Source organism: Nicotiana attenuata, chromosome 1 (assembly GCF_001879085.1).
Source record: "Nicotiana attenuata strain UT chromosome 1, NIATTr2, whole genome shotgun sequence".
Taxonomy (NCBI): domain Eukaryota; kingdom Viridiplantae; phylum Streptophyta; class Magnoliopsida; order Solanales; family Solanaceae; genus Nicotiana; species Nicotiana attenuata.
The window spans coordinates 42,834,784-42,895,731 of NC_031989.1; the positions used below are offsets into that span (position 1 = coordinate 42,834,784).

The 60,948-nt window shown below is 40.3% G+C and overlaps 3 protein-coding genes across 7 annotated transcripts; 2 read left to right on the forward strand and 1 right to left on the reverse strand.

The window, feature by feature from the left end:
* On the forward strand, nucleotides 6,975–7,430 carry LOC109235505 (craniofacial development protein 2-like). Its single transcript, XM_019401652.1, has one exon. The coding sequence runs from the start codon at nucleotides 6,975–6,977 to the stop codon at nucleotides 7,428–7,430; it is 456 nt and encodes a 151-aa protein (XP_019257197.1).
* LOC109225452 (cleavage and polyadenylation specificity factor subunit 6-like) lies at nucleotides 37,530–50,763 on the forward strand. Of its 3 annotated transcripts, XM_019390131.1 has the most exons (3): nucleotides 37,530–39,578; nucleotides 46,659–47,124; nucleotides 50,285–50,763. In XM_019390131.1, the coding sequence occupies exons 1-2, from the start codon at nucleotides 37,827–37,829 to the stop codon at nucleotides 47,028–47,030; spliced, it is 2,124 nt and encodes a 707-aa protein (XP_019245676.1). In that variant the 5' UTR covers nucleotides 37,530–37,826; the 3' UTR covers nucleotides 47,031–47,124; nucleotides 50,285–50,763. The 3 variants fall into 3 exon arrangements, with proteins under 3 accessions (XP_019245676.1, XP_019245683.1, XP_019245670.1); XM_019390138.1 differs by lacking the exons at nucleotides 46,659–47,124; nucleotides 50,285–50,763 and adding an exon at nucleotides 42,590–42,974 and having other exon boundaries at nucleotides 37,530–39,962; XM_019390125.1 differs by lacking the exon at nucleotides 37,530–39,578 and having other exon boundaries at nucleotides 44,602–47,124.
* On the reverse strand, nucleotides 51,483–60,637 carry LOC109225475 (DNA ligase 1-like). 3 transcript variants are annotated; one of them, XM_019390157.1, is made up of 13 exons: nucleotides 60,533–60,635; nucleotides 60,403–60,450; nucleotides 59,083–59,710; nucleotides 58,925–58,958; nucleotides 56,258–56,337; nucleotides 54,917–54,976; nucleotides 54,521–54,631; nucleotides 54,149–54,229; nucleotides 53,976–54,056; nucleotides 52,881–53,343; nucleotides 52,621–52,733; nucleotides 52,228–52,258; nucleotides 51,483–52,044 (listed from the first exon to the last, which is right to left on the reverse strand). In XM_019390157.1, exons 3-13 carry the CDS (start codon nucleotides 59,647–59,649, stop codon nucleotides 51,866–51,868), a joined length of 1,800 nt encoding a protein of 599 aa, XP_019245702.1. In that variant the 5' UTR covers nucleotides 59,650–59,710; nucleotides 60,403–60,450; nucleotides 60,533–60,635; the 3' UTR covers nucleotides 51,483–51,865. The 3 variants fall into 3 exon arrangements, with proteins under 3 accessions (XP_019245702.1, XP_019245693.1, XP_019245711.1); XM_019390148.1 differs by lacking the exon at nucleotides 60,403–60,450 and having other exon boundaries at nucleotides 60,533–60,637; XM_019390166.1 differs by lacking the exons at nucleotides 60,403–60,450; nucleotides 60,533–60,635 and adding an exon at nucleotides 59,849–59,921.

The following is a 60,948-nucleotide window of genomic DNA, read 5'->3' on the forward strand; positions in this document are numbered from 1 at the left end:
TTCTCATGAGTTTCTGTTGCTGAAAGAAACGTGTTAGAAGTTTCAGCTCTTTTCTGAGACCTCTGAACCTGTTTCGATTTAATTACTTGCCCTCTCATCTTTGCATTCAATTAATGGTGGAAACCCTAGAATTTGGGGGTTCTTCCAAGTTTGGCTATGTGTTTCGCATGAACTAGGGTTTTATTTCAAAACCCCCAACTCTTTCAGACCAATTTCGAGTCTCTGAACTGAGTTGGGACATCCTTGTCTTTCATACGACTCTGACTTTTGCTAAACTCTTTTGAACTCTTTTACACTGGATTTTTTACTGATTTTACAATGACACGACATCTTCTTTCATGCTTGACATGTCTGTATGCTCTTTATATGTGATGAACTTCCCTCTAAAATGGCTTTCGAATTTGTGATTAGTTCAGACTCCCTTCTGAATAGGTCTGATTGATTTTCTTTCCTTGTTTGCTGATTTTTCCTGTGACTCGACTTAAGTTAAAAACCTTTCTCAGCTTTTCTGACTTGGTTCATTCATACAAAATCTTTGACCTCTGATTTACTGGCTACTAATTGATTCTCTTACCTTAATTGTACAACCGCGTATTTCAAAATTCTGTACTTAAATAAAACTTTTATGTATTTACCCCCTAACTGCATGCTTTGTACAAGATGTTTATTTGATTTCTTCCCTTAAATAGTTTTCCCGTTTGAATCTGAGTTCCTTAATTAAAGGAAGTCTTGCGTGATTGATTCTTGATTGATATTTAGTTCTTTAACTATTTTTCTTACCTTATTTCTGCCTGATTTTCACACTATAAATGCACGAATCTTTCATTAACACACATCAGAGACTCATTCATAGTCTTTCTGAACTTACACTTATACACAATAGTATTCTCTCTTCTTGTCTGCAATGTGGCCTGTTTACAAGACCTACTGCTTTTCTCTATTTGTTTCTTTGAAAATGGTATGTCCTGATTTAAGCTTTAAGCACCACAACAATGTGTTTATTTACTGCTTTTGAATCCATGTCTACTCACTGTTTCTGTATAGTTCAACACTCAAATTAGCATGTTGATTTCTTTCTGCCTGTTTCTATTATGAATCCCAAACCCCCTGCCCCCTATATGTTTGATCTATGGCTTAAGGCATGGCAATATGCAAATTACTGTCCATGAATTAAGCTTGATCCNATAGTCTACGACTTACTTATTTTGCAATTGCATGACACTTTCACTTTGTCCTAAATTCAGCCTCGCATGCCTGATACTTGTGTACTCTATATATGCGCTGAACTTCCCTTCTAAATGGATTTCAATTATGATTGGTTTCAGACTTTCTTTGTATAAGTTTGATTGATTTTCTTTCCATGTTTGTTGACTTCCCTGTTACTCGATTTGAGTCAAAAGTTTTCCTTAGTTTTTCTAACTTGGTTCATTCGTGGACCAATGCTTACAAAATCTCTAACCCCCTTGATTTATTGAATACTGATGGATCCTTACCTTATTTGTTTTAAACCGTGTATTTCAAAATTCTTCCCTTAATTAAAACCCCTATGTATTTACCCCTAATTGCCTACTTTGCACAAGATATTTAGTTGATTTCTTTCCTTAAAAGCTTTACCGTTTGAATCTGAATTCCTTAATTAAAGGAAGTCTTATATTGATTGATTTTTTAATTGATATTCAGTTCCTTAATTATTTTCTAACCTTGTTTCTGTCTGTTCTTCACACTATAAATGCACGACCCTTTCATTGACAATCAGAGACAATCAGACACAGTCTTTTCTGAACTTACACTTATACTCAAAAAAGTATTCTCTTTTGTTTGCTTACACTGTGGCCTGTTACAAGACCTGTTGCTTGCTCTCTATTTGTTTCTTTGAAATTGGTATGTCCTGATTTAATTTTCAGCACCACAACAATGTGTTTATTTACTGTTTTTTTATCCCTGTTTACTGCTTATGTATAGTTCAACACGCATTATAGCTAATTGATTTCTTTCTGCCTGTTCTATTATGAATCCCAAACCCCTGTCCCCTATGTGTTTAAGCTATGGTTTGAGGCATGGCAGTATGCAAGTTATTGTCCATGAATTGAACTTGATCCCCTGGGGATCCTAGCCTCTAATAGTATGTGTTCTGGCAGGCTTATAGGTGTGTCAGCATTCCCCATTGCTGGGCATGCCCAAACTTTGCCTTTTTGCCTAAACGACAGGCTCTTTACAATTCCCTATTCCCCTAAATCCCCCTGTGTGTGCTTATCTGTAGTTGATTCCCCCTTCCTTTTCCCTTTTAGCACTCTATTCTGCACTTGCACACCTTCTTAGTCTTTAAGTTTTGCCCCCCTCTTGTGAGCCTTGCCTTGGGACCCTTTGAGCTCCCTCTGAACTTGGACACTTGAGGGTTGGCCCTTCCACTGCACTTGTCCCAATCTGATAATACATTTGGGTGTGAGCATTGCCCGGAGTCCCTTTGAGGCTCTTAGGGAAATTTGACACACTTAAGTGGGAGAAAGGCTTTGGATCATGATCTCATGGAGTTGGTTTACCTCATATTTCAGACATGAAGTCTGAATCAGGCTCTCCTTGGTTGTACTTTTATTTATATTTTTCTGATGTATTTTTTTTACTTTAATCTGGGCTGTAATAATTTGTAATAAACTCTTGGGGACGGCTAGTGAAAATGGTGGGTAACTATGTATGCAAAAAGGATAGAAATCATGCCTATAGGTTTCAAACAATTTCTGCGTTTAGATATCATGTTCATAGGTTTCAAACAATTTCTGCATATAAATCATGCCTATAGGTTCTTAAAATAAATTCTGCATTTAGATATCATGTTCATAGGTTTCAAACAAATTTCTGCATTTAGATATCATGTTCATAGGTTTCAAACAATTTCTGCATATAGAAATCATGCCTATAGGTTCTTAAAATAAATTCTGCATTTAGATATCACGTTCATAGGTTTCAAAGAATTTTTGCATTTAGATATCATGTTCATAGGTTTCAAACAATTTCTGCATATAGAAATCATGCCTATAGGTTCTTAAAATCAATTCTGCATTTAGATATCATGTTCATAGGTTTCAAACAATTTCTGCATTTAGATATCATGTTCATAGGTTTCAAACAATTTCTGCATATAGAAATCATGCCTATAGGTTCTTAAAAATAAATTCTGCATTTAGAAATCATGCCTATAGTTTTAAAACAATTTCTGCATTTAGATACCATGTTCGTAGGTTTTCAAACAGTTTAGCACCTAGATATCATGTGCATAATTTAAAATAAGTCTTCTGCATTCTACACCACGTTCAAAATCAACTACGCTTAAAAAGCATGTCTATAGGAACTCTTAATCGAATCTGAGCCGCTTCATTCACATATGGATATAAAATAAGTAATAAGGGTGCTATCAGTTGCATAGCTAATAATCAGTTCGTTTAAATCTGGCCTCTCTTTTAATAATCTAATTCCCACACTTAGCAAGTTTAACGAGTATGCATTCAAACAGTTTATTTCAAGCTTTACTATTTCTGAATTCAGTAGATATCATGCCTATAGGACCTCGTCTCAACACTTAGGCAAGCCTTAGGGTAAAATTAAATCTGTTTCTTTTAATAGCTACAACCAGCACGCAGGCCTGATTCGGGCTTCTTATCTGAATTGTGTAATAAATCAGTCTGCCTCAACCTTTAAGTCCTCGCATGTTTAATTTTTAATCAGACCCTAATTAGTATGTGTAAGTCATGCTAATTATGTGCTTCTTTTGTTTAAAGGGGGTATATCTGAGCCTTTGCTTGTTATGTGCTTTTCCCAATTTGCTATACATGTTTTGTATGTCGCCTTAGAATTTTTTGCTTTTAAAACCACAAATAAGCCTAACATCCCTACCTCCCTTAGGATTAGTAGTCCTAAATGCCCCTGGGACTGACAGGATTGGGACGGGTAGTAGCATGCAATGGTAAGCGAGACCATTGCGCGCTTTAATACCTTAACGGGGTGGGAAGGGTAGATATGGATATGATGACCACGCGATAATGTCACGTGTATCCCCTCATTAAGGAGTGGTTACCGGGCATTGTGTGGGGTGATCCATATTATTAATAAACCTAGGACCCCCCTCCCTTTATTCTTTATTTCTTTCTTTTCAGCATTTTAACTCTTTATTTTTAAAATCAGCTTTTCTAATTGTTCTTTCAAACCTTGCTTACTTTCAAACCTTTATGTGATAAAATCCCCTCTTATTTGAGCCTTATTTGTCTATATGCTAATTGTACCCAAAATCACAATAATAGTCTGGCCGGGAACCACACTAGTGGATTCTGAGGGGTGCCTAACACCTTCCCCTTAGAATAATTTTAAGCCCTTACCCAATCTCTGGTTATTCAAATCAAACCTCCTTGGTGTCCTAATGCACCCTAATCATTAGGTGGTGACTCTTTAAATCAAACCCAATTCCCAAAAGGAATGAGTTGCCCTCCCAAATGTCACAAACCCGATTTCGCGAGAGAAGGGGGCGCGACAGCATGGCGACTCTGCAGGGGATCTTTTAAGGCTTTTACCATTTCAGACCTTTATTGTGAATTTATGCTTCTTCACGCACAATTATTTGTTTATTTCTTTTAAGCATTCAATTTTCTTTTCGATTGCAAAACTGACTTGTCTCCTTTTTTCTTTTCTTTACTGCTTTCCTTTACTACTGCCTTAAATCATGAAAACTGTTGTATTTACTGCTTTCTTTAACGTGCAAATACGTGACAACATGCCTTTAATTGTTGCATAATCATGCTCGACATCATATTCCACTCGTGCCAAACAAATACCATAGCAACGCTTAATGAGTTGTTGCGCCCTTCCTATATTATCACCCCCTAAATTCGAAAATGGCATATTTGCGATAAAACCAGTCGATCAACGGTGTAGTCGACGGTTCCGTGCCTTTCCCCCTTGAGTTGTACGCTCAAGGGTACCAGTCTAAAACCCCATAGAAACCCACTCTATTTAAAATGCGCGTGCATCATGGTCAAACTTAGCCGAGTTAGTTATGTTGTCCACATAATGGCTCTTTAAGGCAGCCTCGTCCAAAGTCCACTGGGTTTCCCTGAAACCCAAATGGACATTATCACGTTTTGTACATTTATTTGGAGGACTAAATGCTTTTATGCCAATCATTGATGTTAAATACTCAAGTCCGGTAGGGGAAAGGGCCTAACCTTATTTTCTTGCAGATAATGCGTCACGAAATCCCCAGATTCAGCATGGTTACCAACATCCACCCGAGACTGCTAAGCTGGAGGAAAGATCTTCATTCCAGTGACCAGACTCTTGTCCGAAAATATCTAGGGAATCTACCCTCCCTCCTGGAAATCCAACCCAACAACAAGATCATTGAAGCTGCTACTCTCTTTTGGGATTGTGAGAGGTCCGTCTTCCGCTTCGGGCAGATTGAAATGATGCCTTTTCTAGAAGAATAGGAGGACTAGCCGGTTTAGTATGGGAGACTCCAGGTTTATTGATGCCTGAGAACCGCAAAAGGTAGGGATTTCCTCAAAATGATGGGTCTAAAGAAGAATCCAGAACTGACATGCCTTAAAGAATCCTATATCCCTTTCGATTATTTGTACGAGAGGTACGGTCACAGCAAATCCTACCGTACCTATCCTGATGAGTTTGCCATTACCTCATTGGGTCATACTCATCGAAGGGTTTTTGTATTCATGTTCTATTTTCTAGGGATGATTGTGTTTCCAATGAAGAAGGCAAGAATACACACCCGACTAGCCATGGTCACTAAAACTTTAATAGAAGGAATTGGAGGGCAACCATTCAGCATTGTGCCCATGATTGGGGAGCTAGTCACTTCGAGGGTTGCAATTTGCTACTTCAGCTGTGGCTCATGGAGCATCTACAAAAGGGTGAATACCGACAAGAGATTTAACGAAGGGACTGGGACGATCATATCGCTTTCCATCACCCAAAGCGAATGAATTATATCCCTGATATGTTTGCTCAGCCAGAGGATGCCAAAGGATGGTTCGAGCTATTTGATAATCTGACCGAGGAGCAAGTACAATGGATGTTCGAATGGTTTCCAACTGAAGAATTCATCGCCCGATCCCGAGATGCACCTTTTCTGATATTAATCGGTCTGAGAGGAACGTACCCTTGTGTCCCTCTCCGAGTTATGAGGCAAGCTGGTAGGAAGCAGGTTGTACCCAGGGTCGACAAGATGAGTCATTTCGGGGCTGACTTCCAGGCTGACGATAGTCCTTACAAGTGCCAAGCTCAGCATATGTGGCACTGCAAGATCATCATGGGAAGGGATACCATCGAACCAGATCGATACCACACCGGTTGTACTCCTTACTATTCAGGTTGGGTGGAGGATAATCATGATGGTCTAGGTCAGCCTGGGTTCGTTCGAGGTCACAGGATCATAGATGAAAAGGCCGAGGCACAGGTTAAATACAATCAGCTGCGCAAGAGAATCCGGGAATGCGAAAGTGAGCACCGTGAGATACAAGAAGCCAATCAAAAGCTAATTGAGGAATGGAAGGACATGGCCGTCAATTCCAACAAGCGACTAGGATACCTGGAGCGAGGCATAGTGGAGCTGGAAGGAAGGTTCCTTAAAAGGGTCGAAGACTGTCAGAATGCTAAGGGTAACGAAGGCGGACACCTAGCTAGAGCCTACCTGCTGCTGGGACTTCGCGAGCTGGGGAAGTTGTTCGACGGAGCCAAGGATGCCGAGTCTGGGGAAGGTCCTTCAGGGACCAAGTAGATAGGACTTTATCTTTACGCTATTTAACATAGCGTGTGTTTAGGAGACTAGATGGAAAGGTACTAGGGCACGAGATGTAGACGGATATAAACTATGGTACTCAGGGAGCGCTGGGGGAAAGAATGGGGTAGGTATTTTAGTAGACAGGGACCTCAGGGAGCTCGTGGTTGAGGTTAGGAGGGTAAATGATAGGTTGATGGGTATTAAGCTGGTAGTTGGTGGGTTTGCTGTAAATGTGATTAGTGCTTACGCTCCTCAGGTAGGTTTTGACCAGGAGGTCAAGAAGCGATTCTGGGAGGATTTGGACAAGATGTTGCGTAGTATCCCGCCCACAGAGAAGTTGTTCATTGGCGGAGATTTCAATGGTCATATTGGGGCTAGTGCTAGGGGTTATGATGATGTGCATGGCGGGTATGGTTTTGGGGTTAGGAATGAGGGAGGTAATTCACTATTGGATTTTGCTAGAGCTTTTGATTTGGTTATAGCTAACTCGAGTTTTCCGAAGAGGGAAGAGCACCTGGTCACATTCCGGAATTCAATGGGCAAGACTCAAATCGATTATCTTCTTTGCAGGAAATGTGATAAAGGTCTGTGCATTCTGACTGCAAGGTCATCCCAAGTGAGCACCTCACGACTCCACATAGGCTCCTAGTTATGGACCTGGAGATCAAGAGGAGTAGGAGGAAGAGGGCAGGGTGCAGGCAACCTAAGATCAAGTGGGATAACTTGACCAAGGACAAAGCTCGGGAGTTAGGGGAGAAGTTGCTGCCTATGAGGGCCTGGATGAGTAGGGGGGACGCATCTAGTATGTGGTTCACGACTGCGGATTGCATTAGGGTAGCTGCTAGAGAGGTCTTAGGGGTCACGAAGGGCTCTCCTGGGTGTCATAAAGGGGACTGGTGGTGGAACGGAGAGGTTCAAGGTAAAGTGGAAGCTAAGAAAGCTGCGTATTTGAAGCTAGTGGAGAGTACACACGAGGAGGAAAAAAGGACTTATTGGGAGTGTTACAGAAAGTCAAAGAAAGAGGCAAAGTTAGCAGTTACGACGGCTAAGAACGCGGCATTTGCTCGTTTGTACGAGGAGCTCGAGGGCAAAGGCGGTGACAAGAGGTTGTACCGATTGGCCAAGGTGAGGGAGAGGAAAGCCCGCGATTTAGACCAAGTCAACTGCATCAAGGACGAGAATGGAAAAGTGTTGTTGGACGAGGCACTTATTAGGAGAAGATGGCAGACATACTTCCATAAACTGTTGAATGAGGAGGGCGATAGACGCATTGTGCTGGGTGAGTTGGAGCACTCCGAGAGTCGGTGGGATTTTGGGTACTGTACGCGGATTACGGTAGAGGAGGTGGAAGGGGCGATGCGTAAGATGTGGAGGGGCAGAGAGATGGGGCCAGACGAAATCCCGGTGGAATTTTGGAAGAGCGCGGGGCGGGCAGGTTTGGAGTGGCTCACTGGGCTGTTTAATGTTATTTTTAAGACAAAGAAGAGGAAGAAGGATTTGCATATGGTGTTTATTGACCTTGAGAAAGCATACGATAAAGTTCTGAGGGAGGTCCTGTGGAGGTGTTTGGAGGTTAGCGGTGTTCCGGTAGCGTACATTAGTGTAATTAAGGATATGTATGATGATGCTAAGACTCGGGTGAGGACTGGGGGTGGTGACACGGAGCATTTCCCTGTGGTGATGGGATTGCACCAGGGATCGGCTCTTAGCCCATTTTTATTTGCCTTGGAGATGGATGTATTGTCGCGTCACATCCAAGGGGAGGTACCTTGGTGCATGCTATTTGCGGATGATATAGTGTTGATTGACGAGACGCGTAGCGGAGTTAACGCGAGGTTGGAGGTTTGGAGACAGACCTTGGAGTCTAAAGGTTTCAAACTGAGTAGAACCAAGACAGAATACTTGGAGTGCAAGTTCAGTAACGGGACCCATGATGCAGACGTAGAGGTTAAGCTTGATGCTCAAGTTATCCCCAAAAGAGCGAGTTTTAAGTATCTCGGGTCTATTATCCAGGGTAACGGGGAGATTGACGAAGATCTTGCGCATCGCATTGGAGCGGGATGGATGAAGTGGAGGCTCGCGTCCGGTGTTTTGTGTGATAGGAATGTGCCGCTAAGACTTAAGGGTATGTTTTATAGAGTGGTGGTTCGACCGGCTATGCTGTATGGGGCTGAGTGTTGGCCAGTCAATAACTCCCACGTGCAGAAGATGAGAGTAGCAGAGATGAGGATGTTGAGATGGATGTGTGGGTGTACCAGGAGCGATAGGATTAGGAATGAAGATATCCGGGACAGAGTTGGAGCAGCCTCCGTGGAGGACAAGATGCGGGAGTCGAGGCTGCGATGGTTCGAACATGTTAAGAGAAGAAGCAGTTGATGCTCCAGTTGGGAGGTGTGAGAGGTTGGCCATGGAGAGTTTGAGAAGAGGTCGAGGTAGGCCTAAGAAGTATTGGAGAGAGGTGATTAGGCAGGACATGGCGCTGCTTCAGCTCACTGAGGACATGACCCTTGATACGAGAGTGTGGAGGTCGAGGATTAAGGTAGAGAGTTAGTAGGTAGTTTATAGTTATTCACTGATAGTCTTAGTACTATGCATGTCCCTTCATATTTTTAGATTTTTATTATGTTATGTGGTTTTGTTCGCCTCAGATATTGTATTCCATGTTGCTATTATTTGGTATCACTTATCCTTTATCTCTCCCTTTTTCTTTTATCTTCCATCTTTCTTCCTCCCTTGCTTTCCTCTTCTTCTTCTTTCCCTTCCTGAGCCGAGGGTCTATTGGAAACAGCCTATCTACCTGCATTAGGTAGGGGTAAGGTCTGCATACAGACTACCCTCCCCAGACCCCACTTGTTGGGATCAAACTGGGTTTTTTGTTGTTGTTGTTGTTGTAAAATGTAATAAGGCCAATGGCCATTAGCGACTTTATTTTTCTGTTATTTAGTGTCGATTTGGGATTCGTCTTATTTTTCTATCAATGAAATGAGGCATTTAGCATTCCAAGTTCTCCGAATCGACTTGTCGCTAGGCCTACCTCGGGCACAACGAGGCTCCCAAATTAGGACACGCTTTATATTTCTGCATTACGTGTTTAAATATTGCATCGATTTTCCATGAACCTCACTAACTTGGTTACCTTTTTGCTTTTTTTTTTGTTTGATTATTCCCCTCCCCAAAGGTTAGTTCGAGCACTCTGGCAACATCATCCTATTCCACAAGATCCAAGGGCCCTCCACCTACTCCTCCTCTCAGTCCTGTCAGACACAAGAACAAAGGAAAGATGGAAGATTTGAACTACACCATGAAGGAAAACTCAACTAAACGGTTAGAGGCCACTCACGGTCATGGTACTTTGGTTCCCAAGGAGAATGCCTCCCAACTAGAGCAAAAGCTGCTTAAATTTCAGGAAGAACTTGATCAGGTCCGGAATTTGGCGAATCTGTCATTTTCCCTCACTACTCCAGATATCAACTTCCCAAATACTCAGAACCCCACACCTCCACAGAGTCTCCCAAAGCAACAGAACCACACCGCTCCTCACCACCACTGCAACACCTGCCATACTTCCAACAATACCCCGCTGCTCATCCCAGAGCCACAAAATTCCACAAATGATCATTGCCACACCCACCATAACGCCCCCATCTATGTGGAGACTGTGCCGCACTCCACCCCACCCATCTCAAACACATCCGAGCCGGATGATAAATATTTACTTATCAAGAACTTAGCTGAAGAACTTAAGAAGTTGACTAGCAGAATTCAGGGCGTTGAAGGAAGTAAGGGAGTTGAAGGGCTGAACTACGAAGATCTTTGCATACAGCCCGATGTCGAACTGCCTGAGGGGTACAAACCTCCTAAGTTCGAGATGTTTGACGGTACAGGGGATCCGAGGGTCCACTTAAGAACATACTGTGACAAGCTGGTCGGAGTGGGAAAAGACGAGAAAATTCGCATGAAACTTTTCATGAGGAGCCTGAAGGGAGATGCTTTATCTTGGTACATTAGCCAAGATCCAAAGAAGTGGCCGAACTGGGTAAGCATGGCGTCCCACTTTATGGACAGGTTCATATTCAACACGGAGAATGCTCCGGATGTATTCTACATTCAAAACCTAAAGAAGAAGCCCACAGAAACCTTCCGCGAGTATGCTACTCGTTGGAGGTCCGAAGCAGCTAAGGTTAGACCCGCCTTAGAAGAAGAACAGATGAACAAATTCTTCTTTCGGGCCCAAGAGCCACAATATTATGAGAGGCTGATGATGATCGAGGGCCATAAATTTTCTGACATTATCAAGCTAGGGGAATGGATCGAAGAGGGCATCAAAAGCGGTATGGGTACTAATTTCGAGGCTTTACAAGCTACAAACAAGGCTTTACAGTCAGTCGGTGTGTCCAAGAAAAAGGACGTAGGAGCCATAATGGTGGCACAGAGAACCAAATCTCCCGTCAAATACCAAACCTACCCAATGCCTCTAATCACATATCAGCCTACCCCATCCAATCTGGACCGTTGATCATTCAGATCAATAGTCCCCGTTTAACCTACCTAAATTAAACCAAATGACCCCTCCAATACCCCTCATTTTTCCCTCACTCGTCTCTATCTCTCTAACCTCTGGTTCTCTCTAGAACCTTCCCCATCCCCTCCTCTCCGATGAATTCTGTTCATCTTCTCCGATCACCTCCAACCTAGATCTACGGTGGTTTCACCACCCACCAAGCCACCTATGGCTCCTCACGTTTGGTTAACTGAAGCTCCATGACTCGACCATGAAGGGTTATGTCCGGACCTCTGTCGATTCGAGTTCCACGGCCATCTCCGGCCCCGTTCTGGCAAGCTATGTCTATTTTGAAGCCTGGTCTCGACTCCTTTTGCTTAGATCCAAGCCTTTCTCGTCGTTTGGGTTCCTCTGAAAACCCTAGTTTTGAGGTTTTTTTGATCTCTTTAGATCTGTTCCATATCCATGATTTCCTTAAGATTTTAAACAATTTTCCTGGCTTTTCTTTCAAAAACTACTTTCAAAACCATTTCTTTTCCGATCTAGGGTTTTTCTGAGAGTATTTAAATGTTTCTCTGACTTTCTTTTTGTGTGTATTTGCCTCTACTGTGTCCTTGTATTTTCTTCTACCATGTTCTTGTATGCTTCTTCTACGGTGTTCTTGTATGCTCCTTCTACTGTATTTTCTTATACTGTGTTCTTGCACGCTTTTTCTATTGTATTTTCCTCTACTGTATTCTTGTGTGTTTCTCCTACTGTATCTTCCTTTACTATGTTCTTAGGTGTTTCTTATTAAGTTCCACCTACTGAGTTCTGGTTAAGCTTCTTCTATAAAAATGTCTTAATATGCTTCTCCTACTGTTCTTATCAATTTTCCCATTATGTTTCAAATTAGTTTCTTCTACTCTGTTTTCTTTGAGCTCTTCTACTGTGTTCTTCATGTTACTTTTCTATCATGTTTCTCATGAGTTTCTGTTGCTGAAAGAAACGTGTTAGAAGCTTCAGTTCTTTTTTGAGACCTCTGAACCTATTTCGATTTAATTACTTGCCCTCTCATCTTTGCATTCGATTAATGGTGGAAACACTAGAATTTGGGGGTTCTTCCAAGTTTGGCTATGTGATTTGCCTGAACTAGGGTTTTATTTCAAAACCCCTAACTCTTTCAGACCAATTTCGAGTCTCTGAACTGAGTTGGGACATCCTTGTCTTTCATACGACTCTGACTTTTGCCAAAACTCTTCTAAACTCTTTTACACTGGATTTTTTACTGATTTTACAATGACACGACATCTTCTTTCATGCTTGACATGTTTGTATGCTCTTTATATGTGATGAACTTCCCTCTAAAATGGCTTTCGAATTTGTGATTAGTTCAGACTCCCTTCTGAATAGGTTTGATTGATTTTCTTTCCTTGTTTGCTGATTTTCCCTGTGACTCGACTTAAGTTAAAAACCTTTCTCAGCTTTTCTGACTTGGTTCATTCATACAAAATCTCTGACCTCTGATTTACTGGCTACTAATTGATTCTCTTACCTTAATTGTACAACCGCGTATTTCAAAATTCTGTACTTAATTAAAACTTCTATGTATTTACCCCTAATTGCCTACTTTGCACAAAGTGCTTATTTAACTTCTTTCCTCAAATAGTTTTTACCCGTTTTTGAATTCCTTAATTGAAGGAAGTCTTGTGTGTGATTGATTCTTAATTGATAATCAGTTCCTTAACTATTTTCTTACCTTATTTCTGCCTGATTTTCACACTATAAAGGCACGACCCTTTCACAAACTCAAGACAATTCACAATCCTTCTGAACTCATACTCACACAATAGTGTTCTCTCTTCTTGTCTGCAATGTGGCCTGTTTACAAGACCTACTGCTTTTCTTTATTTGTTTCTTTGAAACCGGTATGTCCTGATTTAAGCTTCAGCATCACAACAATGTGTTTCTTTACCGTTTGTGTATTCATGTCTACTTACTGTTTCTGTAGAGTTCAATATTTAAATTATTATGGTGACCTCTTTCTGTCTGTTTCTGCTATGAATCCCTACTCCCTACCCCCTTATGTATTTGAGCTATGGTTTAAGACATGGCAATATATAAGTTATTGTCCATGTTAAATTGGATCCTTGGGGATCCAAGCCTCTAAACAATGTGTTCTAACAGGCTTATGGGCATACTAGCACTCCCTATTGCTGGGTATGCCCACAGCCTGCTCTTGCTTCTTTCAACTTCCCTATTTCCCCTGCACCCCTATGTGTATTTATTTGTAACTGTTTCCCTTTCCCTTTCCCCCTTTCAGCACTCTGTCTCTGCACTTGCACTCTCTCTTAGTCTCTAAGTTCTGCCCCCCTCTTGTGAACCTTGCCTTGGGACCTTGAGTTCCCTCTGAACTTGGATACTTGAGGGCTGGCCATTCCACACTGAACTATGTCTTAATATGGTGATACATTTGGGTGTGAGCACTGCCCGGAGTCCATATGAGACTCTTAGGGAACTCTGACGCATCCAAATGGGAGAAAGGCTTTGGATCATGATCTCATTGGAGTTGGTTTACTTCATATTTCAGACAGGAAGTCTGAATTAGGCTCTCCTTGGTTGTACTTTTTAATTTTCGATGTATTCTTTTATTTTTCTGGGCTGTAATAATTTATAATAAACTCTTGGGGATGGCTAGAGAAAAAGGGAGGGATAACTGTGTATGCAAAGGGTAGATATCCTGCCTATAGGTACTTTCTGAATTTTTGCACTCTCATATAGATATCCTGTCTATAAGTACTTTCTGAATTTTTGCACTATCATATAGATATCCTGCCTATAGGTTATTTCTGAATTTCTGCATTCTCTCATATAGATACCATGTCTGTAGGAATTTCTGCGTTCTCTCATATAGATACCATGTCTGTAGGAATTCTGCATTCTCTCATATAGATACCATGTCTGTAATTACCCGGAAATCTGAATTCTGCATATAGAAAATACGCCTATAGGTCTTTCTGAATCTTGCATATCCATTCTTCATTAGGCGATCATGTTTATAGGTCTTAATCAATCAACTGCAATTAGATATCATGTTCATAGGCTTTAAACAAAAATTCAGCATCTAGATATCATGGTTATAGGTTTTCTGCATTTTACTATGTCCATAAAGTGTTTAAAAATCAACAACGCATAGAAAGCATGCCTATAGGAACTATTAATCAAGTATGAATCGCTTCACTCGCTTATAAGTCTAAAACCAGTAATAATGACGTACCATCAGTTGCAGAACTTATGATCTTGTCTTTAATAACTGACAACTTTTCTCAAATCAGTGTGTATTCAGTTTACTTCATTGTTTCCGAAATCAGTAGATATCATGCCTATAGGACCCTCGTCCAACACTTAGGCAAACCATAGGGTAAACTTTATAAACTGAATCAGATTTTATTAGCTACAACCAGCAGGCAGGCCTGATTCTGGCTTCTTATCTGAACTATGTAACAAATCAGTCTGCCTCAACCTTTAAGTTTTAATCAGACCTTAAACAGTATGTGCAAGACATGCTAAATTATGTGCTTCTCTGTCAAAGGAGGTATATCTGAGCCTTTTACTTGTTATGTGTTTCCCCCACCTTGCTATACGTGTTTTTGTATGTCGCCTTAGAGTTTTTGCCTTTGAAACTATAAACAAGCCTAATATCCCTTCCCTTTAGGATTAGTGGTCCTAAATGCCTCCGGGACTGATAGGATTGTGGCGGGTAATAGCATGCAATAAGTAAACGAGACCATTCCGCGCTTTAATATCATAACGGGGTGGGAAAGGGTAGATATGGATATGATGACCACGCGATAACATCACGTGTAGCCCCTCGATGAGGAGTGATTATCGGATGTTGTGTGGGGTGATCCATATTATTTATAAACCTAGGACCCCCTTCCCTTTATTTCTTTGTTTCTTTGCTTCATCTCAAAAATTTCAAACTATTTCTTTAAGAAAAATCAGCTTTCTTTTGGTTCTTTCTAACTTTGTTTATTTGTAACCATTATGTGAAAATCCCCTCTTACTTGAAGTCTTTATTTGCCTATGTGTTATTTGCGCTTAAGTTCACAATAATAGTCTGGCCGGGAACCACACTAGTGGATCCTGAGGGGTGCCTAACACCTTCCCCTCAGGATAATTTCAAGCCCTTACCCAATCTCTGGTTACTCAAATCAAACCCTTCTTCGTGTCCTAATGCACTTTAATCATTAGGTGGCGACTCTTCAATTCAAACCCAATTCCCCAAAATGGGAACGAGTTGTCCTCCCAAATGTCATAAACCCGATTTCGCGAGAAAAAGGGGGTGCGACACCCTATAGGCAGGATATCTAAGTGTGGAAGTAAAACATGCAAAACTTGAAAACAGACCCTATAGGCATGTTATCTTCCCTCTTAATAGCTAAAACATACATAATTACCCCGTCCCTTTTCACTAGCCAACCCCAATATTTATTACAAATTATTACAGACCAAATACTGAATTACATCAGAAAAGTGCAAAATAAGAAGTTACAACCATAGGAAGCCTGATTCTGACTTCCTCTCTGAGTTATGGAATAAACCACCTCAAATGCCACTTGTTTCAAAGCCTTTCTCAGACCTGGGTGTGTCAAAGTTCCCTAACGGTCTCAAGGGACCCCGAGCAGTGCTTACACCCAGGTTTGCATAACCATATAGAGATAAGTGCAGTGTGGAAGGGCCAACCCTTATGTGTCCAAGTATAGAGGGAGCTCAAGGGTCCCAAGGCAAGGCTCACACAAGAGGGGTAGAACCTAGGTTCTAAGAGTATAGTGGAAGTGCAGAAACAGAGATTTATTTAAAACCAGGTTAAAAATAGTAAAGGGTAAGGGTGATTTGAAAACCGTAGTAGTAAAACTTAAAGTACAGAATCAGTAGTTGCACAAAGTGGTCAGGGGTTTTGGGAAAACATTGCATGAGGCATATGACCCTAGGAGGGGTCAGGTTTGAACATGCACAGCAATAGATGATGCTGGCATGCCCACAAACCAGCCAGAGAACACAAACACAAAGAGGGGATGTGGGGTTTGGGATTCATACACATAGGAGAGCATTAATCTAAAAGGGGAAGGGGACACGTTTCAACATGCTAGTAATGTAACTTGATTGCAGAAACATAAGCAGAAGTGGAAAAACATGAGAGAAGTTGGAACAATTACAGAAACATGTTGTTGTTGATGCTTGAAAATTAATTAGGACATACCAGTAAAGAAGCAAAGTGCAGAAAGGAAAAGTAAGCAAATTTCCACAGCCTAGCCTTGGCTTTCAGCCGGCTAGACAAAGTAGTAGCACAAGTAGTAATAGAGAAAAGAAAGAGTTTTAAGTGTGAGTGTGTGTTTTTGAACTCAGATGGTTCCCCCTTTCTTGAAAGAAGAGGAGGGTGGGTATTTATAGCTTTTGAAAACGAGTGAAAGTAAGGTAATAAGTAAAGTCTTAACACAAACATGGAAATAATCACCGTTATAATCAATTAACCCAAGTGATTCCCTTTAATTAAGGAATCATTGCTTAACGGGTACTAACAGGTTTCAATTAAGGAAAGAAAATCAGTTTGGGGACAAATTGATTATTGCCATAAAAAGGGTAGTAAAAGCATGAAGTAAATAATCAAGTCTAAGTGCAAAATATGCTTATTTTGGGAAAGGATTCAGCAAGGTAAAACATCACAGGAAAGGAATCAATTAATTTAAACAAGCGAGTGAAATTAGGGTTCATAAAAGAAAAGCCTTTGCAATCAGTCACAGGATCAAGATCAATCAAGGAAGAAACATGATTCTGCACTTCAGTATATAAATAGACCGAACAGAAGCATCAGACATGCGAGGCCAAACACATTGGCAAAAGAGATAACACAATCATACAGTAGTGGCAGAAATAAGCTAGGATTCAGTAGTAAGAAAAATATTCGAAGCACAGTAGTCAAGTAGGTCAAGTAGTCACATAGAATCAACAGTGAAGAAGAACATAGTATCAGGTAAGAGAAATCAGAAACAAGTAAAGGTCTCACAGTAGTAATAAGTGAGAAAACTTCTAAGAAATTTAGGGCTTCAACGGTAGTCGAGTTTAAGAGATGGCAAGAACTCAAAATCAAACAAGTCAAACAAGGAAAAGAGAGTTAGAACAAAGAACAAGTACACATTTGAACAAACAGTTTCAGAACTCGGCAAAGACCAAAAGGGAATTAGGGTTTTTAACAGGCTGAAATAGATAGAAGAACAACATGAGCGAATCCTTCAAACATAGCAAAAATCACAAACAACATTAAGATCGGAGAAGAGATCTTTTGAAAAACTTAAAGGAAAACCCTAATCGTTGAAAAGTGAAGAGTCTTGAAAGAAAAGTCAAAGAACCTTCGAGAAACACTTAAAAAGTTCATAGTAAACACATATATAAAATAGATATGAAAGAAATCGAAAGGTCTTAGAGATTAGGGTTTCATAAAACCCAAAAGAAATGAGAAAGATCTCGAAAGTTAACGATCTAACCAGAAAAGTCAAGGATCCGCCTTGAAAGGCCATGAATGGCCGGAGAAAGCTCGTGGATGGCCGGAGAAAGGCCATGAACAATAGTCCAGCAAGGACTGGACCAGACCCTTCGAGGTCTGTCCATGAAACCACAGAAACAAACACCCAGGAGCCATAGGAGGCCAATACACATCTTCAATGGCCATGAGAGGCCATGGATTAGGCAGGGGTTGAGGTAGATTAGGGTGGGATTAGATGGCGGCGGCTAGGGTTCGTAAGGGTTTCAGAGAGAATTTGAGAGAAGAGGGATTCAAGGGCAGCGTTTGGTGAAGAATGAGGTAGGTTTAGGGGCCTTTCAGGGTTAAAATGGTAAGGGCGAATATTGACCGTTGATCTGAATGATCAACGGCCTGGATTAAAGAGGGTAGGTGGGAATCCGGGTTGGGTCGTTTAATTGGGTTAGGGGTTGGGTTTGAATGGGAATTGGGCCGGGGAAATTGGGTTTAATTTGGGGTTACAATTAGGCTAAAATTGAAATGAAATTGGGCTAGATTTTAAATAGCCATTTTTCTCTATTTAATTATAAAAAATAGTAAATAAATTTCTGAAAACAAATTGAAAGTACTAACATGATTTATAATATATAATTAACAATTTAAAAATACAGGACTTAATTTTATGAATACAAAACACAATTAAATCTAAAAGGGGCTAATATTGCAATTATATGAAATTTAGCTTAAACATACTAAATAAATTTGTAAAAAATATATGCAAAAATTACCTTAGCTATATCTTAGCATAAATATAAAATTCCAACAAATGAATTACCAAAAATAATAATTTAGGAATAATCATTGAGTTTTTTATGGATAAAAATGGAAATAAATTGATTTGAAAACCTTTAAAAATTATGAAAAAATAATAAAACATTTGGATATGCTTACATATGCATATATATGCCATTTTGAAGTTATTTTGCATATTGAAAATATATAGGAAAAAATTGGGTATCAACACCGATGACCCCTCTCTTTACAACATAAGTCCACCTTGTATACATGAAGTATATTTTAGTCAATTTGAGTTACACTAAAATTACCAAAAACATCACTTATACCCTTGCTAAATATTTACTCATTAAATAAATACTCACAAACAAGGCTATGCGGCATAAGATACAATAGTTGCAACTAAACTAATGTCTATTGAGAGTTCGATGAGATGGTTGAGATCCTTCCGCTCTTAATTAGAAATTTGCCTTAAACATGAAGAGCATTTTTGTAGGAAGTGTTTTACTCTTGTAATAGCCCTGTCCAATACAAATTTAAATTAGTCGGATTAGTAAATTTCAACACACACTTAAATAAATAAAAAATTACAATTAAGCAAAGTTAAGTATGCATTTGACTATTATGAATTCTAGTTCAAACTCTACCGTAACATTAGATTATTGAGTTCAAAATATATATTTTTTATAGTATTAGCCAGAACTATAGGGTACCGATTGTTTACCCGTAAAACGATATAGTTGAATTTATAGTGTGGTTTATAGACAAGCGAATTGATTTGATCCAAAGACGATAATAAATAAGGAAAAATAAGATTAACGACTGAATTTAAAGGAGATGACAAGCCTGACTCTGAACTTTGCTGTCATGACCTGAAATCCCACCACAAGCGTCGTGATGGCACATAGTCTCTAAGACTAGGTAAGCCGATGTCACGACCCGGATTTCCCACCTTCGGGAGTCGTGATGGCGACTACTAGTGAAAGCTAGGCAAACCAATTATTCCAAGTATTTACCCCTTTTCATTTTTAATCCCTTAATGATTGAGAGTTAACACTTTATAAACAACGGAAATAATAAAGCGGAAGAATAAAATGTAACAATTTAAAATAATACTGATACAAATCCATAAACATAAGCTACCCAGAACTTGTGTCACAATCTCACAGACTGTCTAAGAATACTACAAATAGGGGTCTAAAAGATAAATACAAAGCTGTTTCTGAAATACATAAAAAAACAGAATGGAAAGATAGAAGGAGACGCCAAGGCCTGCGGACGCCTGCAGGACTACCTCGGGTTTCCGCCACTGGACTGAAGGTAGCAACCTCACTGTGGTCCAAAAGCTGCAGCACCGGGATCTGCACACAGTACAGAGTGTAGTATCAGCACAACCGACCCCATGTGCTGGTAAGTGTCTAGCCTAACCTCGGCGAAGTAGTGACGAGACTAGGACAAAACTACCAAATAAACATGTGCAGTTATATCATATATAACAAGTAATAATGATAGAAACTAGCAGTAAAAGATGGGAAGGGGAAAACATGTTGCGGGGAATATCATGTACAAACAAAATCCCAGTAAAGAAGTGAAAAGAACACGAAAATTCGACTGTAAGCAAGAGTAAGGAAATCAAAGACAAGTGCACGGCATCACCCTTTGTGCTTTTACTCTCGTCCTCACCATAAGAATCAATATAATCGGTACGACATCACCCTTCGTGCTTTTACCTTACATAATCATGGCACGCAATTATCCTTTGTGCATTATCACTCATGTCAAGGCACGACATTGTACATCGTGCGGCACGGCATCACCCTTCGTGCTTTTACCTCACAATATCGGCACGGCATCACCCTTCGTGCATTAACACTCTCTCACAAATATCATGCACGGCATCACCCTTCGTGTTTTTACACTCTTCCTCACCCAAGCAACAATCACAAAGCAATTTGGGAAAGGGAATCAATAATATCATAATAAAATTCCGGCAAGGAAACAATAGCATATCAACAATATCCCGGCAAGGGAAATAATATCATGAGTAATAACATCCCGGCAAGGGAGATAATATCAAAAGCAATAACATCCCGGCAGGGGAGACAATATCATAAACCTCTTCTCTTTTCCACAATTACTTCACAACTCAATTCTCAACTCGGGCCAACGCTCTACAATGTTCAATTACCAATAATGCTTCCACAAGCCTTATTCAACAATAGAAATCATCATATAAAGCATGAACAATACGAAACGAAGTCTTATCAATCATAGTATAAGACTCATGGGCATGCTTGACACTGACGTATAGATACTCGTCACCACACCTATACATCATACTCAACAATTAACACATAGCAAATAAGACTCAACTCCTAATCCCTCAAGCTAAGGTTAGACAAAACACTTACCTCAATGCCACGAACACAATTCAGGCCTCAACTACCGCTTTACCTCTTTGTTCCACCACCAATTTGCTTGTATCTAGGCACAATTTACCTAACGATATCAATAAATGCTAAATATGTCAATTCTAATGCATGAAAATAGGATTTCTAATGATTTCCCCAAAAAGTCAAAAATCGACCCCGAGCCCGCTTGGTCGAAACCCGAAATTTGGGCCAAAACCCGATTACCCATTCACTCCCGATCCCGAATATACAATTGGTTTTGGAATCCGACCTCAATTTGAGGTCTAAATCCCCAAATTTTGATATTCCTAAGTTCTACCCAAAATTTCCAATTCCACCATGAAAACCCTAGATTCTAGGATGAAGTCTCGTAAAAAGAATTTAAGGAGTGAAAGAAATAAGTTAAAAATCACTTACTAGTGTTTTGGGGAAGAAAGAGTGTCTTGAAAAATCGCCTCTTATGTTTTAGGGTTTTGAAAAATGAGAAATGGCTGAAAAGTATCGTTTAAATATACCCCTCTCAGACCCCCACCGCTGACCACATAAAAATGACCGCGGCCGCGGAGCTCCACCGCGGACCGCGAAATATCGAGCGCGGCCGCAAAGACATGGCCTTGCTCACCGCTGACCGCATAAAAAGGACCGCAGACGCGGAGCTCCACCACGGACCGCGAAATATCGAGCGCGGCCGCGAAGACATGGCCTTGCTCACCGCTGACCACATAAATCCCACCGCGGTCGCGAAGACCCCACCGCGGACCGCGAAGCCTGGTTTCAGAGACCTACAACTTTCTCTCAACCTGCAACTGTTATGTTCTAAGTCTAAATTCACTCCGAGGCCTATCCAAAACTCACTCGAGCCTCGGGCTCCAAACTAATCATGCACGCAAGCCTAAAAATGTCATACGGACTTACTCGTACGATCAAATCATCAAAATAACATAACAACTACGGATTTAACCTCAAATTCATAAAATTACTCAAAAACATTGAAATTTCCATTTTCTCTCAACTATAGGTCCGTTTTATACCAAACCACTTCCTATACTTACCAAATTCCACAAGTTCAACCAATTTATTATTTTAAACTTGTACCGGGCTCCGAAACCAAGATACGGGCCCGATACTATCAAGAAATTGCATTAATTCACTTCTAAAAACCTTTATATTTTCCAGCAAACAGTTTTCTTTAAAAATTCATTTCTCGGGCTTGGGACCTCGGAATTTGATTCCGGGCATACGCCCAAGTCCCATATTTTACTATGGACCCTACGAGACCGTCGGATCATGGGTCCGGGTCCGTTTACCAAGAATGTTGACTAAAGTCAACTTTAATCAAATTTAAAGGACAAATTCCTTATTTTACTTAGATTTCACATAAAAGCTTTCCGGAAATGCGCCCAGACTGCGCACGCAAATCGAGGTGAGATAAAAAGAGGTTTTTAAGGCCTTGGGACACGGAATTACTTTCAAAACGAGTGATGACCTTTTGGGTCATCACATTCTCCACCTCTAAACAATCGTTCGTCCTCGAACGGACATAAGAAAAGTACCAGAGTCAGAGAAAAGATGGGGATATCGGCTCTGCATATCGGACTCGGACTCCCAAGTTGCTGCCTCAACAGGCTGACCCCTCCACTGAACATGAAGCGAAGGAAAACTCTTCGACCTCAACTAACGAACCTGCCGGTCTAGAATAGCTACCGACTCCTCCTCATAGGTCAAGTCCTTGTCCAACTGGACATTGCTGAAGTCTAACACGTGTGATGGATCGCCGTGATACTTTCGAAGTATAGACACATGAAACACTGGATGAACGGCTGATAAACTCGACGGCAACGCAGGTCTGTAAGCCACCTCTCCCACTCGATCAAGAATCTCGAACGGGCCAATGAATCTAGGGCTTAGCTTGCCCTTCTTCCCAAATCTCATCAAGCCCTTCATAGGCGAGACCCTAAGCAACACCCGTTCGCCGACCATGAATGCCACATCATGAACCTTACGGTAGGCATAACTCTTTTGCTTGGACTGAGCTATACGAAGCCTATCCTGAATAATCTCAACCTTGTTCAAGGCATCCTGTACTAGATCCGTACCCAACAACCGAGCCTCTCCCGGCTCAAACCATCCAATCGGCGACCGACACCACCTACCATATAAAGCCTCATAAGGAGCCATCTGGATGCTCGACTTGTAGCCGTTGTTGTAGGCAAACTCCGCTAAAGGCAAAAACTGATCCCATGAGCCTCTAAAGTCAATAACACAAGCTCAGAGCATATCCTCCAAAATCTGAATAGTACGCTCGGACTGCCCGTCCGTCTGAGGATGAAATGATGTGCTCAACTCAACCCGCGTGCTCAACTCACGTTGAACTGCCCTCCAGAAATGTGAGGTAAACTGCGTACCTCGGTCAGAGATGATATACACGGGCACGCCATGAAGACGAACGATCTCCCGGATATAGATCTCTGCCAGTCGCTCCGAAGAATAGGAAACTGCCACAGGAATGAAATGTGCTGACTTGTCAGCCTATCAACAATAACCCACACTGCATCAAACTTCCTCTGAGTCTGTGGGAGTCCAACAACGAAGTCCATAGTGATACGCTCCCACTTCCACTCAGGAATCTCAATCTTCTGGAACAAACCACCAGGTCTCTGATGCTCATACTTTACCTGCTGACAATTCAAACACCGAGCCACATGTGCAACAATATCCTTCTTCATCCTCCTCCACCAATAATGCTGCCGCAAGTCCTGATATATCTTAGCGGCACCCGGATGAATAGAATACCGGGAACTATGGGCCTCTTCTAGAATCAACTCTCGGAGTCCATCCACATTAGGCACACAAACTCGACCCTGCATCCTCAAAACTCCATCATCTCCCAATATAACCTGCTTGGCATCACAGTGCCGTACCGTCTCCCTAAGGACACACAAATGAGGATCATCATATTGCCGATCTCGGATACGCTCAATTAATGAAGAACGAGCGACTGTGCAAGCTAACACGTGGCTGGGCTCAGAAACATCCAACTCACGAATAGATTAGCCAAAGCCTGAACATCCAAAGCAAGCAGTCTCTCACCGACCGTAATATACGCAAGACTAACCATACTGGCTAACTTTCTACTCAGAGCATCGGGCACCACGTTGGCCCTCCCGGATGATATAAGATGGTGATATCATAGTCTTTCAATAGCTCCGACCACCTCCTCTGCCTCAAATTTAGTTCCTTCTACTTGAACAAATACTGCAGACTCTTGTGATCCGTGAACACCTCACATGACACGCCATACAAATAGTGCCTCCAAATCTTCAACGCGTGAACAATGGCTGCTAACTCTAAATCATGAACTGGATAATTCTTCTCATGAATCTTTAACTGTCGTGAAGCATAAGCAATGACCTTGCCATCATGCATCAACACCGCACCAAGTCCAATACGAGATGAATCACAATAAACTGTATATGGCCCTGAACCTGTAGGCAATACCAACACTAGCGCCGTAGTCAAAGCTGTCTTGAGCTTCTAAAAGCTCGCCTCACACTCGTCTGACCACCCGAACTGGCCACCCTTCTGGGTCAACCTGGTCATCGGGGATGTTATAGATGAAAACCCCTCCACAAACCTACGATAATAGCCCGCCAAACCCAAGAAACTCCGGATCTCTTGTGATGACCCAAAAGGTCATCACTCATTTTGGAAGTAAATTCTGTGTTCCGAGGTCTAAAAACATTCTTTTTGCCTCACCTCAATTTGCGTGCGCAGTCCGGACGTGTATACAAAAAGAAATTATGTGAAAATCTGTGAAAAATAATAAATTTTGCTTTTAAAATAAATTTAAGTTGACTTCGATCAATATTTTGGGTAAACGGACCCGGACCCGTGATTTGACGGTCCCGTAGGGTCCGTAGGAAAATATGGGACTTTGGCGTATGTCCGGAATCGAATTTCAAGGTCCCAAGCCCGAGAAATAAATTTTTAAAGAAAATTGTTTTCTGAAATATATATGAGTTTTTGGAAATGAAATGTGTTTGAAATTTGATGGTATCGGGCCTGTATTTTTGTTTCGGATACCGGTACAGGTCTTATATGTGATTTAAGTTGAGCCTGTAAAGTTTGGTAAGAAACGGAGGTCATATGACGTGAATCGGACCTTATTTGAGAAAAATTGGAAAATTTGATGTTCTTAAGTGATTTCATGAATTTGAGGCTTAATTCATAGTTATTGATGTTATTTTCATGATTTGATCGCACGAGCAAGTCCGTATGATGTTTTTGTACTTGCGTGCATGTTTGGTTTGGAGCCCCGAGGGATCGGGTGAGTTTTGGATAGGCCACGGAGTGAAATTTGCACTTAGGAATTGTTGGTGTGTTGCAGGTCTGCAAGCTTCGCATTTGCGAAGCCTGGCTCGCAAATGCAAACGTTTATCACAAATGCAAAAAAGACCTGGTCTGCCTTGGGGTCGCAAATGCGACGTAGTCATCGCAAAAGCGATATCGCAAATCCGAAAGCCCTATCGCATTTGCTAAGTGGCCTGGAATCCTTCAGTGTCGCAAATGCGACAATCCCATCGCAAAAGCGAGTTCGCAATTGCGAACATTAATCGCAAATGCAATGACAGCAGTCTTCTGAAGGGTTCACAATTGCGAACCCTGGTTGCAATTGCGACATGTGCAACCTGCAAATTCATAACTTAGCCGAAAATCCTTCATTTTTCAAACTCTTTCAAAACATAAACCCTCTTGGGCGATTTTCCAAAGACATGTACTCTTCCAAATCGGAAGTCATTTCTAACTCGTTTTCATTAATCTTTAACATCTTTTCTCATGATTTCAACTAAAAATCAAAGGTTTTCAAGGGGGAAATTGGGTGTTTTGGGTAGAACCTAGGTTTTTCAAATTTTGGGGATTTGGACCTCGATTTGAGGTCTGATTTCAAAACAAATTATATAATTGGGTTCGTGGGTGAATGGGTAATCGAGTTTTGGTTCGAACCTCGGGTTTTGACTATGTGGGCCCGGGGGCGATTTTTGACTTTTTGGAAAAACTTTAGAAAACCTATTTTCATGCATTGGAATTAATTCATATAGCATTTATTAATATAGTTAAGCAACTTGTGGCTAGATAAGAGCGAATTAGTGGTGGAATCAAGAGGTAAAGCGATAGTTGAGACTTGAATTGTGCCCGTGGCATCGAGGTAAGTGTTTGGTCTAACCTTAGCTTGAGGTATTAGGAGTTGTATCTTGTTTGCTTTGTGTTAATTGTGGAGTACGACGTATAGGCATGGTGACGAGTATCTATACGTTGGTGTCAAGCATGCCCGTGAGTCTTATACTATGATTAATGTGACTCCGTTTTGTATTGTTCATGCCTTATGTGATATTACCATTGTTGAACAAGGCTTGTGCAAGTAAATTGAGTAATTGAACATTTAAGAGCGTTGGCTCAAGTTGTGAATTGATTTGTGAAAGTATCATGGGTATTTGAACATCGTAGAGCGTTGGCTCAAGTTGTGAATCGAATTGTGAAAGTATCATTGGTAATTGAGCATAGTAGAGAGTTGGCTTAAGTTGTAAATTGAGTTGTGAAGTAAATGTGAAAAAGAGAAGAGGATTATGATATTGTCTCCCTTGTCGGGATGTTGTTGCTTTTAATATTGTTCCCTTGCCGGAATGTTGTTGCTTTTAAAATTGTTCCCTTGCCGGGATGTTGTTTCTTTAGATATTGTTCCCTTGCTGGGGTGTTGTTGCTTTTGATATTGTTCCCTTGCCGAGATCTTCATTGTGATTTTATTGTGATTTCATTTATTTCCTTGCCCTTATTGTTTTTTATTGTTGTTTGGGTGAGGAAGAGTGTTAAAGCACGAAGGGTGATGCCGTGCATTGTTCTGGTGAGAGAGTGTTAAAGCACGAAGAGTGATGCCGTGTATTGTTTTTGTGAGAGAGTGTTAATGCACGAAGGGTGATGTCGTGCCGCACGATGTACCATTACGTGCCTTTATATGAGTGATTATGCACGAAGGATCATTCTGTGCCATGATTATGTGAGGTAAAAGCACGAAAGGTGATGCCGTGCCGATTATATTGATATTTGGTGAGGACGAGAGTAAAAGCACGAAGGGTGATGCCGTGCACTTGTTTGATTTCCTAGTTATTATTGATATTTGAGTTACGGTGTTCTTTACGGTTATTTATTTGTTTCATGTTGTTACTTGATATCACCGCAGCATGTCTCTCTTCCCCCTTCTTACTTTTAAATTGTAAATTTCTGTCTTTATTTCCGTTGTATATGATTTAACTGCACAGGTTTATTTGGTAGTCTGGTCCTAGCCTCGTCACTACTTCGCCGAGGTTAGGCTAGGCACTTACCAGCACATGGAGTCGGTTGTGTTGATACTACACGGTGTACTCTTTTGTGCAGATCCCGGTGCCATAGCTTTCGAACCGCAGTAAGATTGCTGCTTTTAGTTCATCAGGCGACCCGAGGTAGTCCTGCAGGCGTCCGCAAGCCTTGGCGTCTCCTTCTATTTTTTATCCTGTTTCATGTACTTCCAGAGACAGTGTTGTATTACTTTTTTTTCCAGACCTTTATTTGAAGTACTCCTGGACAGTTTGTGAAATTGTGACACCAGTCTTGGGTAGTTTTGTTATAGATTGGTATTGGTAGCATTATTAAAACATTTCATTTCAGTCTTCCGCTTATTAAATTCTGTTGTTTATTAAATGCTAGTTCTTAATTGTCAAGGTAAGTAATTCGATTAGTTGGCTTGCCTAGCTTTCACTAGTAGACGCCATCACGACCCCTGAGAGTGGGAAATTCGGGTCGTGACATCTTTGTAGCTGATGTGGGTCGAGGCCAGTTCTTGACTGCCTCTATCTTCTTCGGATCCACCTGAATACCCTCTGCCGATACAACGTGGCCCAAGAATGCAACTAAACTCAACCAAAACTCGCACTTTGAAAACTTAGCGTACAACTGACTATCCCTCAGAGTCTGAAGAACGACTCGAAGATGCTGCTCGTGCTCCTCCTGGCTGCGAGAATAGATCAAAATATCGTCAATGAAGACAATCACGAAGGAATCCAAATAAGGCCTGAACACCCGATTCATCAAATCCATGAAAGTTGCTGGGGCATTTGTCAACCCGAATGACATCACCAAGAACTCATAATGCCCGTACCGGGTGCAAAAAGCTGTCTTAGGGACATCGGATGCCCTAATCCTCAACTGATGGTAGCCAGATCTCAAGTTGATCTTAGAAAACACTTGGACACCCTGAAGCTGGTCAAACAAATCATCAATCCTCGGCAATGGGTACTTATTCTTGATTGTGACCTTTTTCAATTGCCGGTAATCTATACACATCCTCATCGATCCATATTTATTCTTAACAAACAACACCGGCGCACCCCAAGGCGAGACACTAGGCCTAATAAAGCCCTTATCAAGCAAGTCTTGCAACTGCTCCCTCAATTCTTTCAACTCAGGCGGGGCCATACGATATGGCGGGATAGAAATGGGCTGAGTGCCCGGAGCCAAATCAATGCAGAAGTCAATATCCCTGTCAGGTGGCATACCCGGCAGGTCTGAAGGTAATACCTCAGGAAACTCACGAACAACAAGCACAGAATCCATAGGAACCTCGGCACTAGAATCACGAACATATGCCAAATAGGCCAAACATCCCTTATCAACCATACGCCGAGCCTTCATATATGAGATAACCCTACGGGTAGAATGACCAGGAGTCCCTCTCCACTCTAGACGAGGTAAACCCGGCAAGGCTAAGGTCACAATCTTGGCATGACAGTCTAAGATAGCGTGGTAAGGTGATAACCAGTCCATCCCCAATATGACATCAAAATCAACCATGTCCAAAAGTAACAAATCTACTCGAGTCTCAAGACCCCCAGTCACAACTATACATGAACGATGGACACGATCTACCATAATAGAAACACCCACCGGTGTAGACACATATAAAGTAGCACTCAAGGAATCACTAGGCATGACCAGATACGGTGCAAAATAAGATGACACATAGGAGTATGTTGATCCTGGATCAAATAGAACTGAAGCATCTCTACTACAAACCAAAATAGTACCTGTGATAACTGCATCGGAGGCCTCAGCCTCAGGCCTGCCTGGAAGAGCATAACATCGGGGCTGGGCCCCACCACTCTGAACTACCTCTCTGGGACGGCCTCCTGCTGGCTGGCCTCCACCTCTAGCAGTCTGACCTCCACCTCTAATACCTCTACCTCCACCTCTAGCTGGCTGAGCGGGCAGTGGGACACTCGGTGCCTAAACCATGGCATGGGAACCCTGATGCTGAGAGCTGCTCGGTGCTCGAGGGCAAAATCTAGCAATATGCCTCGTGTCGCCGCAAGTAACAAGCCCTCGACTGTTGAGACTGTTGACCCTAACGGCCTGAATAACCACTCTGAAAACTCTGGAGCGGAGGTGCACTGATAGGAGCGGGCGGTGCACTGTAGGGCAACTGATCAAAATACTGCATATGAGAACCACAGCCACCTGGAGCACCGTGAGAAGCCTGAAGTGTTGACTGAAAAGGCCTAGGAAGGATGGCCACTACCAAAAGAATCTCTGCCTCCAGATGAGGCACCACTGAACCTGCCCGAATGACGAGGCCTCTTGTCAGACCCCTGACCACTCCCCTGTGATAGAACCATCTCAACTCTCCTGGCCACATTGGCCGCATCCTGAAAAGGAATCTCGCTCCCCGTCTCCTTAGCCATCTGCAATCATACTGAACGAGTCCCTCAATGAACGTCCTCACTCTCTCTCTCTCTCTCAGTGGGAAGTATAAGAATAGCATGACGGGCCAAGTGAATGAATCCGGTCTCGTACTGAGTGACAGTCATAGAACCCTGCTGGAGACGCTCAAACTACCTCCGATAGTTCTCCCTCTGGTGATAGGAAGAAACTTCTCCAGAAATAGCTGAGAAAACTGATCCCAAGTCAAAGCCGGTGACCCAACTGGTCTACCCAAACAATAATCTCTCTACCAAGTCTTGGCAGATCCAGACAGACGAAAAGTAGCAAAGTCGACCCCATTGGTCTCCACTATCCCCATGTTCCGTAGAACCTCAAGATAGCTGTCCAAATAATCCTAGGGATCCTCTAAGAATGTACCACCAAAAGTAGTAGTGAAGAGCTTGGTAAACCTGTCCAATCTCCACAAGGCATCAGCAGACATAGCTGGCCCCTCTCCGGTCTGTGCCACAGCACCCAGCTGAACTACCCCAACTGGCTGAGCAGTTGGAGTCTGAAACTGGGGAGCCACCTGCTCCGGAGTGCGAGTAGCAGGAGTTTGGGCCCCTCCTCCAGCCTGAGAGACGGCTGGTGCTATAGGAAGCAAGCCTGCCTGGGCGACACTCTCCATAAGGCCCACTGACGAGCCAGAGCACCCTAAAGTACCGGGCTGGCGATGAACCCCTCTGGGACCTGAGTTGGTCTTGCTTGAACAGTATGGACTGGAACCTCATCGTCAAATTCAACCTGAGGCACTGCCGCTGGCGCTGCTGCTCGAGCTCTAGGCTGGTAGGCTCTAAGACTAGGTAAGCCGATGTCACGATCTGGATTTCCCACCCTCGGGAGTCGTGATGGCGCCTACTAGTAAAAGCTAGGCAAGCCAATTATTCCAAGTATTTAACCCTTTTCATTTTTAATCCCTTAACGATTGAGAATTAACACTTTATAAACAGCGGAAATAATAAAGCGGAAGAATGAAATGTAACAATTTAAAATAATACCGATACAAATTCATAAACATAAGCTACCCAGAACTAGTGTCACAGTCTCACATAATATCTAAAATACTACAAATAGGGGTCTGAAAGATAAATACAAAGCTGTTTCTGAAATACATAAAAAGAAACTGAATGGAAAGATAGAAGGAGACGCCAAGGCCTGCGGACGCCTGCAGGACTACCTCGGGTCTCCGCCACTGGATTGAAGGCAGCAACCTCACTGTGGTCCAAAAGCTGCAGAACCGGGAACTGCACACAGTGCAGAGTGTAGTATCAGCACAACCGACCCCATGTGCTGGTAAGTGTCTAGCCTAACCTCAGCGAAGTAGTGACGAGTCTAGGACAAGACTACCAAATAAACTTGTGAAGTTATATCATATAAAGCAAGTAATAATGACACAAACTAGCACTTAAAGATGGGAAGGGGAAAACATGCTGCGGGGAATATCATGTACAAACAAAATCTCAGTAAAGAAGTGAAAAGAACACAAAAATTCGATTGTAAGCAAGAATAAGGAAATCAAAGACAAGTGCACAGCATCACCCTTCGTGCTTTTACTCTTGTCCTCACCATAAGAATCAATATAATCGGCACGGCATCACCCTTCGTGCTTTTACCTCACATAATCATGGCACGGAATTATCCTTCGTGCATTATCACTCGTGTCATGGCACGACATTGTACATCGTGCGGCACGGCATCACCCTTCATGCTTTTACCTCACAATATCGGCACGGCATCACCCTTCGTGCATTAACACTCTCGCACAAATATCATGCACGGCATCACCCTTCATGCTTTTACACTCTTCCTCACCCAAGCAACAATCACAAAGCAATTTGGGCAAGGGAATCAATAATATCACAATAAAATTCCGGCAAGGGAACAATAGCATAACAATATCCTGGCAAGGAAAATAATATCATGAGTAATAACATCCCGGCAAGGGAGATAATATCAAAAGCAATAACATCCCGGCAGGGGAGACAATATCATAAACCTCTTCTCTTTTTCACAATTACTTCACAACTCAATTCTCAACTCGAGCCAACGCTCTACAATGTTCAATTATCAATAATACTTCCACAAGCCTTATTCAACAATAGAAATCATCATATAAAGCATGAACAATACGAAAACGGAGTCACGTCAATCATAGTATAAGACTCACGGGCATGCTTGACACCAACGTATAGATACTCGTCACCACACCTATACATCGTACTCAACAATTAACACATAGCAAATAAGACTCAACTCCTAATCCCTCAAGCTAAGGTTAGACCAAACACTTACCTCAATGCCACGAACACAATTCAGGCCTCAACTACCGCTTTACCTCTTTGTTCCACCACCAATTCGCTTGTTTCTAGGCACAATTTACTTAACGATATCAACAAATGCTAAATGAGTCTATTCTAATGCAAGAAAATAGGTTTTGTAATGATTTCCCCAAAAAATAAAAATTTGACCCCGGGCCCGCTTGTTCCAAACCCGAAATTCGGACCAAAACCAGATTACCCATTCACCCCCGAGCCCGGATATACAATTGGTTTTGGAATCCGACCTCAATTTGAGGTCTAAATCCCCAAATTTCGATATTCCTAAGTTCTACCCAAAATTCCCAATTCCACCATGAAAACCCTAGATTCTAGGATGAAGTCTCGTAAAAAGAAGTTAATGAGTGAAAAAAATAAGTTAAAAGTCACTTACTTGTGTTTGGGGAAGAAAGAGTGTCTTGAAAAAATCGCCTCTTATGTTTTAGGGTTTTGAAAAATGAGAAATGGCTGAAAAGTTTCGTTTAAATATACCCCTCTCAGACCCCACCGCTGACCACATAAAAAGGACCGCGGCCGCGGAGCTCCACTGCGGACCGCAAAATATCGAGCGCGGACGCGAAGACATGGCTTTGCTCACCGCTGACCGCATAAAAGGACCGCGGCCGCGGAGCTCTATCGCGGACCGCGAAATATCGAGCGCGGCCACGAAGACATGGCCTTGCTCACCACTGACCGCATAAATCCCACCGCGGTCGCGAAAGACCCCACCGCGGACCGTGAAGCCTGGTTTTAGAGACCTGCAACTTTCTCTGAACCTACAGTTGTTATGTTCTAAGTCTAAATTCACTCCGAGGCCTATCCAAAACTCACCCGAGCCCTCGGGCTCCAAACTAATCATGCACGCAAGCCTAAAAATATCATACGGACTTGCTCGCGCGATAAAATCATCAAAAGAACATAACAACTACGGATTCAACCTCAAATTCATAAAATTACTCAAAAATATTGAAATTTCCATTTTCTCTCAACTATAGGTCCGTTTTATACCAAACCACTTCCGATTCTTACCAAATTCCACAAGTTCAACCAATTTATTATTTTAAACTTGTACCGGGCTCCGGAACCAAGATACGGGCTCGATACCATCAAGAAATTGCATTAATTCACTTCTAAAAACCTTTATATTTTCCATCAAACAATTTTCTTTAAAAACTTATTTCTCGGGCTTGGGACCTCGTAAAGGACAATTTCCTTATTTTACTTAGATTTCACATAAAAGCTTTCCGGAAAGGCGCCCGGACTGCGCACGCAAATTGAGGTGAGACAAAAAGAGGTTTTTAAGGCCTCGGGACACGGAATTACTTTCAAAACGAGTGATGACCTTTTGGGTCATCACGACCGATTAGTATAACAAATTTTAAGCCATTGTTTTTAAAAAATATTTGAAACAGAGTTTAATACAAGTATCGAAACCAAAAGCATAAATACACATACAACCTCCCAAGACTAGTAATACAGAGTCACGAATTCTAATTGAATACATGAAATGATCTCAAGGATCGAAATACAATATTGTTCAAATGATAACTGACAGTACAATATAAGGAAAAGATTCCAATGGACTGTGACGGTTAAGCGGCTCTACCTTGAATCCTTGCGATCAACAAGCTAACTCTACCCGAGTCTGATACCTCCAATACCTGGCTCTGCACAAAAATATGTAAAAGTATAGTATGAGTACATCACGGTCGGCACCCAGTAAGTATCAAGACTAACCTCGGTGGAGTAGTGACGAGGTTTAGTCAAGACACTCACTAGTCAAAACTCAAAATTAACCTGTGCATTATAACAGTATAACGATAATAATGGAAAATAGGGAGCAGTAAATGGCAACAAGAAACAACCAGTGATATAAATAGTAAGGCAATAATAACACTGTAAAGTACCGTTCAAACCAAATAAGGAACACAAGGACAACCAATTAATCAAGTCTTCTAACACAAGTTTTCACAACAAAGTTACTCTGTGGTACCTCATCTCATAGTCACAGATCACGGGTCTCAACCCACCATCATATACTCACGACACCTCGTGCCCACATCTCAAATCACAATCGCACAGACAACTCACGTGCCAACAATATCAATATATAGATCCGCATGGACAACTCACGTGTTGTACGGACAACTCACATGCCAATAACATAATCATCATATACTCACGGCACCTCGTGCCCATATCTGAAATCACAATCCACACGGACATGATTACAAGCTCAATAGTAATATGAAACGGATAATACCAGAATACATGGACATAATCAATAAATGTCAAGTTTCGTACTCATGAGCTAGTATACGTAGCATACTATAGTGTATGCTTGTGCAAGTATACTACCGCAGCTCAAATCAACAAGTAATATTAAGGATATTGAACAGCTCATCGAAACAACAATAGATCACGCACGGCGTATGACAAACACAAGGAAAATCACAACATCACATAAAAATCACCAACACAATGCCCCCATATCATCACACATCATCCCTGACATTGCTACCATTATCTCTCTTATAGCCACCCGTATCACTCCGCCATGACAATATCATTAGCCACCCTTATCTCTCCTATAGCCACCCGTATCTCTCCTATAGCCACCCGTATCACTTCACCCTAACAATATCAATAGCCACCCTTATTTCTCCATAGCCACCCATATCACTCCGCCCTAACAATATCATTAGCCGCTCTTATCGCTTCTATAGCCTCCCGTAGCACTCCCTATAATAGTCACCCTTATCACTTAGTATATTTAACAATAATGAGATGCCACCCTTATGCCCCGTATAACAATAACGGTGAAATGCCACCCTTATACTCCACATAACAACAATGGTGAAATGCCACACTTATACTCCACATAACAACAATCAAACCACACAATAATTCATAAGTGTTATTATCACAACAACACAACATAATCCACTCATATCACAAATGCTCGTAGGCCACAACCTTTCCAAAGGTTCAATGATATCAAATAATTTCACAACAGATAGCCCACGACTCAATACAACGTATATAAAGATCTCGATAACAACAACATCCCTTTTAAACATAACTTCAAGTAAAATAAATCAATGCCTCTTGATTACTTCAATTCCAATTACTTAATTAAGGAAAAAAATCAATAATGAAAATACCTTCCATAAAGTGAAAACTCAACAAATCACAGAATTCACGTAAAGGTTAAAGTAGTAATAAGTCCAAATAAGCATATAAAATAAACTCGGTAAGTAAAGAAAGTGACATATAACAAAAGGCATGTAATGATGAACATGGCGAATGAAGAACATAACATGTGCCAATGATTTTCAATTAAATACATAAAAGATGCCTAAGTGCTTAAATCGATAGAATTTGCACATATAAGTCTGAGTACGTACTCGTCACCTCGCGTACACGGCTTTCACATTAGACAAATTGCACATACGACTCAATGCCTAAGGTTCCCCCCTCCCCCTCCCATAAGGTTAGGCGAGATACTTACATTGGCGAAGCTAATCTGATACTTTAAAATTGCCCTCGTGAGTGAAACGACCTCCAGACGACTCTAATCTAGCTAAAATAATTTCCTAACATCCATAAAACTCATAGGCGTTAATTCTGGATAATAAAATTTTGACTTTTAATTTACACTAAAAAGTCAATCCAGGGTCCGCACCTCGGAACCCAACAAATATTCACAAATTCCGAACATTCATTCCGATATAAGTCCAACTATACCAAAATTATCAAATTCCGATAACAAATCGCCCTCCAAATCCTCATTTTTCTTTTTTGAAAGATTTTACAACTTTCTCAATTTCTTCCATTCAATTCACTAATAAATGATGAAAATAATCATGGAATCAAGAAATATAATCAACTTCGGATATAGAACACTTACCCAAATCAAACTCGTGAAGAACTCCTCCAGAATTGCCCAAAACTCGAGCTTCAAACTCCAAAACAAAATGAAGAAAATGACCAATTTCCGATCCTTAACATTCTGCCCATAATCGCATTTGTGAACAAATATGCGCGCCTGCGAGCCAAAGCATCGCATTTGCGGACTTCACTTGCCTGCCAAGTTTGCGCACATGCGAGACATTTTCTCAGATCTGCGATATCGCAGAAGCGACCATAACACAATAGAAGCGGACGGTCAATTCGCACCCCAAGCTCGCAGAAGCGACCAAACCTTCGCAGGAGTGCTTGCGCATCTGTGCATCTTTCTTCGCAGAAGCGGAACTCGCCATGTCACCTCCCCTTTCGCAGAAGCGAAGCATTCCTCATATAAGCACGTTCGCACCTGCGGCCAAATTTTTGCACAAGTGTGAAGAACCAACAACAGAACTGCCAACATGACCAAAAATGATTCGAAGCTCATCCGAGCCACTCAGGATCCCGTCGAAACATACCAACAAGTTCAATACCATCACGCGGATCTACTCAAGGCCTCAAATCACATCAAATAACGTCGAAATTACAAATCGCACCTCAAATCAAACTTATGTATTTTTAAATCTTTCAACTTCCAAAACTCGTGCCGGAACATATCAAATCAATTTCGATTGACCTCAAATTTTGTCACATAAGTCATAAATGACATAATGGACCTACTTCAATTTTCGGAGTTGAAATCCGAACCCGATATCAACAAAGTAAACTCCCGGTCAAACCTCTCAAACTTCCAAAACTTCAACTTTCCAATTTTCGCCAAAATGCACATATTATCCTACGGGCTTCCAAAAATCCAAATCCGGACGCACGTTTAAGTCCAAAATCACCATACGAAGCTATCGGAATCATCAGAACACCATTCCGGAGTGCGTCTGCACAAAAGTCAAACTTCGGTCAACTCTTACCGCTTAAACTTCCAAAAAGAATTGTTCCTCCAAATTGATATCGAATCATCCAAAAACCGAACTCGGCCACACACGCAAGTCGTAATACATAATGCGAAGCTGCTCGAGACCTTAAGCCGCCGAACGGACGCTACTCCTCAAAACGACCCGTCGGGTCTTACATTTACCTTTCCGAAGACAGAAGTGAAAGCAATTGTTTAACTTGTTCAAATTGAGCGTAACAAGATAGTAGACTATAGCTTTTGTATGCAGAATGTTTCATGTCTACAATAGTTGTTAATCCTGCTATTTATAGCCCTATTTAAGGGGACAAGATCCAAAAATCAAGCTCCTCTTGAATGAAAATAGAATCGTCATTGATGGTGCATATCTGCTGGCTTTAAATGCGAATACAGCTCGCTGCTTGCAATAGGTGAAAACTGTGTGATGACTCATACTACACCTGTCTTCAATGCCACGTGTCACGCCGTCATTGGCCAAGTTGTCATACACCCGTTTTACCCCATGCACCAATAAACCTGTAATTTATGTACTACATCCGCCTATAAATTGCCAAAATATTAATTCCAAAACAGAAGTATTTTAAGATAAACCCATAATTTACGGTACTATCTAAAAAATAAAAGTGTGTACAGTTACCAATATTTTCCCGCAGTGAGTGTGACTCTGTTCTAATTTGAAGTAGAACAGTTCTGCCATTAAAATTCAACCAAGCTAGCATTTTTTTCTTGTAATAATTCTTGTTATCTTCAAAAAGAAAAAGAAATCAAGTGTTTCAGTTATTTCTATTACAAATTCCAGCTTCTGGGGTTGGAATCAGTAACCCTAACCCTAACCCTAACCCTAAGTCCGTTTTTGAAGAGGCCATGGACGAGAATGAAGCTGCCGAAGGGGACGGGTTTGGGGATCGGGTCGGGGTTCCGATGGAGGAGTTCCACAGGAATGAAACTATCTCCGCTGTTGCGGATGATGGGTTTCTTGTTGAAGAAGAAGATGATGATTATGAGGATCTTTATAACGATGTTAATGTTGGTGAAAATTTTCTTCAGTCAGTTCGTAAGAATGAAGATTTAGGGTTTAAGGAGGAGGCTGAGCATGTTGCTCCACCGCCGGAGAGTAGCCGTTCCGCTCTGCCAGTTGCAGTTGAAGAGGTGAAAGTTGAGAAAGAAGAGACTGTAGTGTCTAGAGGTTCGGGTGGAGCTGACGGGTATAGGGATTTAGGGTTTAGGGGGAATGAGTTGGGAGGTAGAGATCCGGTAAAGGTTGAGTCTTGTGATCCGATAAAGGTTGAGCCTTGTGTTCCATCGGATAAGATAGCTGATTTAGAGCAAAATGCTGGTGATAATGTTGTGAATCGAGGGGTAATTCAACGGCCTAATGCTGCTGGTGCGGGTGTTATAGGCAATGCTGGTAATGTTGGGAACTCAGGGAATGATAATTTGGTTAGGCACGGAATGGTGAATGGGAATTCTACAGGTAACAATGTTGGTGGAGTAGGGGTCTTGGGCGGAGGTTCTAGTGGAGGAGGTGGCGGTGGTGGAGGGACGGTTCTATTTGTTGGTGATCTGCATTGGTGGACAACAGATGCTGAGCTGGAGGCAGAGTTAAGCAAGTATGGAACTGTGAAGGAGGTTAAATTTTTCGACGAAAAAGCTAGTGGGAAGTCGAAAGGTTATTGCCAGGCTGAGTTTCATGAGCCTGCAGCCGCCACAGCTTGTAAAGAAGGGATGAATGGACATGTGTTCAATGGTCGGGCCTGTGTGGTCGCCTTTGCTTCGCCATTTACTGTGAAGAGAATGGGTGAGGCTCAGATGAATCGAAATCAGCAGACGGCTCAGGCTGCTCCTCTGAATTCACAGGCGAGACGGGGCCCTGGTGATACAGCTGTTAAAACTGGTCTTAACAACAACAATGCTACAGGTGGTAATTTTCAAGGTGGTGGGGATAATAACAGGAATTTTGGGAGAGGAAATTGGGGCAGAGGAGGTCCGCAGGGGATGGGGAATAGGGGTCCCGTTGGTCCTATGAGAAATAGGCCTGGTGGTGGCGTTGTAGGAAGGGGGTTTATGGGAAATGGTGGGAGCGGATTTGGACAAGGTATGGGTGCTGGACCTCCGATGATGCATCCTCAAACAATGATGGGTCAAGGCTTTGATCCTGCTTTTGGAGGGCCTATGGGGAGAATGGGTGGTTATGGAGGATTTCCTGGTGCTCCAAATCCACCATTTTCGGGTATGTTGCCGTCATTTCCACCAGTTGGAGGAGGTGTTGGTTTGCCTGGTGTAGCTCCTCATTTAAATCCTGCATTCTTTGGGAGAGGAATGCCAATGAATGGTATGGGAATGATGCCTCGCGCTGGTATGGAGGGGCCTAACATGGGTATGTGGTCTGAGCCTAACATGGGTGGTGGATGGGCGGGAGAGGAGCATGGCTACAGAGCGGGAGAATCGAGTTTTGGGGAAGAAGCTGTATCTGATCATCAGTATGGAGAAGAAAGCCGTGATAGAGGGGCTTGGCCTAGTAACAAAGAAAAAGATAGAGGCTCAGAACGAGATTGGTCTGGTTCTTCAGACAGAAGACATAGAGACGATAGAGAACCTTCTTATGAAAGAGATAAGGCTANAGACGGGGATCGTGACCACAGTCGCACACGCTCTAGAGATCGTGACCGTGACCTTGAGAAGGATCGAGGTAGTGGACGGGAGCGTGACCGTCATAGGGATGATAGAGATAGATATGGTGATCATCATAGGTACAAGGACCGCGAGCAAGAATATGATGATGAATGGGACAGGGGAAGATCATCAGGGAGACACACCAAATCACGGTTACCGCATGAAGATGATTCACGGTCAAGATCACGGGATCTAGATTATGAAAAGAGGCGTCGTCTGACCACTGATTAATCTGCTGGCCTACTGCATTTTTTCTAGGATAACTTTGGCTGTTTTTCTCTCAGTATTCCTTTTGCAAGGAGCATTGTCACTAAGCATTAAGACGATGTAAGTTCAAGATTTCGCCCTTTCTTTTCAATTAATGCTTTTGGTAGATAGTTCTATATGTGTTTACTATCTCTTCCCCTTTGAAGGAGGATATTCAGTGTAGAAAATCTGTCTCAGAATGATAACCATTATTGTTCTCTTTTCTGAGTGTATTAGGTGTCTGCTACTGCTAATTAGATGCCATATCTGTGAGCTTTAATTTGTTCTACCAAAATGATGATGGTTATGCACTAAAAAGGTATAAAGCTGTTCCATTAGGTGTAGTTGCAGTGGATAGTTATAGAATTCAAATATCTCATTTAGTTCAAAAGTTGCCCATGGTAGTCAAGCCTTTCGTCCATTCATACTGATCACTAGTAGGAGCCTTATTCTTAGAACTTACCTCATAAATAAATACATATACAATAGAAACTTGTCTCTAAGGATTATATTGCATAATATTGAATATACGTTACTTTCATAGGAAATTTATGCTATTTTGCATTCTGAAAACAAGGCGGTAGCTTATCATTTCCAAAAATAAGTCAGCAGAGCTTTCTCTTTTGTTTGCACAATTCAGTTACTATTTGACAATAGTGGAGCTGATTTATGTGTAGCTAGTCATTATAACAGCATTTGAGTATGATTATCATGTGGCCTTTTGACAAGCATCCATCGAGATTTTGATATGTTAAAATTATCTATTTTGACAAAATCATCTATTTGTCTACCAATAAAGAATATATATCTTTTTTCCACTTTCTAGCTCCAACAAGAATCATGTTTTACGGTTTAATTGTAGAACAAAAGACCCTTTCCTTGATTTCTTTGCATTGAACTCTAGATTAAAAATTACCACATTCACTAGAAGGTGCAAGTAACATACATTGAGGATAAATGAGAGAAGATCTCTTGAGATGGTTTGGTAATGTCTTGCATTGACCTGTAGATGTACCGGATCATAGGTGTGAAGCTATGGTGAGTGAAGGTGTTATAAAGGGATGAGGGAGACCTAAAATCACGTGAAAGAAATTTCTCTTAAAAGTTGACAATTTCCTGAAATTCATGTTGACTTAACAAAAGATATAATACAATGAAAGAAGGGAATTTATATAGGGGAGACCATGTTTTAGTCATGTTAGTACGTTTACTTTAAGTAGTATCAAGTATGCTTTCTAGGAGCCTTTTTGCCTTGTCAAAGATATATGTCAGTAGAAAATATAGAGAATTCCTAGTATTTTTTTTTGGTCAGAGTTAAAAAAAATTATTCAACCATGTAGCAATATATACAAGGTAGCTCATTCGACTCTAGAGCTAGACCATACAAAAATAACCAAGACTAACCAAAATAACCGCTCGAAGTGCTATCAGGAATTTACACTTATCACTTTTGGATATAAGTGAAGTCCCCACATCCAGCAGCAAGACAGTTAGCTAACAAGGAAAACTATTCAACCTATCTAATAAACTCTTCCTTTTACATTGCATTTGCCTAACAATATGTAACTGTAAAACTATGTCTTTGATCTTCTCAGTACTCCCTTTACTCTTTTGTTGAAATCTGCGGTTGTTCCTCTCAATACAGATGTGGTATATTGTAGCAGCAAAGAGAAACCCCAACACAACACCCTTAGGCCTACTGTTGTTAACTACTGATATGAGCCATTTAGTTTCATCTTCCCAGTTTCCAGCATCCCACTTGCCTGCTCATGTCCAGCCAATTTGAAAGAATACTCCTCGAGTAAAAACAGTCAAAGAATAGATGAGTATGTTTCAGAAGCACACAACACACATTCTTTAGACACATGGACACCCGATCTACCCAATCTATCCACAGTAGAAAGCCTACCTTGAAGAGCCAGCAAAGGATAACTGATGCCTAGGAACCAATCCTTTAACCATTGTAAGATTCTTCCGTGGCACTTTCTGATATAATGGAAGGAAAGATCCATAGGCTTTTTTAACTCTGAAAAAAGAATTAGCAGTAAATGTATTCAATGTGTCCAATACTGAATTCCCAGTGCTTAGCCAACTTCTAGCATCTAGAATTTCTTCACCACCCTGCTTACCTGTTTAGATATTAACATAGTATCCAAAAAATTTCCCCTTTATGTAGAAGTTATGGATCCGCAACACCCAGAGCTTATCCTTCTTCTTTGCTACAGCCCGTAGTAACTTACATAGGGCAGCTTTCTTCCACAGGAAGAATACTTTTTATATCTATTTTGCATAATATTTGGGCGGAGAAGAGTCCCAAATGGGGGAACATGGCCAGTGGGATTCATATAGCCGACCCCTTCTTGTTTGGGACTGAGGCGTAGTTGAACTTTCGAAGGTTTAGACTGTTAGCCTCTCCCTTGTCTGGAGGGAAAACCTTTATATTCTTCCCAGATTTCTTTCATGCTCAACTTCATAGTTGCAAATACTTTTGTTAAAGGCAATCTCATCCAGTTATCAATTGGATGTTGTATTAGTTGGTAGAAAAAATAATTTGTAGCAATTCCAATTATAGCTGGTCTTCTATTTGGGTTTCTGTACAGTTTGTGTGCTGAATTTAGGATTGTTTCACGTAAGCCTGGATGAATTCTTTTGTTCTGTTATTTGTATGGTTATAAATTTGGGTACTGACTGCAAATCTTATCTTTCAGTTTCCTGTTATGATACCAGAGGAGATGTAGTTCGGCTACTTCTGAAAGAAATATGGTGTCTCTTGAAGACGAACCAACCTCGAATCTTCTGCCTGAGAGAGCATTTTGTAGAGAGACTGATCTGCTTGTGTAACTTTTGTCTTGGTTTTTAACCTCTTTTCTTATGCTTTAGTTAAATGTAGTATACTTTAAAATATCCCACCTGAACTGTGTGATAGACTCTTGTTGAAACTTGCTATTTTGATGAAATGTTGTACTATCTTCTAGTCTCTTTTAATCATCTGTATTATCTTCTCATGTTCTCTAGGCCCAGATTTTGTTGGGCAATCTGATGTTCAGCACTCACTGTTTCTTGTAAAGTGTATAAAGAATTCTAATTCTGAAATCAAAATGGTGTCAAGTGAAGTGAACTCTAATTTCACTTCCATTCTTTTTAGAGGCATATACTTTGTCCTTCCCAATTAATCTTGCTTATATGTTCTTTTGCTCTTTCAATTGACAAAAAATAATTATATAGGCATGTTGTACAATTTGAGCTACACTAAAAATTACCAAAAACATCACTTATACCCTTGTTAAATATTTACTTATTTCCTATCAAATAAATACTCACAAACAAGGCTATGCACCATAAGATACAATAGTTGCAATTAAACTAATGTATATTGTAAGTGCGATGAGATGGTTAAGATTCCTCTACTTCTAATTAGAAATTTGCGTTAAACATGAAGAGCATTTCGATAGGAAGTATTTTACTCTTGTAATGGTCCTACCCAATACAAATCTGAATTAGTCGGGTAAGAAATAATTCCAATTAAACAAGGTTAAGTGTGCAAGTGTGTAGATACACCATTGTGGATGCAAGTAGGGTTGTGCATACTTGGTAAATACTGAATTGTTTTAGCGAAATAAAAAAAATTGGTATATGGTATTCGGTATTTTGTTATTTGGTATGGTATTTGGTTTAAGTTTTTAAAAATTTGGTATTAGGTATAATTTGATTTTTTTTAATAATGAAATACTGATACGATATCGATATATGTACTGAGTCACACAATATACATATAATCAGTGGCGGAGGCAGGATCTCCACGAAAGGGGTTCAAAAAAATAATTTTTGTGGCTAGTGGGTATTGAACCTATGACCTTATGTAGATTTTGAACACCCTTGACCACTAAACTACACTTTTGAATTGTGTTAAGGGTGTTCAAAACTTAATGTATAGAGATAAATACAGATTTTACCTTATATATACAGTGTAATTTTTCGCCGTCCCTACATATAATTGATTATAACATACTAAGTTACATAATATTTCTCTTTGCCATTCTTGTCGTGGCTGGCAGTGATGCCCATGTACTTCTTCAAGAAAATAGAAGAATAAGGTAGGATGCAGATTCTGACTCTTATTCTCTAGGTTGTGAAACAGCCTAACGTAATATTTACACGATTAGGTATTTTTTACGCTCTTGTTGTATCTGTTGGATTAGTCCTTGTTGTATTTTCTAAGTTCAACAATTAACTCTAAGCAACTAACAAGACATTCCAATGATCAAATTTATTCCGTTATGTATGTTTTTTCGCTCTATATATTGATACTTGCTGGTTTTGAATAAAGATTTTGTCAACAGTTAAGTGAGTTTAAAATATTTTTATATTGTATTTGTGAGTACTTCAATTAAGAATATTACGCTTATGAACTAGTTAGTATTCTCACCGAACAAACCAAAGCTACCGGCTCAAATAAATCCAAACCGAAAGAAGATAAACCAAACCATATCGAATTTAATTAGGTATGGTATGGATATAATATTTTTTAAAAATACTGAAAAAATCAAATAAAATATGGGAATGCCGAGCCGACCGACGAACACCCCTAAATGCGTTCAAAATCTGCCACAACATGTAATTTACTGAATTTAAGATTTATTAGTTATAATCTGAGCCAAAAGGGTACGGATACACCCATAATTTATGCACAATAAATTGCCAAAATATTATTCCAAAACAGAAGTATTTTCAGAATTTTAATAGTAGTTAGGTGCTACCTATTATTCTAAATAATAAAAATTTATACAGTTACCAATATTTTCCCGCACTGAGTGTGTAACACTGCTCTGCTTTGAAGTAGAACAGCTCTTCCATTCACCAAGCTAGCATTTTTTTTCTTCACTTCATATTGTTAATTTTGTAATATTTTCAATTGTATTCAAAAATCTAGTGTTTCAATTACAAAATTCCAGCTTCTGGGGTCGTAATCAGTAACCCTAACCCTAACCCTAACCCTAACCCTAAGTCCGTTTTTTGAAGATTGCCATGGAAGAAAATGAAGCTGCCGAAGGTGATGGGTTTGGGGATCGGGTCGGGGCTCCGATGGAGCAGTTTCACAGGAATGAAGCTATCTCAGCTGTTGCGGATGATGGGTTTCTTGTTGAAGAAGAAGATGATGATTATGAGGATCTTTATAATGATGTTAATATTGGTGAAAATTTTCTTCAGTCAGCTCGTAAGAATGAGGATTTAGGGTTTAAGAAGGAGGCTGAGCTTGTTGCTCCACCGCCGGAGAGTAGCCGTGCTGCTCTGCCAGTTGCAGTTGGAGAGGTGAAAGTTGAGAAAGATGAGAATGTAGTGTCTAGGGTTTCGGATGGAGCTGACGGGTTTAGGGATTTAGGGTTTAGAGGGAATGAGTTGGGAGGTAGAGATCCGGTAAAGGTCGAGTCTTGTGATCCGGTAAAGGTTGAGTCTTGTGATCCGTCGGGTAAGATAGCTGATTTAGAGCAGAATGGGGGCGATAATGTTGTGAATCGAGGGGTGATTCAACGTCCTAATGCTGCTGGTGTAGGTGGTTTAGGCAATGCTGGTAATGTTGGGAATTCAGGGAATGATAATTTGGTTAGGCACGGAATGGTGAATGGGAATTCAACAGGTAACAATGTTGGCGGAGTAGGGGTTTTGGGTGGAGGTCCCAGTGGAGGAGGAGGCGGTGGTGGAGGGACGGTGCTATTTGTTGGTGATCTGCATTGGTGGACAACAGATGCTGAGCTGGAGGCAGAGTTAAGCAAGTATGGAACTGTGAAGGAGGTTAAATTTTTCGACGAAAAAGCTAGTGGGAAGTCGAAAGGTTATTGCCAGGCTGAGTTTCATGAGCCTGCAGCCGCCACAGCTTGTAAAGAAGGGATGAATGGACATGTTTTCAATGGGCGGGCCTGTGTGGTCGCCTTTGCTTCGCCATTTACTGTGAAGAGAATGGGTGAGGCTCAGACGAACCGAAATCAGCAGACGGCTCAGGCTGCTCCTATGAATTCACAGGCGAGGCGGGGGCCTGGCGATACAGCTGTTAAAACTGGTCTTAACAACAACAATGCTACAGGTGGTAATTTTCAAGGTGGTGGGGATAATAACAGGAATTTTGGGAGAGGAAATTGGGGCAGAGGAGGTCCGCAGGGAATGGGGAATAGGGGTCCCGTTGGTCCTATGAGAAATAGGCCTGGTGGTGGCATTGTAGGAAGGGGGTTTATGGGAAATGGTGGGAGTGGATTTGGACAAGGTATGGGTGCTGGACCTCCAATGATGCATCCTCAAACAATGATGGGTCAAGGTTTTGATCCTGCTTTTGGAGGACCTATGGGGAGAATGGGTGGTTATGGAGGATTTCCTGGTGCTCCAAATCCACCATTTTCGGGTATGTTGCCATCATTTCCACCAGTTGGAGGAGGTGTTGGTTTGTCTGGTGTAGCTCCTCATGTAAATCCTGCATTCTTTGGTAGAGGAATGCCAATGAATGGTATGGGAATGATGCCTCGTGCTGGTATGGAGGGGCCTAACATGGGTATGTGGTCTGAGCCTAACATGGGTGGTGGATGGGCGGGAGACGAGCATGGCTACAGAGCGGGAGAGTCGAGTTATGGGGAAGAAGCTGTATCTGATCATCAGTATGGAGAAGAAAGCCGTGATAGAGGGTCTTGGCCTAGTAACAAAGAAAAAGATAGAGGCTCAGAACGAGATTGGTCTGGTTCTTCAGATAGAAGACCTAGAGACGATAGAGAACCTTCTTATGACAGAGATAAGGCTAGAGATAAGAATACAGGGCATGAGCCTGATTGGCAAGAAGAGAGGCGACGCCAAGATGATAGAGACGTTGGACGAGAGAGGGTGAGAGAGAGTGATCGTGACCATAGTCGCAAACGCTCTAGAGATCGTGATCGCGGCCTTGAGAAGGATCGAGGTAGTGATCGGGAGCGTGACCGTCATAGGGATGATAGAGATAGATATGCTGATAATCATAGGTACAAGGACCGCGAGCAAGAATATGATGATGAATGGGACAGGGGAAGATCATCAAGGACACACACCAAATCACGGTTATCGCATGAAGATGATTCACGGTCAAGGTCAAGGGATGTAGATTATGAAAAGAGGCGTCGTCTGACTTCTGATTGATCTGTTGACCTACTGCTTTTTCTAGGATAACTTTGGCTGTTTTTCTTTCAGTATTCCTTTTGCAAGGAGCATCGTCACTAAGCATTAAGATGGCGTAAGTTCAAGATTTCACCCTTCCTTTTCGCCTTTGGTTGTTAGTTCTATATGTGTTTACTATCTCTTCCCCTTTGAAGGAAGATATTCAGTGTAGGAAATCCGTCTTAGAACCATAACCATCGTGTTCTCTTTTCTAAATAGTATTAGGTGTCTGCTACTGCTAATTAGATGCCATATCTGTGAGCTTTAATTTGTTCTACGAAAATGATGTCGTTCACTAAAAAGTATAAGGCTGTTCCCGTATGTGTGCTTGTAGTGGATAGTTACAGAATATAGTTATCTCATTTAGTTCAAAAGTTGCCCATGGTAGTCAAGCCTTTGGCACATTCATACTGATCATTAATAGGCGGCCTTATTCTTAAAACTTACCTCATAAATTAATGCATATGAAACAGAAACCTGTCTATAAGGATTATATTGCATAATATTGAATATACTCTACTTTCATAGGAAAATTTATGTTATTTTCATTCTGAAAACAAGGCGGCAGCTTATCATTTCCAAAAATAAGTCAGCAGCTTTCTCTTTTCTTTGCACAATTCAGTTGCTATTGATATTAGTGGAGCTGATTTATATGTGTAGTTAATCATTATAACAGCATTTTTGAATTATGAGTATTATGTGGCCTTTTGAAAGCATCCGTCAAAATTTTGATGTGTTAAAATTATCTATTTGTCAACCAATAAAAAAATATCTTTTTCCTGTTCAAAATAGACACTTTCTAGCTCCAACAAGAATCATGTTTTACGGTTTAATAGTAGAACAAAAGACCCTTTACTGGATTTTTTTTTATATTGAAGTCAAGATTAGAATTACCACATTAACTAGAAGGTGCAAGTTAACATACATTGAGGATAAAATGAGAGAAGATCTATTGAGATGGTTTGATAATGTCTTGCGTTGACCTCTAAATGCACCGTATTGTAGGTGTGAAGCTATGGTGAGGGAAGGTGTTAAAAAGGGATTAGCGAGACCTAAAATCACGTGAAAGAAAGTTGTCGAAAGACGTACAATCTCTTGGAGTTCATGTTGATTTAGCGAAAAATATGACACAATGAAAGAAAAGAATTTATATAGGTTAGACCGCGTAGTTGGGAATATGCTTTAGTCATGTTACTATACTATGTTTACCTTAAGTACTATGCTTTCTAGGAGCCTTTTTGCCTTGTCAAAGAGATATGTCGGTAGAAAATATAGAGAATTCCTAGTGCTTTTTATTTTTAATTTTTTTGGGTCAAAATAAAAAAAAATATTCAACTAAGTAGCAGTATATACAAGCTAGCTTATTTGACTCTAGAGCTAGACCATACAAAAATAACCAAAATAACAGCTCGCAGTGCTATCAGGGATTTACACTTAGCACTTTCTAGAAAGGGTACAATTGAAGTCTCCACATCCAGCAGCAAGACAGTTAGCTAACAAGGAAAACTATTCAACCTATCTAATATTTATAGTGCCTTTGCCTTACAATATGTAACTGTAAAACTATGTTTTTGATCTTCTCAAAACTCTCTCTACTCTTCTGTTGGAATCTGCAGTTGTTCCTCTCAGTCCAGGTGTGGTATATACTAACAGCCTAAGTTGCTGGGACTCTTCACTTTCGGTGCCTCGCCCGTGTCGACACGACGTGGGTGTAAGTGTGGGTGTGCGATCCGTATTTTGGGTATTTTGACTAAAATCAATGGAGAAGTTCGGGTCAGATACAATGATTTCTGAAATTGAAACAAATAAGTAGGGTAAAATTGAAGAAAATGGCATACCTTGTATATGGAAATTTCTATATCAGTTTTTTTCTTTTTATCTCCTTTTAGGATTCTCCTCTTGATCAATATTTTGAACTTCCCGGAATACCTTGTAAGTTTCCTACATGATGTCTTAGAACTTAGACATATTTTTATAACACTATGTTTAGATATTTGAATTATTTTTAGCCGGATTCTCGTACCCGTATCCATATCTGGATCTTAAAATTTAGATCATGAGGGATCCGACCTCTAGATCCGCACTCATATCGGACACCCGCACCCGTGTCCGAGCAACTTAGGACTAGCAACAAAGAGAAACCTCAACAGAACTCCCTTAGACCTACTGTGTTAACTACTGATATGAGCCATTTAGTTTTATCTTCCTATTTTTCAGCATCCCAATTGCCTACTCATGCGCAGCCAATTTAAAAGAGTCTGCCAGATACTCCTCGAGTAAGAACAATCGAAGAATAGATGAGTATGTGATTCCTCAGCATCATAAGCACACAACACAAATTCTTAGCCACATGGACGCCCCATCTACCCAATCTATCCACAGTAGAAAGCCTTCCTTGAAGAGTCAGCCAACGGATACACTGATGCATCCTTTAACCATTGTGAGACTCTTCCAAGGCACTTTCTGATATAATGGAAGGAAAAATCCATAGGCTTTTTTAACTCTGGAAACAGAGTTAGGTGTAAATGCATTCAATGTGAACAGAGATAGCTGTAAATGTATTGAATGTGTTCAATACTGAATTCCCAGAGCTTAGCCAACTTCTGGCATCCAGAACTTTCTTTACCATCCTGCTTGCCTGTTTAGGTATACACATAGTATCCAAATTTTTCCCCTTTATGTAGAAGTTGTGGATCCACAACACCTAGAGCTTATCCTTCTTCTTTGCCCCAGCCCATGGTTACTTACATAGGGCAACTTTGTTCCACAAGAAGAAGTTCAAAATATCTGGATATTTTGAACTTCTTCCTGTTGAACAAAGTTGCCCTATGTAAGTTACCATGGGTTGAGAGGAGTCCAAATGGAGAAACATGGCCAGTGGGATTCATATAGCTGATTACCATGGTTGAGAGGAGTCCAAATGGAGAAACATGGCCAGTGGGATTCATATAGCTGACCCCTACTTGTTTGGGACCGAGGCGTAGTTGATCTATCGAAGGTTTAGACCGTTAGCCACTCCCTTGTGTGGAGGGAATTGGATGTGTATTAATTGATAGATAAAATAATTTGTAGCAATTCCTGTTATTGCTGTTGTTATATTCGGGTTTCCGTACAGTTTGCGTGCTAAATTTACGCATCAATTTAAATTGTTTCACATAAGCATGGATGTAGTCTTTCATTCAGTTATGTTGTTATGGTCATAAATTTGGGTACTGACTGCAAATCTTATCTTTCAGTTTCTTGTGATGATAGCAGAGGAGATATAAGCTTGGCTACTTCTGAAAGAAATATGGTGTGTCTCTCCAAGACGAACCAACCTTGAGTCTTTAGCCCGAGAGAGCATTTTGTGGAAAGATTGATCTGCTTGTGTAACTTTTATCTTAGTTTTTAACCTCTTTTATCTTATGCTTTGGTTGACATTATAATACCCCACGTCTGATGAGTATGACTTGAACATACTGAACTGTGTGATAGATTCTTGTTGAAACTTGCTATTTTGATGTAATGTTTTAGGATTTAATGCTCAGGTTTTTGCTGATCTGCTACCTTCTGGTCTCTTTTAGTCGTCTGTATTATCCTTTGTGTTCTTTAGACCCAGATTTTGTTGGGCACACAATATTCAGCACTCATAGTGTTCTTGTAAAGTGTACAAAGAATTCTAATTATGAAATCAAAATGTTAAAAGTGAACTCTAATTTCACTTCCATTTTTTTTAGAGGCATATACTGTGTCCTTCCCAGTTAAGCTTACTTATATGTTCTTTTGCTCTTTCAATTGACGAAAAATAATTATGTAGGCAGTGCATATTGTCAAAAGTAGAGGGGCACTGTATCATTTCTACGTCAATTTTAAGTGTTGTCTAGACCTTGATGGGCAAATTTACTTGGTACCGGTGTTTGTGGAAGGTAATAGATATCCTGTGACATAATCAAGGTGCATTAGTTCCCCTTTTAGTATATGATTTAAAACAATGTTTTTTGTTACGATATTACCTTCTTCGCATTTGTGTAGAAGCTTTCTATTTAATTCTTTTTGGGGTTGACATAGTTTCAATTTCAATATGCACAAATAAATTTATATGCTATTGCAATAACAAAGTGTCCCTAAATTGTATTTCCAGTTTTTTCATGTAGTTTATTCCATCTAATGCCTTTCTATTTCCCCTTCTCCGCTGAGACAACATAGAAACAAACATAAAGGAAGAATTATGGTTTTATTATCGGCCGTAATGTGCTAATAGAATGAATCATGCTGCTCTGTCTCATCCCCGCCATTCTAGTCATTAGATTAGAAATACTACAACCCAGATATTTAACTGCAACAAGACATTTATTTAACTGCAATAACATATTCACCACCTAGTAAGGGCAATCGTTAAGAAATCTTAGAATAGATTTCACAGACATCAGGTGGAATTAGAACTTAGAACATTAGTAGCAGGAATGGCATTTTAGCAATTTGTTCTCAGGCGGTGAGATCTAACACGAAAACCATGATTATGCGAGCCAACCAGCCAACAGGTCGAAAGTCTGTCTACGGGTGTTAAATCATAACACTAGCAACTATAGCACATGAAAAGATCAGTGCTTCCTACAAATGTCTGTTTACACAATAAGCTGCAGTCCTGCACTGAAACCTGGCATTTCTACTTCTATGACTACCTAGCGAGTGAGTTTAACCACAAAGTGGAACGTTAACAATAAATTACAGCTGGTCGAACTCATTAGGGAACACAATTCAGCCATCAACTGAGGAAGAAAGGGTCGGATCTCGAGATAAGACAATATAGGCTACCTTTCCTGGAATGTTCTATATTTTCAGGCCTCTACACCTTGGCCAGAAGGCTGTTTTTCGCCCTCTTCAGCATCTCCTTGTTCTTCCTCTTCCTCTTCCTCGTCCTCGTCATCAGCCTCATCGGCTAACCTAGTGAGTTCATCCTGGATCATATCCTTTACAGATGACTTTCTGGGCGTAAGATCTGTATCATACCGCTTGGCTGAAAATGGAAAAAATTGTGAGTTGAATTCTGAAATTATGACCTCTTAGCAGATGTGATATCAAGTTTCTCAAATTTTTAACTTAGTCAACTAAAACTTATCTTTAAATAATCAACACGATCTCCATATTTTTATCATTGTATAACTAAAGAAGAGCAAAACAATCTTAACAGGACACTTACCGAGTATATTCAGAATGTCAGTAAAGGTAGCCTGCAGCATAAAAAAGAAACGAAGTCAGCCATACGGGAAAGTAAATTCCATCCTAGAACTGTGATGATCAAAATGTGATTGCTCAAAGCACCATCTGAAAAGGTCTAAACAGAAAATAATTCCCCTTTTGCTTCTTTATAATGGTGGTGTCTGGGCCAACTTGCACACGCCTAGACTATTCGACCAGGTACCTACTACCTCCCACCATGGGTAACGAGTAACTCTACGCACAAAAGCTTAGGCATATGGAAAAAACATCTAAACAGGGAAGTTAACAAATGATATCTGCTGACAAGGAGAGAAACAGAGGCCATAAAATTGCAGAACTTATGAACACAACTTTCTAAAAGTTTATTCCTCACCGTGTTAAAGTCAACTTCTTTTAAAATTTCACAAATTGCAGTTCTGAGTTCATCATCGCTTGGCCTCAACTTATCTACTTTGTTACGATCCTTTCCCTTCAGAACCTTTTTCCCTACACATTCAGAAAAGATAATAAAGAAAGGATTTAACCAAAATTATAAATACATAAAGGAGAAATTTATAAAAATAGTCATATAAAAGCTTTGATTATCTTGACAAGAACTTTCTACACACAAAAGGAGTAAACAATGGTTCTCACCAGTATTGTCTTTTGAAGTAGGCTTCTTTGGTGTAGATGACTTTCCCTTAACCACTTCAGTTATTTTCTTCTTTGAATACACTTTGGGAGTTGCATCATTGCTATCATTATGCTTTGAGCTTTTTGATGATTTTGAAGGTGTTTTTTTTGGTGAAGGACTTGGTCGTGTAGAGACTGGAGTTTTCTTGGTTTTAACTTTTCCATCAGGTTCCTTATTTGACAATGATTTGTTTGAACTTTGCTTATTCTTCTTCTTGTCCTTCTCAGACTCATCTTCAGATTCACCATCTTTCTCCTTACTTTCAGGTTGACTTGACGTCTCATCATCTGATCTCTCATGAACACCATTAGCCTTTATCTTTCCCTTCTCCTGTTCATCTTCTTCCTCTGATTCACCTTCTGATTCCTGCATCTTCTTCTTTTTCTCAGCCTTGTTAGATACAGTACTCTCAGTCTTGCGACTCTGCAGAATATATCAGACAGAGAGATCATAATAGGAGAAGTCCCCACAAGCACAAACACATTGTTTCATGAATCTCCCTTTTCTTCTGGATTTTCTCTAGTTTCTTTTTAGAATTTGAAAGGACGAAGCAATCTCAGATGCAAAAGATAAAATATATCATTTAAGGGTTCACAAAATCACGATACCAAAGCACTTGCCATAATAAACAAGAGAATAATGTCAGACACGTATAGCACATATCCTGGCAGGAAAAAACTTAAGCATTTTGTTTGATAACTTTTTCTTCTTCTTTTCAAGAGGCTAAAAAGATTACGCACTCTCTCATCCCAAGACCAGAATTCAGTAGCTTCAGAGGGAAAGCCACTTCAATCAGCAGAATTAGTAATTGACAACTTTAATACCAGTAAGCCAGATGACGTGATTTACCGTATCAAATCTCAAGGGTGTTGATGCAGAAACTTAAATGCAGTAAATGGAAGGTAATAACAGGTAAGACTACAAGCAGATGGTGTCACTAATTTAGTAAGGCCAAACAGGTTACAGCCATTTCACTAGTCGAAGGCTAAAACTTATCCATTAGGTGATGGCTTGCAATTAAATCATGCCCAAATGTTAATAAGAGAGAGTGATACCTTACTTGAACCTTTCAAGCTACCAGTTGCTGACGAAGGACTTTCTTTCCTCACTCTTTCACGCTTCTTTCCTTTACTTGACTGCTTAGTGCACCAGATGAATAAGCATACTATGAAACAACTGTAAGAAGTCACAAATACTTCATTGCAGTCAAAAAGGTTTTGCAACCAACCTGGTCCTTTTCAGCAAGCAACTCAGAAGTCATAGAATGAGGAGCTTCCAGAAAATCCATCAACTGTGATACTATGTCTTCCTGACACATAAAACACAGAATTAGCTAAGAATCTTTGAAGGCAGATAGCAGACAAACACTTAGCTGTAGTGAGCTGCTTAATATGGTCTGAGGTGACAAGTTTAGAACCAACATGTCAAATTTAAAAAGAAAATATACTGGCTAAACAATTTTCAAGGTCAACATTTCCTAGAAGAAGGAATATCTACCCCTTCCATTGGTGTACCCTCATAAGATACAACGACAAAGAAGTAAGAAGAAATAACTAACAACATAGAAAACCTAACATGCAGTGGTAATACATGAACAAACCTTTTTTGATGTAGCCTTAGCAACAGGTATATCTAGTACATCACACAATTCCAACAGCTTCTCTTTTACACATTTGTCAAGCTTTTCTTTTACTTTCATCTTTTGTTTTTCCTGCAACAATGGAGTGGTATAAGACACTGAGCTCAAGCATAATTTTCGGATCATTAGAACGAAGACTACTCAAATCAAATTAAGAGCCCAAGAATGAAACAATGAACAAGATATATTAGCAGCCCCGTATGAGCAAGCAACGAGAAACTTTACGTTCATATATGCCCTATCCCAGCCTACCATAGTCCACACCTGGTACCAAATAAGAAAAAAGGAAGGAAAAAAGGAAGAAGAGGATAGATATCTCTCTTAAGAACTTTCTATAACAGATGACTCATTAATTACCTCATTTTCATGCCAGACAAAGCCAGAAAACCGTAAAATATTACTCTTGAACTGAGCTGCCTGCAAAGGACAAGAACTATAAGCACAAAGTATCAATAGAAAGAGAGTGAAGAAGAAATCAGGAGCAATTAGCACATCGTCCTCAAGAATTCTTGAAGACATTTTTAGTCCCATGAGTCGGGAGCAAGCAACTTACACAAAATTCATAAACAAGAAAAAATGCAGCCAAACTGCTTATAATACTATGCGTCAATACCCAGCAAGTTCTGATAACGGTTCGTGTTATTTAAGCTCTATGAAACCAGAAAAAAGAACACTAGAAGTTTTCTACATTTCCACTGGCATAGAAATCTCAGACAAGACTAAAAGACCCCTACAAAACATTGGACCTAAAATAAACATACTAAGAGCCCGTTTGGATTGGCTTAAAAAAAGTAGCTTTTCAGCAGAAATAGCTTTTAAGCCAAAAAGCAGTAAGTTGGGATTGCCCAACTTATTGCTTTTGGCTTGTTTTAAGCATTTTTTAACTTATTTTAAGCACTTTTTGACTTTGCCAAACACTGAAAAAAGCTAAAAAGAGCTTAAAAGCTGCTTTGACCAGCTTAAAAGCCAATCCAAACACCCTCTAACATGACTAGAACTTAATCTCAACTAATTGGTCTCACCTATACAAACCCACATGTTTAATTTTAAAAAATTTTTGCTTAATTGATAAGAAATTTTTCATATAGAATATTGTCACGATTTTATTTTACTAAAATTTAAAAGAAAATTGATTTGTTAGAACGAGGCGCCCTATATTCATGGTACTCTAGTCATTCTCATGGCCAGCTATTGCTAATACGAGTACTTTCATTTTACATTTGATTCGGCATAAGTAATACAAAGATTCCCACATAAGCTATTTAGGTAAGTGGAAACAAAACATAGGCAGAGATTTTGTTGAGGAGAAATTGATCCAAGTATCCGTGCTCCATTAGTAATGCAAAGTTCTATGCCGAAACCAAACAAGTCCTAGCAGTTCAATTCCAACAAAAATTGGAGAATTGAACAGGTATGACTATCTAAAAGAAGCTCAAGTTTACAAAATTTGACCATAAAATGGACACAGAAGACGCATCAGGAAAATCATAGCTTCCTTCTTCTCTCAAATACATGTCGGTGTCCCCATAGAAGAGAAAATTTAACAGCAATACTGCACCTAACCTTTGTCAGGAAGGGAGAATTAAGAATGTAAAGCATGTGGTTTAGCATGTCAATCAGTAACACAACAGGGTAAGCAGAAACCATACAACAAAGGGAAACCGATCAAAAGAAATAGGCTACAAATCATAATGTCACCTTTCCTCGCCGTCCAAAGAGAGTTGTGTGCAGCAATTTGAGAGTGTCATCAGCCTTCCTTTTGGATAATTTGTATGCCACTGAAGTTACATTAAGAAAAAGGATTTTCCAATAGTTAAATAAAATTTATTTGCAGCAAAGCATCATTTTGGGGGGGGGGGGGGGGTGGAGAGAAACAGAGAAGAGCAAAAAACAACATTGGAAGAGAGAGACACCAAACAACTTAGGTAGCAAAGTGTCAGTGATTAGAACTCGAATAACCACATTCTCATACACGAAGGGGCAAATGAAAGTGGTGCACAGGAAAAGAAAATCGAGTGAGAGGGGTAAAAAAGCAGAGATTAAATCAAATACCTATAGTTGTAGAACATAGACTTGCAGAAAAGAAGAAGGTAATAGAACAAAAAGTCATCAGCCCAATCAGGACTTATGCAGATCTGAACGTACCTCTAATTGGTTAATGATAAAAGCCCATACAACCTAAATGTTAACAAGATAAAATCAAAGTAGGTAGTCGTGTATCCTTTGTCAGATTCTAACAGACTGAACTACTATTCAACTCATTTTCCCTTTTTCCTCCTCTATGATGGGAAATAAAAGTTTTACCCCAAGAAAAGTAAAGAGAGCCAAACTCACAACCCATAGCACAAATAAACATTTCCCGTACCAGTTGTATTTAGTTCACAATTAAAATTAAAGCAATTTGCACAAATATCAATGACACTCCTCATTGTTTACTACAATGTGCTTTTTTGAGATCCAGATGAAGCTTCATCCAAGAAAACAATTGAAACTGGGCGAAGCAGCTCATCTGGGTTATATGGTTTTCATTTTCCTTGTAATTTTCACTGTCCATGACAGTCCACCATGTTTTTCAGTTGCAGCAACCAACTAGGGAACAGGTTCAGTTCACGCTGGCTAGCCCGGGGTAACCACAACTATCTTAATGTGCATTGTGCGGGATAGTGAATTTCCTGGATACCAATTGTTCTGACCAAGTATTTTCCAGGCAAAAACAATTGGCATAGGAAAGTAGCCCATAGGTTTTCAGCTCTTTGATTTGTCATCAGAAGACTCTTCAATGTAGGAGTTTTGGCATGATTATTCATTTCCACCAATGGTTTTGTATATGATACTGTCTATGGAACAATGAAAGTATGCAACCCCATAATATAACTTGCTCTCTCTCCCACATTTCAAGGGCCAATGCCTTGTGGTTGCATCGTTATTTCTAAGGTACCAAAAAACAAAAGTGGACCACTAAACCCCGAAATAGCTGGCTGAGTATTGTAGACAATTCAGTAAACATACCTACAACCGGAAGCCATGAGGGAGACAGAAAGAGACTCACCATTAGAGGGGAAAATCATATGAAAAATAAGAATAAACAGTAACCTCCTTCTCCCACCCCCACCCCCACATGAGCACACAAAAGGATGACCAAGTTACCCCGCTACAAGTCTAATCAAGGAAACATCAATAAATCTGATACAGACTCATTGATCCTGCTGAAGCTAAAAGGTAGGGGGAAAGATACTAAATCATGCAAGCCCCGGTGCCGATCATCTCCTTTTATTTGCTTAACTGGAGGAAGGAGAACCGCTAGTTTGGAAAGAGAGGAACTTGAGATGCTTTGAAGATAGATATAATCATATTTCAGAGGATAAAGGCTAACACCGGAACTTGCTACTGAAGTTGAATCTATTTTAGAGCTCCTAGGATCCCTGCAGTTTTAGACGGGTGTACTTTTGCTTTCTCACTTTTGCCACAATGTACAGATCTCCAGCACAGTCTCAGCGCTGTATGAATAAAACCTTATCATTTCACCAAAAAAAAAAAAGGAATAACTTTTTTGGTTCCTTGGTAGCTTGGTACTTCTCTTTCAGAGGGAGAATTTTCAGCTGGCAAGACTCAGATTTAAAGTCAGTTCATTGATTGCTCTGGGATTCGTTTCAATTGAAGATTCTGTCAATAGTAACTATTCTTCTCTCGGTTGTCCTTCCATGCGGAAGCTTGATTCTGTTAGTTAATAGAAACCCAAGGTTCAGAACTCTTCTGGGCCTAATTATGTAAAAGGTGCTAAAAGCATACTGTTTTTGGCATAGCAACATCTACCCCGACTCAGCAAGAACCTTTCCTGCCTAGCCAATACCCTCAAGGCCTAGAAATCTCTTGAGTGGAATAAACATTGTACAGAATAATAACACAACTATTATGTAAAGCTCTACTTCTGGAACAAACCAACTAGTGCGATCCTAGATTTTTGTCTTAGATCCACCTTTGTAGTTCAGAACTTCCCATAACAAGATCCCTCAGATAGCTCCACAAAATTCTTACAGGAATAAAACACATGCTGACAATCATCATATATCGACAGGGAAAACGAATTTGGAAATGCTATTCATACAATTTCCTTTTGCACCTACCACAAAATAGATTACACTTCCATCCTTTTGAGCAGAACAATTGTAAACAGGCACCAAAATGAATTTAAATTTGTGCACTAAATTTTGAACAAACAACCAGGAAGTAACATCGTTCTGCGTACATATGAAAAAGCAAAGCAGAAATAAGATATCTAAATGGCATCTTACATCTATCTCCTGCGAGATATGTAAGCAGATCTAAGAACACATGTTATAATCAGTGAACGAGTTAATAGTTTACCATTTGGGATATCTTTCAGTGCAGTTCCGCGACCCTGCAAATCAGATGGATCATTAACTTAATGTCACGAACAATAATAAACTTGCTGTGCAGGCCCAACTTCTGGAATCATAGAAGGGAGATTAAAAACAACAATGTTAGTACTGCTATCATGGAACCTTTTCAATATGGATATCCTTGGTGGCTTCTCCTTCAATAGATGCAACCAGCCTTTCAACAGATTTGCGTTGGCGTACAGGGCGTTCAATTGTTGAAGCCGGAGGTGTTTTAGGCTCTTGCTCCTTCTTGTCCTCCACTTGCCTTTTCCTCTTCCTGTCTTTCTTCAGAGCACCACTCTCAGACTTATCACTTTCCTTTGATCCTTTCTCAACTTCATGCTTATCAACGCTTTCTTTTTGTATGTCGGCCACATCTTTATCTGGTGTTTCACCAGTTTCTTCTTCCATTAGCTCAATCTTGGTTTCTGGCTTCTCTTCCGCTCCTTTGCTTTCCTTGTCAGCTTTCTCTTCTTCTTCATCTTCCTTACTTTCTTTCACCTCTTCTTTATCTACATCCATGTTCTCAGTGTCCTTGTTATCACCCTCTTTTTTCTCTTCTTCTACTTCTTTTAATTCATCCTTTTCAGCATTCTTCTTCTCTGTTAATACTTCACCCTTATCTTCCGCTGGCACGTTTTCATAGGCAGATGCCTCAGCCAATTCAGAGGCACATTCACCCTCTCCCATAACTAAAGTTCTACTCCTAATAGGCCCAAAAAAAGGCCTCGATCACCTAGCAAAAGATAACCTGCATATGTATCAAATCGTAAGCTTGAGGAACTCGGGAACTGGCTACTAAAATACACAAATTTCCGCGGCAATTGCGAAGAACCAATGAAGCTTAAAGAGAAAAGAAAAAAAGAAGCAATATTTTCTCTAAAATTACATGCAAATGATGCACCCAACATGTTATCACATATCAGATACCTCAAGCTCTTCACATCCACCCACACAGAGAGCTACACAGACAAACATACAAAATAAGTTACGTAAGCTGGATGAATTGTCTACATAATTTACTATTTTACACTGGCCTCAACCTGGACCGGCTATCTTCGAAGGAGTTAACCCCAAAAAAGTCAATTGACAAAAAATTCCATCATTTTAATTTTTACCAGTCAATTTAAAAAGAAAACATAAACTACAAAAAAATTAAAAAAAAAATGTATATCGAAATCCAACACAACATCAAGAATGCTTAATAAAGGAACGAAAATTTTAAGCTGAATTTGCATGTTATCAGTTACCTCAAACTCTTCACACACACACACACACGCAGAGAGAGAGAGTAAGCCTCAATCCCTAACAAGTTAAGGTCAGCTAGATTAATCCTCTACATTATACACAATTTTACACTCCATCAACCTAAACCAGCTATATACAAAGGAGTTAACCCCAAAAAGACAATTGACAAAAGAAATTCATAATTTTAACTTTTACCTGAAAATTCAAAAAAGAAAAACCTAAGCTGCTAAAAATCCAAGCTTTCTGCAATAATCCAATTCACGGACATTAAGAATGTAAATACTAAGCTAAATTTGCATGTAATTAGTAAGAATTAAGTACTTACAGTGAGTTGAGCGCTAAAGTTTCTGAGTTCTACTCTCGTAAGTGAGAACCTTTGTCGTTTTACTTCATGCAGCGGACGTCAGTTTCGGATTTTAAATGGAGTTAATTGTCATTTTCGGATTAATATGCGCACGATTCTGGAAATAGGACCGAGACCGACGGTTGTGATCGCTTTGCCGCCTGAGTGACGGTGGAGATTGCTTTTATTTAATTTCGACGTGTAAACTATATATAATTGTACAGATTATCACACTAATTGTACCTTTTTATATGTTGAGTATTAATTTTAAATATATATATATATATATATATATATATATATATATTAAGGCAAGTCGAATCCTAGTTATACTCTAATTAATATGATCTCCTAGTTTTACTGATAACTAAAATTATTTTCTTTGACTTGTTACTAGT

Bases quoted from the DNA above. Each gene is read 5' to 3' on its own strand.
- LOC109225452 (XM_019390131.1), top strand. From the start codon at position 37,827: ATGGACGAGAATGAAGCTGCCGAAGGGGACGGGTTTGGGGATCGGGTC.
- LOC109235505 (XM_019401652.1), top strand. From the start codon at position 6,975: ATGGGTATTAAGCTGGTAGTTGGTGGGTTTGCTGTAAATGTGATTAGT.
- LOC109225475 (XM_019390148.1), bottom strand. From the start codon at position 59,649: ATGGGAGAGGGTGAATGTGCCTCTGAATTGGCTGAGGCATCTGCCTAT. The intron at 54,977-56,257 runs GTGACATTATGA...TGTCCTTTGCAG, and splicing joins TCTTTGGACGGCGAGGAAAG to GCAGCTCAGTTCAAGAGTAA. The intron at 54,632-54,916 runs GTAATTAATGAG...CCATTGTTGCAG, and splicing joins TTGTCTGGCATGAAAATGAG to GAAAAACAAAAGATGAAAGT.